The sequence below is a fragment of the Thalia democratica genome, chromosome 1, assembly GCF_965202585.1.
Source record: "Thalia democratica chromosome 1, ktThaDemo2.hap1.1, whole genome shotgun sequence".
NCBI lineage: Eukaryota > Metazoa > Chordata > Thaliacea > Salpida > Salpidae > Thalia > Thalia democratica.
In genome coordinates this window covers 90,293,619-90,365,707 of record NC_139165.1, presented here as the reverse complement: position 1 = coordinate 90,365,707, position 72,089 = coordinate 90,293,619, and positions in this window count along the sequence as shown.

Here is a 72,089-nt window from a genome sequence, read left to right as displayed (position 1 = left end):
ATGATGATAACAAACATTAAACATGTTATTGTCAGATGGAGCTTTTTGTTGTAAACATAACTTTTTGAAAAAGTAGAACATAGGTAACTTAAATAAACAAGATTATTTAAGTTTGCACAAAAGATAAAAATCATTAAACATTGAGGTACATCCACACTTATATGATTTTGAACAGCCATAAAACATAATTTTAAAACTAACTTTTTTAATTCGTTCTCTAATTTTTTCTAAGCTTTTTCATAACACAACTGTTTAAACAATCTTCCTTAAGTTTAGCTGTTTTAAAAATTTTACTGTTTTGGCAACAATTTAGCGGTACTAAATACTTAAGGATTTAAGTTTTAGACAGCATTCCATTTGTTACCGGTGGACTTTAACTAAACTCAAATTCTGGAAACTTTTACTTTGAATGTTGTTGTTATAAGTATCGTAGATTTTAAAATAAAAATAGAAACAAATTCGTGGACATTGTTGCTCTTTTTTAAGATTTAAATCGTTTGTTAATTGTGTGTAACTGGAACCAAAAATGTTAAATAATCCAGATGATAGTTTTTAACAAAAAGGTTAAAAAATGAAAAGATGTTTCCGTTATTACATATATTTTTTCTTTTAATAAATGGATTAGTTTTAAAATAGCTTAATATAAATATTTTTGGTGTTAAGCTCCATATTTGAAAAGTATTTTACAATCGAAGTCGTTAAACCAAAATTTTTTAGCATTGATTTTTCATCTTGAATAACCTACTAATGATTCATTTAGAAACAGATTTTCAGACAACGAACAATAAAACTTTTTAGCTAAAAATTAAAAATAAAAGAAATAGAGTTACCGACCAATGGTAAGGTTTAGGGGCGACATAAGGAATAAAAAAAATGAAAAAAAAGTAAACTCGTGCAAAAGTGAACTCTTGTGAAAAAATGACGTCTTGAAAAATTCGAACCTTCGTTTATTTTTGACATTTACCCGTTCATAAAAAATAAATCAAGCATTTATCAAGTAAACAACTAAAACATTACAAAATTCTAGAATGAATCATCACCATGTTAAAAATATTAATGTATTAACTAAATAAGAAAGTTTTTCAAAACCTACTTAAGCTATACTACAAATTTTAACAAGTATGAATCATTTATAATAGGATTTCCCAAATTAGGCCTAGTGGCTTGCTAACTTTTATATTCAAAGTAAAGTATTTAACAACATAAATTCCTAAAACAATTTCGAAATTTAACTGTTTATATAAAGAGCTAGTTTGACTTTATTTAAATAAATGTAAAAAAAAATTTAAGAGTAGTTTGTTATATTCGGTTTTAAACTATATTGCTTTAATAGTTTATTATTAAAAACCTGAAAATTGTTTCTATTCAACATTTAGTAAATTACTAAGTACTCATCAACAAATAACATTTGTGTTGTTAGTTATAGTAACGAATAAAAGCTTTAACTTAACATAAAGAGATAGTTAACAAATTGGCTGCAAACATTTTAAAAGTTTAACACAAGTTTAGTTTTATAAAACTTTTAATTAATTCAAAACATTGAATAATTTTAAATGTCAAATAGCCCTCAAATATAAACACACTTTTAATCGTCATCTGCTATTTTACTTGATTAATAAAAAAAACAAGTTTTACTAAACACAAACATAATTCAACAAATTTTCATCAATGTGATATAACTGTTATATTGTAAAATAAATTTGAAAATATTTAAACTTATAATTGCACCAGAAATAACAAAAAAAAAGTAATTAAAACTCTAGATAAACATAATTAAATATAAAATAAGAGTCCTAATTAACCAAACAGGGATAATGAGTAATCAAAGTCTTTTTTCTTACATAATTTTAGTTTTTTAAATGAAAGTATATTGCTTCAATTTTAACCAGGTCGAAATATTTTTACAGCTTCTTAATATTCGAAAATATCTTTTTTTTACGTATGGGATTTTTAATTAAATGTTCTGATATCGAAGAAGTATTAATTACATTAAAATTTGCTATACTAATAGCCTTTGGCTGGTGTTAATATGTTATCTTTCACATTTTGGGATGTGTTCTTTAATTCAATTTTCTAGCTTAGTTATGAACAAATTGTTTCGACTTCTACAAATGTCTTTATAACAATTATAGAATTAAAAAATATAATAATTTATTTATACCCTCACTTATAAAATATTTTTTTTTTAATTTTCTCTCACTAATGTGTTAGTAGAACCGCCTATTATTTCAATAAAGTTTGATGAAAACATTGGTGGCTGAAACTATGTTGACGCTGAATTTGTTGACAGTATTTCAAATAAATTTACTTAGTTAAATCTCAAGCTACTGTATATAAAACAATTTTCATGCGGTTGTAAAACAGTGATTATTTGCAAAAACTGTTTTTGTTGCACTCGCTACATAAATAGGCAACCAAAGTTTCTCATGTTCAATGTAGAAGAAGAAAGTTTCTAAACGTACTATTAAAAGTGTTCGTTTTTGTTCGTTTTAGTGTTCCTGTTATTCACAAAGTTGCAAAGCAATAAAATTTTTCATGGATGAACTTTGTATGTGTTTTTGTTAGAGCAACAATCAAAACAGTTAATTCAAAATTTGTTTTGAATTTATAAAAAAAAACTTAGTTTTAACTTCTAATGTTCTGAGTTTTCATATATATACTTAGAACTTTTTTATAATCAAGCTGTCTTTTAATGTTGTAATATGTTAAGATAAAATAAAAAATATTTTTAACTGTAAATATTTTAACAATTAAAGTATCAAGTTCTTAAACTGTTTAGTTTTCTAAAATTAAATATTTTTTTTAAACTTATTATGTTAGTTTAACCAAAGACGGAGTAGTGTAGGAAAAATTTTTAAAAGTTATTAAGAAAATAAAAATAATGTACCAAAACTGTAGTTTTATTGAAACAGAGGATTTATAATTGACTATATAAAAGCAATATTAACTTCTAATCTATAATTGTTATAATTGTTTTGTTAATAAAAAACTTACTATCATTTAGTGTGTTAAAGTGCTATTAATATTGAAGCTTAAATGTTGTTTTTCGGTATTTTTAGTTAAATCATCTTTTCAATGTTATACAATTTAATCCTTAATGTTTTTTGATAATTATTAAAAACAAGTCGTTTCATAAGTTCAATGCATAAGTTTAACTTTTGTATTCTTGCAGTTTTTGACTGAATATTGGTAAAATTGACAGTTAATGGATGTTTATAAACGTCTGGTTTAAAACAGGCACTGCAAAACTGACTAAAAACAAAGTAAATTATTCTTTTTGTTACATTTCTACTTCTGATTATTCGAGGAGCTTAGAAAACAGCAGCATAAGATATAAAGTTTTGTTATGATCATTACATTATAAAATGATACGAAGTATTTTAATTAAGCTTATGATTAATTTTTTACGTGCAAAAAGTTGAAAATACACTATTAATAAACACAAACAAATTTTAACTATTTATTTCAGAAAAAGTAACGGTAGTTTACATTGTACAATATGATTATGAGTTGTGTCGTTTAACTATTTGTTGAAATAATTGATTTAAGTTAAGGTTCGATAAAAAATAAGTATAACGAGTTGTTTTTATTGTTTGGTTGACATACATGTGTTTTAGTGCAAACACTATTCTTCATAACATATTGATCTTGATTTCCATAATTACAGTATAGATCAGATCTGGCTGTTTAAAATGTTAGTGTTATTTTAAATAAGACCTTCAATCGCCATGTATTGGCAAATTAATGACTAATAAATAAAATAAGAAGTTTTGAAACCATTAGATTTAGTGTAATTTTATCTATAACGTCATTGCTTTGATGAAAAAGATTTGAGATAAGGTCAAAACGAACTGAAAACATTGTCTAGTGGTAAGTATGATGATGTCGTAAAACATTATATTATTGTTAGAATTTGTTTATTTATTGCAAAAGTAACATTTTGTAATAGAAGAACATAGGCAACTCAAATAAAAACTTTAGTTATAGTTTGTACAAAAAATCGAAAACAAATAACATTGAGGTTCATAAACACTTATATGATTTTTAACAGCCATGAGACAAAATTTTATAACTTGTTTTTAATTCATTTTATTTATTTTTAAATATTTTTCACTTACAGTAAATCACAACGGTTAGAAGTAAAGTTCCTAGTATCTATATTGTTTAAAAATTTAACATTTTTGACAATACATTAGCAGTTCTAGATGCAAGAAAATTGTTTTAGAATTCAAATAACAGTTTATATACACTTGTATGATTTTGAACAGTCATGAGACAAAATTTTACAACGAATGGTTTTTAATTTTTTTTTAACTCATCTTCACAACACAACCGTTAGAAACAAAATTCTTTAAACCTAGCTGTTTTAAAACTTTTGATTTTTTGACCATATATTAGCAGTAAAAGATGCTTATCGATTTACATTATGGAAAAAATTGCATAATTTACCGCTGAAGTTAAAGTACACTCAAATTATGAAACTATTTACTTATTTGCCGTTGTAAAAAGCTATCATAGTTTTAACAAAAAACAAAACAACTTCATTGACATCTTCGCTTTATTTATAAGATTTAAACTCTTTGCTTATAGTATGTAAGTAAAAAAGAAAGTTGTTTTAGAATTCAGATAATAGTTTTTAGTAAATAATAAAAAAAAAGTTTTTATTTAGTACATATGTTTTTAATTTTAACAAATTAATTAGTATTTGATAACTTTATATTGAGATTTAAACTATACATTTCTAGAGAGCTTCACACTTAAGGAGCCTTTATAAAATTAAGACAAAAGTTAAATTGAGTTTATTACTTAACAATTGTTTCACGCTAGATGAGCATCTAAAACTATATAAAGTTTTTGTTCATTGCAAATTAATAATTTGTTTACTTTTTACTTGTGATCATCGCTCTAGCGTGAAACAGTTGTTAAGTAATAAACTTAATTTAACTTTTGTTATAATTTTTAATAACTTTATACATACTTTGTTTTCTGTGTGTAGCTAGAAAATCGAAAAGTCTTTTTACTTTTAAGTTCTTTTGACCGACATTTTTCAGCATCGATTTCTTTTATTGTTTAACCAAATACTGATTCATTTAAAAACAATTTTTCAGAAACTTTAATTTCAAACTTTCATTCAAATATTTTTCTCATATATAAGCATCAATGAATTAAAATTCAAGGTGTTTGTATTCTTTTAGAAAAAAATCTGAAATCTGTTCACAAGGGTGACTGGTCTAACATATAAAAGACACTTTTGCATTTAATACTATATTGCAAGAAAAAAAAACCTAACAGTGATAAGGGTTAAGGCAGACAGTGGTAATAAATGTAAAGTAAATGTTATAGTTGAGCAAATAAATGTTTTAATTTTAAAAAAATTAAATAAATTTTCAACCCCGTGAGAAAAAGACCCTCGTGCAAAAGTAAAAAAAATTGACCCATCATGCGTGTTTGACACCTGTTCACAAAATATAGATCTAGTAAAACAACTAGAACGTTGCAAAAGTTCTCAAATTAATTATCACCATGTACACATATTTAATATGGTAACTAAATAGGGAAGTTTTATAAGAGATTTTTTAGTTATAGAACAAATTTCGAACAAGTATGATTCAATTGTAACAAGTTTTACCTAACTAGGCGGAGTTGCTTCCTAATCATCAAATTCAATGTAAAGTGTAAGACAAAATAAATTTCTGAAACAAGTATTTTGTAGTTTCACTGTTTATATAAATAGCTAGTTTCGTTTAATTTTATCTTAAGACTTACTTTAAAAAAAAGATGCTTATCACTTAAAAAGTTGTTTATTTTATTCGGTTTAGCATCAAACTATGTTGCTTTTAGAATTTATTATTTGAAAAATGAAGTTTGTTTTCAATAAAAAATCGGTAGAAAACTAATGACTCCTAAACAAATAACCTTTGTGTTTTTTGTTATAATAATATAAAATGGTTTTCTTAACATAATCAGAAAATTAGCCAGCAAATAGACTTATAATTTCAAAAAAGGTTTAAAAATTTAATTTTATAAATTGTTTAATTTAATTCAAAACAAACTACAAAAATAATGTCTAATTTCAAATGGTGGTTCAATATAAAAAAATGTTTCGAATTTTACAAATGTTTTTAAAATAATTAAACACTTTAAATTATAATAAATTTATTTATAGCTTCACTGTTAAATAAAAATTATTTAGTTTTGTTATACTTTTGTGTGTTAGTAGAAATGTTTAGCATTGAAATAAAGTTTTCTACAAAATTTAATTTCCAGGTATTTTTAATTAATTTTAACTTAATACTTTGTTCAATAATTAAAAATTGTGACTAGGTTTAAAAAGTTATGTCTCAGCAGTTTGATGGTAGACGTTCAGTTTTGTATGAAAATCGTTATTGGAATCAGAATGAGTTTGATGTTATCATAGGTGATGAATATAAAAGAAGCATGGATAATTAAAACAGTATTATTAAAGTAGTCAGTGATGAAGTTGAGTTAAATGTTATTTCGATTCCTATGTTAGCCAACTTTTATTATGCAAAAATAGCTTTAATTGGTTCTGACATATTTCTTGTTGGTACTGGTAGGTATGATAAAAAAGTAAGAAAAACTTCCTGTGTTAATATTAGTTCAAAAAGAACCGGGAAAAAATTGACGTATATGCCTGACTCCATGGTATACTTCTCTATTTGTTCATTTATGAAAAGCATGTATATAATTGGCGAATACTCTAACGACTGTGGTTATTCTAAAAGATGTTATAAGTATGAGATAAACCATTACAAATGAACCAAATTAGCAGATTTAAATACCGGTAGAAGTAAATCAACTTGTGCAGTTTTCGAAGGTAAATTTGTTGCTAATGGAGGCTATAGGTATAGCTGTATGAATAGAATAAAATCTGCGTAATCTTACGATAACCATGGAAATAAATGGAGCAATTTACTTAATATGATTTGTTGTAGAGATGATCATTCTTCATTTAGCATTGGTAACAATCTTTTTGTTATTTGTGGTTCTAGCAATGTTGACGCTGAAGTTTTTGACAGTTTTTTAGAAAATTTACTTTGTTTAATCTCAAGTTACTATGTAAAAAAGAACTTTCATGCGATTGTAAAACAGTGAATATTCGTAGATTAATGTATGTTTTTTGTACTTGCTACATAAATAGGCTTCCGGAGTTACATGTGTACAATATAGACGAAAAAAGATGGGTTTCTAAAGAAATTGTTAGAAGTGTTAAATTTTCAGAACCAACCTATCTTTCTTTAAGTTCCAAAATACTGAAAATTTTAACAAAAAATGTGTTATTTTTTGTATGTGTGTTTGTTAAAGCAACAGTCGAAAGTTCGAAACAGTTATTTTGAAAATTGTTTTTAAACTTCTGAGAAAATGACTTAGTTTATCATCTTATGTTCCTAGTTTTCATTTATTTAACTGAATTTTGTTACAACAAAGCTAATTTTAAACTTGTAAATACCAGGGGCGTCGCGTGGGGTGTTGCACTGCCGCAATTGCATCACCTTAAAATTTTGTAAGAAAAAATTAAGTATCTATAACGTTTTCGTTATTTTTTAGAGCAAAATCTCTTATCAAACTCCAAATTAGAAAACGACCATTTTGCTCACTTAACTACCGCAAACTCTTAGCTGACAGCCGCTAATGAATTCAAATCAGCAAAATTTCTTCAAGAATTACCGCAAAATCAATATCTTCCGTAAGTAAGCTAAGTTGAAAATTCCCTGAAACAGTAGAGGTTTAAGTATCATTCAACAAATTATTGTAAACAAAAAATGAAAACAAATCTAAGCAGATCACTGGCAAATCAAGTAGAGGAAATTTTCGAGCAAAAGTATTTCAAGCAGAGGTAACTCAAAAAGAAGCAACTCGAGCAGAAGCAACTCGAGAAGAGGCAACTCGAGAAGAAACAACTCGAGAAGAGGCAACTTGAGCAGAAGCAACTCAAGTAGGGACAAATCGATCACCTTCAACTCGGATCTTTTTTTCTGCACCACCTAAGAAAAATACCACGCGAAGCCACTGGTACATACTATGTTGCAATAAAATAAAACTTATTTATTTCAACAACTCAGCATTTAGTTCTTTGACTGTTTAATTTTATACAGTATGAACATTTTTTTAATTTCTCGTTTTAACCAAAGACGTCATAATAAATTGTTGAAAAACGTATACAGTATTAATAGTTAAATAAAAATAAGTAAAATGTTTTTACTGCTTAAAAGTAAACAAAATAAGTCCAAAATAATTCTTTAATTAGTCAGAAAGGGTTTTTAATTGACCATTTCTAATCCAAATTTGTTTTTTTATTATAAGAGTCTTCATTATTAGTGAGTGTAATAAAACACTATTAATATAGAAGCTTAAATAATGTAGTTAGCTGTATTTAGCTTAATTAGTTTTTTAATGTTTTACATTTTAATCATTATTTTTTTTTGTATTTCTTTACATTAAGTCGATCTTTAAATTCTCAAAAACTTATTTTATAGCTTACAAATTTGTAGCTGAAACATTCTCTTAATAAGTAGTGAATTTTTACTACTTAAATTTTATTAAAAACAGTTAATATTATTACAAAAAAGAGATTATTTGTTAAGACAAGTTTTAATAGTTAAGTTAATCGATGTTTTTTACGTCTGGTTGATTAAGATTCCTATAAAGCAGAAGTAGTTAAATATGGTTTTAAAATATGCAATAATCATTTCATTAAAAAATTATTTTATATCAATTTATTTAGCTACTTAAAAACAGACAAGTTATAAATAAAAAAAATGCACATGTTAAACAAAACAAATAAACTTTATTAAGGTATTACAGAAAAAGTATCCTTATTTTACAATGTTCAATATTATTTGAGTAAAAAGTATAATATTTATTCGTTAATAAAATAATTACAATTACTAATAAGTTTCAATAGAAAATAAATGAAACAAATTATTTTATTATTTAGTCCACAAACATTTTTTTCAATGCACACAACTCTTCATAACGGAAAACGGGAATGATCATGATAAGCCAATGAGAGAGTAATAATGCAATTCAATAATGAGGCTTGGCAGATTTCTTTTTTTTTTATCGGTCAGTTGAAATATGGAACAAACACACAAATGAATTAGTTTTTTGCAAAAATTTAAAAAAATTTCGATTGAAATCAAGAAAGTTTTATCAGAACTATATTTGTGTTAGTAAAATTAATAATTAATTTTTATCACCCGTTGATTTAATTTTAATAATTTTAATTTAGCTAAGTTTATAATTCAATTTTGTTAGCAGCACGTTTACTCTATAAATAATGAGTCCTTTTTTAATGTTTTTAATGATTATTCATCTGGCCAATCTATTGTTAATGTCCTCGGATCGTTAGATTTTTATTTTTGTTGTTAGTCAATGCATTCAAATATTTAACGTTGATCATTGTACATCAAAGCGTAAATAAGTATAAGTTTGTGGTTAAAACTATGCTTTTGATGTTAACGTATGATTTTGGTTTAAATTATCTCTATATCTTTGGTTTAATAAATAAATTTTTTGTGTTAATTTCATTTTTTCTTTATGTGTTTTTCAGTTTAAGTGGTCTAAGTTTTGAAATATAATTCCAACATATGGACAATAAACTTGTAACGGTATAGTTATTTACATAAAAAGACATAGTTGTTGATTAATATATTAAAGTTTAAAATAAACTAGAACAATTTACTTACACTTAAAGTATTTTTCTATTTTATTTTTTAAATAAATTAAATTTTTGTCACTGGTATGAATCTTTTATATATAATTCTATTTTATCTTTTCTTAGTTTGTTTCTAACATAACTTTTACTGCTCAAGATTTTAAATATTTCATTTTTTGCCTTTAATATAAGTATGTTATAAAATTTTAGTTTTTAGTTTCTTTTTATGTTAAAGATTTGGTACTAGCTAAATTTTTTTTTACCAAAACGCGAAATTGATGTTCCGTGGGAAAAAGTCATCGTGCCAAAATGTCGCTGTGTAAAAATTTAATCCTTAAAAATTAGACGTTGTGCAAAAGTATCGTTGTGCAACAATGCTACCGTAAAAAAATATCGCCGTGCAAAAATGACCCTGCGTGCAAAAGTGACGCCGTGCAAAAGTGTACCCTCGTGCTTATGTGACGCTCGTTCAAAAGAGTCGCCGTGCAAAAGTGTCCCTTCGTGAAAAAGTGACCTTGCGTGGAAAAGTAACCCTTCGTGCTAAAGTGTCCCTTTGTGCTAAAGTGACGCTCGTGCAAAAGAGTCGCCGTGCAAAAGTGTCCCCTCGTGCTAAAGTGACGCTCGTGCAAAAGAGTCGCCGTGCAAAAGTGACCCTTCGTGCTGAAGTGATCCTTCGTGCTAAAGTGTCCCTTTGTGCTAAAGTGACGCTCGTGCAAAAGAGTCGCCGTGCAAAAGTGTCTCCTCGTGCAAAAGTGACAACCATCCCTTCATAACATATTGATCACGATTGATCAGCATAAAAGTTTAGTGGAACTTTATCTATTTCGTCTCTGCTATGATGGAAAAGCTAAAGGATAAAGTCAAAACGAGCTAAAATTATTGCCTTTTAGGAAGTATGATGATATTATAAAACCTAATACATATTATACTCAAGATTTGTTTTTTTATTCTAAATATACTTTGAAAAAAACAACGTAAAAGCTTTTAGAACATTTATATTTTATTTTGCAAACAAAATTAAGAGCAAAGAACGATGTTGTACACGCACACTTTTATAATTTTAAAAGACCATAAGACATGTTTGCCAAAACGAATTGTTTTTAATCCATTCTGTCATTTTTTCCTAACTCTTTTCAAAACACAACCGTTAAAAACAGAATTACATTAATCTATCTGTTTAAAAGTTTAAGTTTTTTGACAATAAATTGAAGTAGTACTATCGGCTTAACGACTTAAGTGATAGAAAACGTTGCATTTGCTACCACTGGACTTAAACTATACTCAAATTTTGAAATTTATTTCATTAACAGCTGTACTTACAACTAATCCATTTAGGAACACATTTATAGACAAAAAACAATTAAACTTTACCTAATAATGTTATTATAATACTGTTTTTATAAGCAAAATACTGTGAAAACTAAAAGTATATGTATTGCTATAGTAAAAATATCTAAAATAGCCGCTTATATGTACACAAGGGAAACTAGTCTAATATGCACAAAAGCACTTTATCATAAAGAATCAATTAGGCACGATGAAACTTTTGCACGAGAGTAAAAAATAAAAAAATATTAACTTAGGGTTAAAGTTAAAGGTAACAGTGGTAGAAAAACAAAGAAAAAATAAAAATATAAAGCATATACATTTAAATAAAAAGGAAACAAAGTTAACAACCAAGGGTACGGTTAGGAGGGGTAACAGTACTAGTTAAAAAATAAAGTAAAATTTAAAATAAATTTCAAAATAATATCAAGAGAAATAATAATTAAATTAAAAAAAAGTACCGACTAACCGAAAGAGTTAGAGGTATTATTTCTACAAATAGAATAAAAATAAGATAAAATAATAATAATAATATAAAACAAAAGTATAAAATATATATTTACTTCCGTGTAAAACAACCTTTTGTAAAAAAAATGTCGCGCAAAATTTCCCCTCGTGTATTTTTGTCACCTAGCCGTTCATAAGATTTTGACAAAAAGCGAGTAAAACAATTGAAACTTTAAGAAAATTTTTGGTTGAATTATCACCAATGCTCAAAATATTCATGTTTTAACTAAATAGGGAAGTTCTATAAAAGCTACATCAGCTATAGAACAAAGTTCAAACAAGTATGATTCATTTATAACAGAATTTTCTCAAATAGACCAAAAGGATTCCTAGTAATCATATTCAAAGTAAAAACTTGTCAAGATAAGTTTCTGAAACAAGTAATTTGAAATTTTACTGTTTATAAAATGAGCAAGTCTTGTTTTATTTAAACTAAAAGCTTTGTTTTTACAAAAAAAAAAAGAAGCTTACCTCTTAAACAATAATATTTTATGTATGGATAATTTTTAAACTATGTTGCTATTTGAAATTTGTTAATTGAAAGCACAAGTTTTCTATTAAAAATTAGTAAAATACTAAGTACTCATAAACAAGTAAACCTTGTGTTGATGGTTATAATAATAAAAAAGGTTTTAACTTAACAGTAATATATAGCTAGCTTACAAATTGACTTAAGATATCATATAAAATTAATAAAAGTTTTATTTTGTAAGCGTTGAATTTAATTCGAAACATTAAATAAATTTAACTATAAATGGTGCTTGAATATAAACAATTGTTTCAATTTTTACAAATGTCATATAACAATTATTTATTACATATATTTTTGTTTTATTTTTGTGTGTTATCATAATAACCTATCGTTTTAAAAAGTATTAAAAAAATTTCTATTTGAGGTGTTTTCAAATTAACAAAATATTTTGTTCTAAAACTCAAAACTGTGAGCAGGTATAAAAAAATATGTCTCAGCAGTTTGATGGTAGACGTTCAGTTTTGTATGAAAATCGTTATTGTGATCAGAATGAGTTTGATATTATCATTAGTGAAAAACATGAAGAAGCCAAAGGTTTTAAAAACAGTGTTATGAAAATAGAAAGTGCCGATGTCAAGTGTAATCTAGTTTTAATTCCTATGTTAGCTAATTGTTATTATGCGAAAACAGCTGTAATCGGTTCTGACATATTTCTTCTTGGAAGTTCTGATAAAAAAGTAAGAAAAACTTCTCGTGTTAATATTAGTTCAAGAAGCACTTGGAAAAATTTGACGTATATGCCTGAGTCCAGAATGTATTTTTCTGTCTGTTCATTTATGAAAAGTATTTATTTAATTGGTGGGTACTTAAAAAACTACATTTATTCTAAAGAATGTTACAAGTATAATTTGAACAATAATAAATGGACCAAAATAGCAGATTTAAACAATGATAGGTGTGATTCAGCTTGTGCAGTTTTCGAAGGTAAAATTGTTGCTACTGGAGGCTATGGGTACAGCGATTTAACAAAATCTGCTGAGTCTTACGATCACCATGGAAACAAATGGAGCAATCTGTCTGATATGATTGGTTGGAGATCTGATCACTCTTCGTTTAGCATGGGTAACAAGTTTTTTGTTATTGGTGGATATAGCAATGTTGACGCTGAAGTTTTTGACAGTATTTCAAGAAAATTCACGTTGTTCAATCTCAAAATTCTATGTAGAAGAGACTTTTTATGCTTTTGTGATACAGTGAATTTTTGTAGAAAAATATTTATTTTTTGTTCTTGCTCTAAAAATAGGCTATCGAAGGTACATGCGTACAATGCAGACGAATATATATGGGTTTCCAAGGAAGCTCTTATAAGTAATCGTTTTACACAACTTATTATTCACAAAGTTCCTAAACAGTAAAAATTTTATTTGTTTGTGACTTAGTAAGAGCAACGACTTAGCTCGATTTAGTTTTATATTCTAATGTGCTTTGTTTTCATTTATCTACTTTAAACTTTGTTATATAAGTTGTTATTCTAAATTTATACTATGTTGTTATGCAATAAAATAACTTCTAACTGGGCATATTTTAACAGTTTGAACATCAAGGTTTTTAATTGTTTATGTATCAAAAAATTAACGAAACACTTAAAAATATATTAGTTCAACCTAAAATGTTATAGTTCAGTGCTAATCTGCATAAACGCATATAATTTTGCGCTTTTGTTTCAATTCTTAAGCTATAAAAGTTCCTGCTTTATCAGCGTTCAATATCATTTATACTAAATTAGCCCTCTGAATAAAAGATTTTAAAATTAAATGTTTCTTTAGTACTTCTATTGTTAAAAACATTGAACAAATTTAATACATTTAATGTTTTTAAATTTAACTCAAATTAAATTCTACTAAAACGCAAAGCATCGTAAATAATTTATATAAAAGTAACAAATGTTCTACTTAAACGAATTTAAATTAAAAATCATGAACTTGACTTGTAAAGAATTCATTACAACTTGAGAAAAATAACACAGGTAGCGACAAGTTAGGCTCGATCAGGGATTTTTTGAGCAGAGACAACAGGATCTGGTACAACTCGAGCAGGACTTACTCGAGCAGGGGCAACTAGATCAGAGACAAATCGAGTAGGAGCAACTCGAGCAGGACTTACTCGAGCAGGGGTAACTTGATCAGAGACAAATCGAGTTGGAGCAACTCGAGCAGGGACAATTCGAGCCGTAAAAACTCAACGTAGATAACTCAGTAAAAGCAACTTTAGCAGGGGAAACTCAAGCAGGAACATAATAGTTTGAAAAACTATAATTACAAGTATTTATAAAACGTACTTATTTTTTACTACCACTGTTTATACTAACATTTAACGCAACAGTAGTTTTTTTTTTATTAATATTTATTATTATTAGTTAATGTTTTACTTATGTACAGAATAGTCATCGTGCACAATAACCTTTTGTGCATAATTGATCCTTCACGCAAAATTGTCTTTATGTACATTTGATCCTTCATGCAAAATTGTCTTTGTGTACTTATGACCCTTCATGCAAAATTTTCTTTTTGCACATTTGACCAGTCCCCCTTAGGTACATACAAGCGCCTTTAACGCTTCATCCAAAAGTATCTTCTGCATATTTGACCAGTCCCTCTTGGTTGCACATAAGCGGCTTGTTGCATAAGTAAGCGGTTTTAACATTAAAATAATCTAAAACTAAATAATCTGAACTAACTGCTAATGTGTCTTTAAAAGGGAGACTGGTCAAATATGCACAAAGACACTTTTGCACAAAAAAAAACTATTTTGCACGAGACTAAATGGTAAGGGTTAAAGGTAACAGTGGAAGTAGAAAAGTAAAGGTAAAAAAATTAAATTGAAAAAAAAACATATAAATTTTTAACCCGTGCAAAAGTGATCTCATTGTGCGAAATTGACGATTTGAAAAAAGTTGCCCTTCGTGCATTTTTGACACCTACCCATTTACAAAAACTAGACGTAATAAAACAACCAAAACAAGTATCAATAAAAAATTAATTTAACAAGTCATTTTATTAGTTAGCTAGAAAACTTTTGTTTTAATCCACACATTTCTTTATAAAATATTGATCATAATTTCAAGATTTTCGTATGGCATAAATCTGGCTGTTTTAAATGTTAATTTTTTTTTAAGTTTCACCTCAATCAAGTATTGGCAAGTTAATGACTAAAATTATGAAATTTTATAATAACTAGATTTATTTGAAATTTATCTAAACACTTCTGCCTTGATAAAGTGCTAAAAGATAAGGTGAACCGAACTAAAATTATACCATTGTGGTTATGATGATGATAACAAACATTAAACATGTTATTGTCATATGGAGTTTTTTTTTTGTAAACATAATTTTTTTTAAACGTAGAACATACTTAAATGAAACTTAAATGAAAAAATATTTTTAAGTTTGCACAAAATATCAGAAGCATATAACATGAAGGTACATACAAACTTATATAATTTTGAACAGCCATTAAACATAATTTTAGGAACAACTATTTTTAATCCGTTCTGTAGCTTTTTCTTAGCTCTTTTTCCTATCACAACTGTTAAAACCAAGCTTTCTTAAATTTAGCTGTTTTAAAATTTTACTATTTTTGCAACAATTTAGCAGTACTAAATTCTAAGGATCTAAGTTATAGAAAGCGTTTGTTACCTTTGGACTTAAACTGTACTCAAATTCTGGAAACCTTTACTTTAAAGGTTGTTGTTATAACTACCGTAGATTTTAAAATAAAAAATCGAAACAACTTCATGGACATTCTCGCTCTTTTATAAGATTTAAATCCTTTATTAATAGTGTGTAAGTAGAAAATAAAAATGTTCAATAATCCATATAATATTTTTAAGAAAAGGTTAAAATATATAAAAATGTTTTTGTATACAATAAAAAATTTTCTTCTGTCATTACCAATTCACATCATCTAGACCTTGAGCGAGTAAAACAACTATAACGTTACAAAAGAACTTGATTTAACTATTACCATGTTAAAGTTATTGTTATTTAATTAACTAAACTTTATAAAAGCTACATCAGCTATAAAACGAAATTCAAATATGTGTGATTCATATATATTACGATTTCCTTAACTGGGCTTTTTAGTTATCATATTCAAAATAAAAACTTGTCAAAATAAACTTCAAACAAGCATTTTGTAACTTAATTTTGAAGTAAAGACCTAGTTTCTTTTTCTTTTATCAAAAAATACTTCTTTTTAATAATAGAGACGCTTGTTTTTTTAGGTTAAGTTTACAACTATATTTCTTTAAAAAATTATTCTTAAAAGCTTAAAATTGTTTTCAGTCATAAATCAGTTGAATATTAAGTATTCATGAACAAATAAATATTGTGTTCTCGGTTCTAATAATAGTAAAGATATCTAGGTAGTTAATAAATTGACTTTTAAAAGCATAAATTATAAATTAAAGTTTAATATTTTAAAGTGTTTAGTTTAGTTTGAAACCTTAAAAAAAAAATTAATTTCAACTTTCGTTTAAATACTAAAAAATTGTTTCGATTTTTACAATTGTCTATTTAACCACTGAAACTTCTTGAATATAATTGATTTATCAATATCTTCACTTACAAAAAAAAAAATATATATTTGTTATACTTTTGTGTAAGTAAATATAACAATTTATCATTCAAAAAAAGTATTCAATAAAATGTTATGCTGAGGTGTTTTCAATTAATTATAACTGAATAGTTTGTAACCAGGTTTAGCACTTCAGTTAAAATTATTGTGATTTTTGATGCTGAAAACTGTGACCAGGTTAAAAAGTTATGTCTCAACAGTTTGATGGTAGACCTTTAGTTCTGTATGAAAATCGTTATTGTGATCAGAATGAGTTTGATATTATTGTTAGTAATGAAAGTAAAGTAACCAAAGACTTTACAAACAGTGTTGTTAAAATAGAAAGTGCTGATGTTGAGTTAAATGTTATTTTGATTCAAATGTTAGCCAACCGTTGTTATGCCAAAACAGCTGTAATTGGTTCTGACATATTTCTTCTTGGTAGATCCGATATAAAATTAAGAAAAACTTCCAGTGTTAATATTAGTTCAAGAAGCACTTCGAAAAATTTGACGTGTTTGCCTGACTCCAGAATGTCTTTTTCTGTTTGTTCATTTATGAAAAGTATTTATTTAATAGGCGGGTACTTAGACGACTATATTTATTTTAAAGTTTGCTATAAGTATGATATAAACCATAATAAATGGACCAAAGTAGAAGATTCAAACGTTGATAGAAGTGACTCAGCTTGTGCAGTTTTCGAAGGTAAAATTGTTGTTACTAGAGGCCATAGGTACACCGGAAAAATAAAATCTGCGGAATATTACGATCACCATAGAAACAAATGGAGTAATCTGCCTGATATGATTGGTTGTAGAGATGATCACTCTTCATTTAGTATGGGTAACAAGCTTTTTGTTATCGGCGGTTGTAGCAATGTTGACGCAGAAGTTTTTGACAGTATTTCAAGAAAATTTACTTTGTTCAATCTCAAGCTACCATGTAAAGAAATAATTTCATGCAATTGTGAAACAGTGAGTCTGTTTTTTGTTCCTGCTCTATAAATAGTCTACCGAAGTTACATGTGTACAATGTAGACGAAAAAAGATGGGTTTCTAGTAAAACTTTTTTAACTGCACGTTTTACAGAACCTATTATTCACAAAGTTCCGAAAAAATAAAATTTTGTTTGTTTTTGAGTAAGATTAACGATCGAAACAGATATTTTGCATTTTTTAATTTATAAGAAAATGACATACTTATATTTTTCAATATGCTTAGTTTTCATATTTCTTTTTAATTTTGTTATAACCAAGTTTTGTTTTTAACTTGTATAATTCTGTTATACAATAATTGACTGTTTACTGTACATATTTTGATACTTTAAACAAAAAAGTTTTGAATTATTTATAATTTAAAATCTAAAGAAATATTTATAGTTCTCTTAGTTTAACTTAAAACGTCATGATTCAGTGATAATTTTAAGATGCTTAAACAAAATGACCATATTAGGTAAAATTAAAGAAGTCTTGTCTAATAATATGTTTCTAAACCAGGTTTAAAAACATATTATTAGAAAACGACTACTAAATACTTATAGTTTCTATGGTAATTGAGCACTATAGCGTTTAAACTTTGGTTTTTCTAAAGTTTAAACTTAAAACTTTGTAATTTCTCACTCGAGTAAACAAAGCGGTGCCTTTTACCATGTTAGTGTTTAAGGCATAACGATAATTATATCATTATTTAAATTTTTTTCAAAGTTGAGTATAGTTAAAGCTCAGCAGTTATAAATGATCGTTAAGAAACAAGTATAGTAGTACTGCTAATTTGTTGTCGGAAAAGTAAACCTTTTTAAACAAATAGAATAAATAAAGCTTTGTTTCTGAAGGTTGTGTTATGCAAAAGAGTTTGAAAAAAATGACAGAACAGAATAAATCGTTTTGGCAATTATGTCTTATGATTGTTAAAAATTATATAAGTATGTATAAACCTTATTTTTTATCGATTTCTATCTTGGGTACAAATTAAATAAATTTTTTTATCTAATTTAGTTATGTAATGTTTATTGAAACAGTTGTATTATTAATGCAAAATTAACCTTGACTATAAGTTTTCAATATTATCACATTTCCCAGACCGAAATGTTTTCAATTCATTTTAAAGGAAAACATTCATTATCTTTTAGCTTGTATATTAAAGCAAAGATTTGAGCGTTAATTTAGCTCGATTAACATTTTTTGTAACTTTTAAAAATGCCAAAACTTTAGATCCAACTATTTTACTTATTTTTAAAGCTAACTATTTTTTTCCAAACGAACGCTTTTTTGACTTCAATTTGAAAAAAATCCCTTTAATTAGGATTTGACTTTTTGAGTGGGGCCCTTTAAAAACAAAATGTTTTTTGTATATTTTTTTACTCCAACCGATGTTTTAGCCAGAATTTTTATTTTTTTTATTGTTTAACTTTGCTGTGTTTTCAAGGGTGGGTGTTTTTTTTTCCAAGTTTCTAACTTTAAATAATAAGTACAAATATGCCAAAATAAAAACTTAATTTTTTTTTAATTTTTTTACGGTCACTGTAGCAAAAAAAAATATTTTTATTTTATTTAATTATGACTATTTGAATAGTTAACACTTTTTTTTATCTTAACTGTTGTTTATAATTAAAAAATCCCATGATGTTTTACTAAAATTATCATTAGATGAACTTCAAATCCCTCAAAAAAAACAGGAAATCTAATCTTTTTTGATAATAAACCAATATAGGTTACAAGTTGTATGAATTATGTATGCTGAATTAAATACAAGTATTTATTATTAAGCAACTACTTTAGTACTCAATTTGCTAACTTCTAAGCAGTAATTACATTTTAGTTAAAATTACTTTTGATTTTATTAACGAAATAGGGAAGTTCTATAAAAGCTACTTAAGCTATACTACAAGTTTTGAACGGTATATAACATCTACAACAGGTTTTCCCAAACTGGGCTAAATGGCGCTCTAAATATCATATTCAAAGTAAAACTTGACATGATAAATTTCTGAAACAAAATTTTTAAAAATTTACTGTTTATAAAAAGGGGGCGATTTTAAAGATTTTGGGCTGTCATATGATTTTTACTTTTTTTCTTGCTATTTTACTAATTTTAGCTTGCTATTAATTATTTGTCCCTGAGGTAAAACTTAAACAAAAAAGTTTATTTTATTTACGTAAAAAATAGAAAAAAAAAACAAGTGCTTATGACTCCTACTTTCAAGTAAATACTATATTTTCATTCATATATTTCCTTATTTAACAATTACATAGATCATAGACGATTTGATCCCCTCTCACTATTTTATAACCTGACATATATGTTATTTGGGATCATAAATGGTTTGTAAAAATCCATGTCATTTATCATTATCTATGACCACATGATATTTCCAGTTGTTTTTTGAAAAATCACTAAGTTAGACTAAGAAATAAAACTATACAGGGTTGCCAATTTACCTAGAAACCAGGAAAAATCTGGAATTTGACAATTTAAGCAAAAAAAAGCCTGAAAAAGATCTGAAATTTTTATTAATTTTAACATATTACGTAGTAAAATTTAGATTTGACACAAAAAAGCTATCCTATAGATAAAAATATGGATTCCTTCGAGTGAAGTAAACGACTTACAGGAAACCTTCCCAGACTTACAAACTGACCTTAAACTTAAAGTAAATTCTTCCAAAGAACAATATAAAACTTTTGGACTCAACAAAAACTAAGGCAAAAATATCCAATCTTTTGAGAGGAATTTAGATTGTTGTTTATAGCTATTCCTTCTAGCTATGTTGTTGAGAAAGCTTTCAGTTCAGTTATCAACATCTTGAGCAAAAGATCTAATCTAGATATTTATAAAGGAGGTGACTAAAGGCTCTATTTTACTGATTAAGAATTAGATTATAAAAACTTCCAAGCAGTCATGAACCTCATCCTTCACATTATATTAGACTTCAGTAGCAGACATTATTTTATGAAAGTTTTTTAATTTTATTTGATATTTTGAAATATTTCTTATTTAACCTGCTTTGTATGGTGTTCTAGTAGTCTTTTTAAAATAACAACTTCATTAAGCCATTTATTCTACAACAGGTTTGCATTATGCTTAATAAATAATAATTACGGTAGACATCCTCTTGAGTTCGCACTTTTTACCCAAAAAAAGTCCAAATTTATATTTTTCTAAATTTAACTAAAGTAAAGTCTATTTCTAACTAAATATTAATAAAACAAAATATATATAATATTTATTAGCTTATATAGATTTATTTTTTTACTGAAAGTTTGTTTTATTTTTTAGTGGATTTCATGTTTATACATAACATTATTGCATATAACATATTGAAATTTGTCATTTTGTAAAAAAATATGGTAATAATGTTTTGAGTTTGCACTTTTTGATTTCTTTTAAGTGCTAACTCAAGCGGAAGTCTACTAAATTTATTAAATGATTTATGTTTTAAAGTTTTTAATAGTTTTATTTTGACTTAGTTAATTTTGTAGTTTATATTCGTCCTTTTACATTACACTAAAAGTTTTTATAGCATGATGATTGAAATATTTGTTTGAAAGACCTTTATTTGACAGGTTTTTGTTATTACTTGTTTAATTTGTATATAACTTTTATCACTATATAACTATTATCTTAATGTAAGATTTTAATAATCATTAAAGTTTTTATTTCTAAAAAGAATTTTTTGGTTTTAAAAGAGTATAAATTTGAGGTCTCTATTTGAAATGACTTCTACTTTTTCATTTAAATGTTTCTTAAATTCAATTTTATTTTCTAACTTGATTTATTATTGTTAAAAAATTTGTTATTATATAAGGAGTTTTAAACTATTAATATCACTGTTTTTTGTTTTATCTTAATTCATATTTTTAAGTTTATTTTGATATTTCAACACTAGCTTTTAGTTTTTCACTATTTTCCTCTGTTAAATTATTATAGGCTAATAGCTAGAAAATAAAAACTTTTTAAACAGAATTAAATGAGCCATCAAAAAGACTGCTACAGATACAAAACAAAATTTTAACCTAGTTAAAGGTTTATTTTTTAATTGATTACTTTCTGTTCACAGAATTAACTGTAAAACATTGGATTTTTTTTGGATTTAAATAAAGATAAAAAATTGTTAAAATTCAAGTTTAGTTCCCTAAAGACTATTTCAATTTAAATACTGTTTCATGATATTCTACTACGAAACAAATAGTTTAAATAGTTTAAAATTAAATTTTGAACTTTACAACTAACTTGCTTACAAATTACAATATATCTTAGCATTGAAATTAATAAATTTACTGCATTGACTGAAGCTGTTGATGAAACCACTTTTCATGTGAGATAATCAACCAGTCGGTCAAACTTCTTCAAACTAGATCAAAAATTATTTTTAAATTTTTATTTTATTATGTGTAAAATAAACTGTTCACTTTTTTAATAGTTTTTTAATCTTTGGTAGAAATATTTTAGAATATGCCTATTTATAATATAATTTAAGTATTTTGTGCGGCTTAAATAAGTTACTTAGTATTAACTTCTAAATATCCGAGATTTGTTATATGAGATATTGTTATTATGTCACGTTTCTGTTAAGATTTCAGATGCGTAACGTGCAGCTCAGATCAAATCGCAGATCCAGTAGAATTTCGACCCGCTAAGTCAATTGAAAACAACTTGTGGAAAATAAATAACATTTATTTTTTTGATACTTAATATTTTGAAATACACTTTCATTTCGTTTTCAATTCACAATAGTATTCCATAGATCACAATAATATTAAATCATTTTATTCCAACTTTGCTCGAGTTTTTTTATTTTCTTATTTGTTATTTTTTTAAATCATGCAGCCCGTAATTACATTTTTTTAACCAGTTGATACTAGAAAAAATTTTTTAGTAATTATGAATTGCTGACTACAAAAGTTGTCCACCACTGACCTAAAAGTTTCATTAGTTTCAAAACTGTTCATATTTAAACAAGATTGATAAGAGATTACACAAGGCTTTTTAATAATTATGTATTTTAATACACTTTACTGGGCTTCTAAGAAAATAACTGTAAATTAATTTCTCAAGCCCTGTAAACTACTTTGAACACAAAAGTGCGTGCATAAGAAGTACCAGACTAAATTACATTTCGAACACAACTTTTTTTAGCTCAAAAGTTTGTACTAAAAAGAAAAAATACTTTGTAAAATCATGGGGGCGATTTTCTTTCAAATTACTGCAAAAGGGGCGATTTAGTAAATAAGTTTGGGAAACCCTGATCTATAGCATAAAATCGTATTTTAGCTAAACCTACAGAAATACATCATTTGAGTTTCTTTAACATTAGTACTATAACCACCAAATAATAGTAGAGTCTCTTCGACTATCAAAATGGATGTAGATTATAAGTTGTATGAAATAAATACATTATTGTATATTTTTCTGTTTTAAAAAACCTGTACCATTATTTATTTTTACAGAAAAACTATGGAGTTTTGTGTTTAAGTTAAAAGATAATAAAAACATCATCCTTTTAGTAATATAACCGTTTGTAGGACCTTATGCATTAATGTACTATAAATTTAAAGTTAATATTAAGTTTAAAAATTCTTTAATTTTTAGAATAAAAAGAGTTGAAGAACTAGAAATCTTCATTAAAGATTGTTAAAATATATTCGTTTATAAGTAATTTTTATTTTATTACAAAATAATACAAGATTAAAATAAAACTTGGTTATAACAAAATTACAAGTAAATATAGACAACTGAGAATTTCAGGGAATAAAACTAAGTTATTTATTTATTCATTCAAAACGAAATTAGAATTGTCTATTTAGATTGTTGCTCTAATAAAAAAGATAAAAATAATTTCAATAAAAATTTCATTGTTTTGAAATTTTGTGAATGATAGGTTTTCTAAAAACAAACACTTTTGACAGTTTCTCCGGAAACCCATTTTTTTTCGTCAACATTGAACACATGAATCTTCGGTTGCTTGTTGCATGAACAAAAAGTAATCATTTTTCTACAAATAGTCACTGTTTGACATTAACAAGAAAAATATCTATTTCTACAAAGTAACTTGAGATTGAACAAAGTAAATTTTCTTGAAGTGCTGTCAAAAACTTCTGCGTCAACATTGCTACAACCACCGATAACAAAAAGCTTGTTACCCATGCTAAATGAATAGTGATTATCTCTCCAACCAATCATGTCAGGAAGATTACTCCATTTGTTTCCATGGTGATCGTAATACTCCGCAGATTTTATTTTTCCGGTGTACCTATGGCCTCCAGTAACAACAATTTTACCTTCGAAAACTGCACAAGCTGAATCACTTCTATCAACGTTTAAATCTGCTATTTTAGTCCATTTGTTATGGTTTATCTCATACTTATAGTATCCTTTAAAATACATATAGTCGTTTAAGTAATTAATTCTTAAGGAAGTATAGTTGTAAACTTGACCTAAAAAAAACTACTATTTAAGAGGTAAGCGTATTTATCATTAAACAGAATTAATTTTTGTCAAAACAAAAAGAAACTAGATCTTTATATGAACAGTAAATTACAAAATGCTTGTTTGAAGTTAATCTTGGCAAGTTTTTACTTTAAATATGATAATTAGAAAGCACAGTTAAGGAAACCCTAATATAGATGAATCACACATAATTGAATTGTGCACTATAGCTGATGTAGCTTTTATAAAGTTTACCTAATTAAATACTACATGAATAACTTTAACATGGTAATAGTTAAATTAAGTTCTTTTGTAACGTTATAGTTGTTTTACTCGCTCAAGGTCTAGATGTTGTGAATGGGTGATGACAGAAATACACGAATGGATATTTTGGACAACGTCTTTTTTTACAAAGGGCCGGCTTTGCACGGTTTTTATTTTCATTTTCATTCGTATATTATAAAAAAAAATTAATGCATAAGTGTCTTTGTACATATTTAACCAGTCCCCTTTGTAAATGCATTAAAAACGAATTGAAACTTTTTGTTAAAATTACAAATAATTTGAAATTTCGTTTTTTGATGCTTACATAAGATGTCAGTATCAGAAAAAGTTAAATTGGTCGTTGTCTGACAAAATGGTTTTTAAATTAATTAGTCATGGTTATATATGAAATTATATAAACATAAGAGATCATCAATCTTTTTTGACAATTAATATGTCAAAAAAAAATATCAATGCTTAATTCTTTAGGTCGTATAAAATGACTTATCGGTTTTGGAGCTACACACCAAAAATATATACATGAAGTTTTTTTTAAGTAATCCATTTGTTAAAAAAAAATGTATATACTTTAACGAACCTAATTTAATCTTTTTTTTAATAGCTATTATTTTTATTTTTGAGTATTTTTTTTTTATACTTACACACAATTACCGACAATTAACAAAGGATACAAGTCTTATTAAATGAGCGAAAGTTTCTATGAAGTTGTTTTGATTTTTTTTAGAACTATGATAGTTATAACAGCATTTAAAGTTATACCTCCCAGAGTTTGAGTATAATTTCAGTCCAGTGGTAACGAATGCAATGATTTCTATAAGGTAAATCGTTGAGCGTTTTGCACTGATAAATTACTGTCAAAAAAATAAAATTTTTAAAAGGCTAGATTTTATGAAACTTTATAACTACCGATTGTGTTATTAAAAGTAGTTGAAGAAAATACAGAGTGGATTAAAAGCAATTCATTTTGACAATTATGTCTTATGGCTTTTTTAAATCATAAAAGTGTGTGTACTACATTGTTCTTTGCATTTGATCTTGTTAGCAAACTAAAATATACTTTTTAATTTAAGTTCCCCATTTTCTACCTTTTTAAAAAATTATGTTTACAATAAAATATACATTCTAACAACAATATGTAAAATACTTTATAATATTATCATAATTCCTACAATACAATGTTTTCAGTATGTTTTGAGCTTATCTTTTAGCTTGTTATCCAAGCAGAGACGTTTTATCCGCTAAGTTTAGTTGTTTTAAATTTTTAGTATTTTAGTCATAATTTTTTCAATACTTACTATGACTTTTAAATGCCAAAATAAAATTGTTAATATCATGATCAACAAGCTATGAAGAATTGTTTGAATTGAAATAAAAGTTATCATATTTAATTGATATTGATACTTATGCTTGTTGTTATAGTACTAAACAGCTTAATAAACTATTAACAACAACTATTTTGAACAATGTATAAATCATATACACGTAACAAGGAAAACTAGTTTAATTACAACATAATACAAGTTTAAAACTACAGCTTAGTTATAACCAGGTTTCAAGTAAAAACAGAAAAACTAAGTTCATTAAATGATAAAACTAAGCCATTTTCATAAAGGTTCAAGGCAAACTGCAAAATAACAGTTTCAATTGTTGCTCTGTAAATATCAAAAACAAATTTATCATAAAAAGTTTTATTGTTTTGGAACTTTTAGAAAAATAGGTTCTCTAAAACGATGATTTATAGAAACCCATCTTTTTTCGTCTAAATTGTACACATGTAATTTCGGTTTACTATTTATGGAGCAGATACACACAACAAATATTTTTCTATAAATACTCACTGCTTCACAATTGCATGCAAATTTACATGGTAGCTTGAGATTGAACAAAGTAAATTTTCTTGAAATACTGTCAAAAACTTCAGCATCAACATTGCTATAACCACCAATAACAAAAAGCTTGTTACCTATGCTAAATGAAGAATGATCAGCTCTCGAACTAATCATATCAGGCAGATTGATCCATTTGTTTTCATGGTGATCGTAATATTCCGCAGATTTTATTCTTCTGCTGTACCTGTGCCCGCCAGTAGCAACAATTTTACCTTCGAAAACTGCAGTAGCTGAAAATATTCTATCAATGTTCAAGTCTGCTACTTTGGTCCACTTATTATGGTTTATCTCATACTTATAACATGTTTTAGAATAACCAGAGTCGTCTAAGTACCCACATACTAAGTATATACTTTTCATAAATGAACAAACAGAGAAATTTTTTCTTGAATCAGGCATAAACGTCAATTTTTTCCAGGTGCTTCTTGAACTAACATCAACATAGGAAGTTTTTCTTACATTTATGTCAGTCCCACTAAGAAGAAATATGTCAGAACCAATTAAAGCTGTGTTTGCATAAGAACGATCGGCTAACATTGGAATTAAAACAAGATTACACTTGACATCGGCACTTTCTATTTTAATAATACTGTTTGTAGAATCTTTACCTTCATCATTAATGATAATATCAAACTCATTCTGATCACAATAACGATTTTCATATAAAACTGAAGGTCTACCAAACTGCTGAGACATACTTTATAAACCTGTTTACGATTTAATTTATTGAACAAAATATTTAGTAAGTTTGAAAACACAACAAATATAATTTTTTTGAATGTTTTTTAAAACGATAAGCGATTCTTACAACACTCAAAATTATAACAAAAATATTTAGTTTATATTTTAAGAGTGAAGCTATTTATAAAAAAAATGTATTTAAAAAAATCAATTGTTATAAAGACATTTGTAAAAATTGAAACAATTTGTTTATATTTAAGCGCCTTTTGAAGTTAAAATTTCTTAATGTTAGAATTAAATTAAACGCTTATAAGATATTTAAAGTCAATTTGTTAACTCACAAATAATAATGTTAATTATTACAATCCACAACACAAGGCTTATTTGTTTATGAGCACTTAGTATTAGTATTTTACTAATTGTTGATAAAAATGAATCTTGAGCTTTCGAAAAAGAAATTTTTAAAGTATTTTTATTTGAAAGTTATCTAAAAATAGTAAACTGTTGTTGAAGAGGTAAGCTTCTTTTTTATTGAAAATAAATATTTTTAGTTAAATAAAACTAGACTTGCTCTTTACATAAACAGTGATATAAAATACTTTTTTGAAATTCATCTTGTCAAGATTTTAGTTTGAATATTATAATTAGAAGCCACTTGGCCCAGTTCAAATAAACCTTATAAGATGTTTATAGACGTATCATACTTCTTTGAAATTTGTATTTTAGCTGAAGTTGCTTTTATAAAACTTCCCTATTAAGTTACTACATTAACAATTTGAGCATTGGTAATAAACTCAACCAAGAATTCCTTAAAGTTGATTTACTCCATCCTGGTCTTGGTCTTGTGAATGGCTAGGTGACAAATTTACAGGAAGGGACATTTTGCAATACGTAATTTTTCATGAAGAGTTGTTTTGTATCGGGTTAAAAATATATATTTTTTAACTTTAGATTTTTATTATAATTTCTTCATATTTGTTATTATCACTGATACCTCAAACCCTTACTTTTGATTGGTAACTGTCTTACTTTTCCATATATTTTCTTTAGTATTTTTTTGTTTTGTTTTACTTTATTTTCAAACTATTTATGTGACCCTCCTGTCCTTAACCTTTAAATATTAACTTTGTTTTCTTTTTAATAAGATATATTAAAATATTCTATCAATGTTTAAATCTGCAATTTTGGTCGATTTATTATGGTTTATCTCATACTTATAACTTGTTTTAGAATAACTACAGTGGTTTAAGTACCCGCCTATTAAGTATAGAATATTCATAAATGAACAAACAGAGAAATTTATTCTAGAGTCAGCCAAATACGTCAAATTTTTCCAGTTGATTCTTAAACTAATATCAACACAGGAAGTTTTTCTTACTTTTTTTACCAGGTGCACCAAGAAAAAATATGTCAGAACCGATTACAGCTGTGTTTGCATAATGACGATCGGCTGACATTGGAATCAAAAACAGATTATACTTGACAACAGTAATTTCTTTTTTAATAATACTGTTTGAATCTTTGCCTTCATCATTAATGATAATATCAAACTCATTCTGATCACAATAAGGATTTTATTACAAAACTGAACGTCTACCATCAAACTGCTGAGACATACTTTTTTAACCCTGTTTACGATTTTAAGTTATTGAGCAAAATATTTAGTTTATTTGAAAACAACACAAGTAGAATTTTTTTGAATACTTTTAAAAATGATAGGCAATTCTAATAACACACAAAAGTAAAACAAAATATATATATTTTTTTAATTAAAGGTATTAATAAAGCAACTAAATTTAATAATTTTAATTGTTTTTTAGACATTTGTAAAAATTGAAACAATTGTTTATATTCAAGCGCCATTTGAAGTTGAAAATATTTAACGTTTTGAATTAAATTAAACGCTTACAAAATAAAACTTATATTAATCTTATACGATATCTAAATTCAATTTGTAAGCTAACTAAATATTACTGTTAAGTTAAAACTTATTTTATCATTATAACCATCAACACAAGACTTACTTGTTTATGAGTACTTAGTATTTTACTAATTGTTATTAGAAAACAAACATGAGCTTTCAACTAACAATTTTCTAAAGCAAAATAGTTTAAAAGTTGTCAAAATGTAATATGTTATTGTTTAATAGGTAAGCTTATTTTTTTTGTAAAATAAAAGTTTTTAGTTTAAATTAAACAAGAATTGCTCATTATATAAACAGTAAATTCCAAAATACTTGTATCAGAAATTTATCTTGTCAAGATTTTACTTTGAATATGATATTTAGAGGGCCATTTGTCCCAGTTTAAGAAACCCTGTAAAAGATGTATCATAATTATTTGAAATATGTACTATAGCTAAAGTAGCTTTTATAAAACTCCCTTATTTAGTTAGACATGAATAATTTGAGCATGGGTGATAGTTCAACCAAGAATTTTCTTAAAGTTTTAATAGTTTTACTCGCTTTTTGTCAAAACTTTATAAACGGCTAGGTGACAATAAAAATTTTGCACGACTTTTTTTTTTTACAAAAGGTTGTTTTTGCACCGGTGTAATTTTATATTTATACTTTTAATTTATGTTTTTATTTTTATATTGTCTCTTTTTAATTTGTTTTACAACTAATACCTGTAACTCTTACTTTGGTCGGTAGTTTTTTTTTTTATTATTGTTATTTGTAAATTTATTTTTAATTTTACTTTTTTTTTAACTAGTACTTTTACCCTTCCTAACCTTTACCCTTGGTTATCAACTTCGTTTTCTTTCTATTTATATATGTATGCTTTATAATTTAATTATTACTTAGTTTTTGCTACCACTGTTACTTCTAAACTTTACCCTAAGTTAGAAAAAAATATTTTATTTATATGTAATTTTTTACTCTCGTGCAAAAGTTTCATCGTGAAAAATTGACCGTTCATGCATCATTGACCCTTCATGATGAATTTCTTTGTGCATATTTTACCCTTCATGCAAAAGTGTCTTTGTACACATTTGACAAGTCCCCCTTGTGTACATACAACCGGCTAGTTCAGCTATTGTTTAATTATATTTTGCTTATATAACGTAGTATTATGATAACAGTATTAGGTATAGTTTAATTGATCTTTGTCTAAAAATGTGTTCCTAAATGCATCAGTTGTAAGTACAGCATTTAATGAAACAATTTCAAAAATTTGAGTAAATTTTAAGTCCATGGGGAGACAGATACAATGATTTCTGTAATTTAATTGTTAAGCGTCTAGTACTACTGCTAAATTATTGTCGAAAAACTTAAACTTTCTAAACAGATAGATATTTTTGAACTCTGTTTTTAACGATTTTGTTATGAAAATAGTAAAAAAAACATAGAACGGATTAAAAGCAATTCATTTTTGCAAGTATGTCTTATGGCTTTTCAAAATTATACAAGTGTGTATTACCTTAATTTTTTTTTTTGCTTTTAATCATGAAAAACTAAATTATGTTATTCTTTTAAGTTGCCTATGCTCTGCTTTTTCAAAAATTATGTTTACACTAAAAAATCAAATTTCGATTTAATATGGACTATGTTTTATAATAACATCATACTTCCCACAATGAAATGTTTTCAGTTCGTTTTAACCTTATCTGTTAGCTTTTTTATTTAATCAGACACATATGCATAAAATTTCACAAAGTCTCGTTGTTTTACCATAAAAAAACATAGCATTTAAAACAGCTAGATTTATGCCGTAGTTTATTTCTAAAATCATAATCAGTATGCCAGAAGAACTGTATTTATAAAAAAATGTTCGTCAACCAATTAAAAAACTAACTTCTTAGGTTTATTATCTATTGCTACTTATTTTTTTTTAATAACAAATTTTTTAGTATTTTTTCATAAGTCATATTGTGAATGTACGTTAAACAAACTTTTTCTGAATTAACATAGTTAGAATTTGTTTGTTTTGTTTATTATATGCATTTTCGTTTTTTTTATACTACAAACTCGCACGTAATTATCGAACTGATAAACTTAATTTAATCTTGTTATCATTTTATTTAAAAATGATAGTTACATACTTACAAAACATATTTAGCATAATAAATTTAAACATAACTCTTTTTTTATTAAGCTAACCCATGTTTCTGTGTGTTAAATTCTGTCCTGGACAAACCGTTAAAAGGTATTCGTGGTGTGCCCTTCGATAACCGAAAGGCTTTTTAGTGCACCAGGTTAATTTATTATTATAATTTGAGCGCGTTATTTTGTTGTTTAATAAACGACATATTAATAATTTAACAAATATAATACATGTTAACAGACAAAAAATGCGTTAGTTTAATAAAGAAAGATTACTGTTAAACTTGTTACTTTTTATTTATTTCAGTAAATTTGCATCACTAGGATCTAAATAAGCAAACGATCATATATAGATTTTGAATAATTAAAACTCATGTGGTGTACGAGTCGAAAATTTGAAAGGTTTTTACGAACACCAGGTCCTTAGAACAAACTTTTTTTTTGTTCAATAAATAATATATGCAATTAACTACTTCTGCTCTATATAATGCTTAATAAACCGTAAGTAAAATAACAGAAATAAACTATTTTGTTTTCACTCAGTTTTATTGTGTTTATTTTTAATCAGACGTTTAAACACATCGACGTACTAAACTTTTAAATTTAACAGAAAAAATGATTTTTACTTTGTATTTTTTTAAACTTCTTTTAATAAAATTCAAGTATTGAATATCAACTAATAATCAAGTAGAGCAAATTCAACTATAGAGTTATAAACTTTGAAAAAACTATTTTAGAACTCAAAAACCTGATTAACATTTGAAAACCTTAAAAGAGTAATTAAGCTAAAAATACCTAACTTCTTCATTTAAGCTTTTTTGTCATATTAGTTTTTATCAAACTCAATAATAATGAAGTTTTTTTTTAATAACAAAACAAATTTAGATTTAAAGTTGTATGATTTATGTATGGTAAATTATAAACCATCACTTACTATTTAAACATCTATTTTAATACTTATTTTGTTAACTTTTACCAACGAAAACTATTTAGTTCTTTATTTTACTTGTATTATTGCATGTTTTTTTCAATAGTTTAGTACTGCGTTTTTGGTTATTTTACAATCCTCTGAGAAGAAACCGCAATTAACTATATACTTTTCATAAATGAACAAACAGAGAAATCTACTCTTGAGTCAGGGATTGACTTCAATTTTTTCCAAGTGCTTTTTGAACTAATATTAACATAAAAAGTTGTTCTTACTTGTTTATCCGATTTACCAATAACAAATACGTCAGAAAAAATCACAACTGTTTTGGCATTATAACGACTGGCTAAGATTGGAAGTAAAACAAAATATAACTTAACATCAGCATTTTCTATTTTAATTAAACTGTTTGAAGAATCATTGTTTTTTTCACTTCATGTTAAAGTGTTTTCAATAATTTTTAAATAAATATTTTGTTCTAAAACTCAAAATTGTGACTAGGTTTAGAAAAGTACGCCTCAGCGGTTCGATGGTAGACATTCAGTTTTGTATGAAAACAGTTATTGTGATCAAAACCAGTTTGATATTATCATTAATGATGAAAGCAAATAAAGCAAGGATTCTACAAACAGTGTTATTAAAATAGAAAGTGCCGATGTTAAGTTAAATGTGGTTTCGATTCCAATGATACCACTACGATTTCGTGCCAAAACAGCTATAGTTGATTTTGACATATTTATTCTTGGAAAATCTGATAAAAAAGTAATAAAAACTTCTTATGTTGATGTTTGATAAAAAAGCACATGGAAAAAATTGACGTATACGCCTGAATCCAGAATATTCAGTCGCACTTCGTACTCAGCCCGCTTGGTTAAGATCACAACAGCGAATTCTTGCGACTATGCCTGCCTGATGAGTTCTGATTGGGACGAAACCGGTCGTAGGATGTCTCGGATGCTGTTGTCGTTGACCTTGCGATAAAGTTTTTTAATTATTAAACAAACCTTCTAATGTTCTGACTTGCCATATATTTTTATAATAAATTGTTATACTAAGTTTTATTTTAATCTCGTATTATGTTGTGATAAAAAAAAAATATAAATGTATAGATTTAACAATTAAAGCATCAAGATCTTCAACTGTTTAGTTATCTAAAATTTAATGGAATTTTAAAAACTTACAAGATTAACTAAAAACATCATAAAGTAGAAAAAGTGTTTAAATTATTACAAAAAAAAATTAATGTATTTTATAAAGTTTAAAGAAAAGGATCAAAGTGGGAATTTTATTAAAACAAAGGTTTTATAACTGACAATATAAAAATAATACAACGATAATTAAATTGTTATAAACAGACGTTATTATTACTAAGTTTGTCAAATGCTAATAATATAGCACCTTCGATATTTTAGTTTTGTTTTTTTAGGTTAATAACCTTTTCAACGTTATACATGTAAATCTTTAAAATTGTTTGATATTGATTTAAAACAATTCGACTCAGAAGTTCAAAAACTTATCTTAAGTTTAAATTATTTATCTTACAACTGATCTACTTATTTGTTCGTCGTTTTTAGTATTTAAATTTTATTAAAAAAAGAACATAATATTACATAGAAGAGTTTATTTATTTAGTAAAACTTTAATTTAATTAAGTTTTGTTCACAGATGTTTATAAGCGTCTGATTAAAAACAGGTACTGCAAAACTGACTAAAAACATAATTAATTATTTTTAATATTATTTCTAGCTCTTATTAATCAAGCAGCCTAATATAATATAATAACAGAAGAAGTTATATATGTTATAAATATTTGACACTACTAAACACGTATTTTTGTTATCATAGAAAAAATAAACAAAAATATTTTACTACCGCCATTAGAAATTTTTTAATGGCTTCTCTACAATAAAAACCTATATTTATTTATTTAGTTTAGTAATTACAGAATTTCTTAAACTGTGCAACAGTTTAAGATACAAAAGTTATTTTCAAAAGTTAGTATTTTTTAAAATATTATTAGGATGTTCATAATACAAAAAAATTATAAAAACGACTCACTAACGTTTTTCAAGCTCGGTTTTTTCGTAGAAACTTAGGTTGTAAGTAAATAATAAAATTATTAAGTTTAATTTATTAAATTTCTAAGAAAGTACATAGTTTAATATGACTATAGTATATAAGTCAATGTAAGTTTTATCCAAATAAATATTTATAATAAAAATATGCATTCTCCGTGTAGCTTTACGTCAATTAAAATAATAAAGTAAATAAAAGTTAACTTTCTCTAGCGTGAATATAACTAAAAGATTATTTTGATGTCACCAAAACTAAAACAGCGGCGCGCGTAGATTTTGTAAACTTGAATTCGCCCACGTGCACCAACTGCCTGCCTACCCCTGTGCTAAAGGCTTAACAATGTTAGCTTTATATATTATTTTTTTTGTTACAATAAAAACGAAATAAAATAAGAACAATAACATAACTAAAAGTATAAAACATAAATGTACACTCGTGCAAAAAAATTTTTTGTAAAAAATAAACGTTGTGCAAAATTTCCCCTCTTGTATTTTTGTCACCTAGTTGTTAATAAAATTTAGACAAAATGCGAGTAAAACAATTAAAATTTTAAGAAAATTCTTAGTTGAACTATCACCCATGCTTAAATTATTCATGTTTTATCTAAATAGGGAAGTTCTTTAAAAGCTACTTAAAATATATTGCAAATTTCAAATAAGTATGATACATCTATAACAAGGTTTCCCAAACTGGACAAAATGGCCCTCTAAATATCATAATCAAAGTAAAAACTTGATAAGTTAAGTTTCCGATACAAGTATTTTGAATTTTTACTGTTTATATAATGAGCAAGTCTCGTTTTATTTAAACTAGAAGCATAATTAAAAAAAAAAAAAGAAGCTTACCTCTTAAACAATAATATTTTATGTTTATATAATTTTAAAACAATGTCGCTTTAAAAATTTGTTAATTGAAAGCTCAATTTGTTTTCTATCAACAATTAGTAAAACACTAAGTACTCATAAACAAATAAGCCTTGTCTTGATGGTTATATTAATTATTCAAGAAAATTCACTTTGTTAAATCTCAAGCTACCATGTAAATTTTCATGCAATTGTGAAACAGTGAGTATTTGTAGAAAAATAATTATTTTGTGTACCTGCTTCATATATAGGAAACTGAAATTACATATGTACATTGTAGACGAAAAAAGATGGTTTTCTATACCAACTGTTATAAATGTTCGTTTTAAAGAACCTATTGCTCTAAAAGTTCCAAAACAATGAAATTTTTATAAAAAAAAATTGTTTTTGATATTGTCAGAGCAACAATCGAAACTTTTGTTTTGCAGTTTGTCTTGAATTTTTATGATAATGCCTTAGTTTTAACTTCTAATGAACTTAGTTTTTCTGATATTTCTTGAAACTTAGTTATAACCAAACTGTATTATGAACTTGTATTATATTTTAACAAATATTAAATTTTATTAATTACGTGTATATGTTATATACATTGTTTAAAATAGTTTTTGTCAAAAGTGTATTAAACTATTTAGTAATATAACTACATGTATAACAAATATCAATAACTATGAAATATGACAACTTTTATTTCAATTTAAACATTTCTTCATAGCATTGATCATGATATTTACTATTTTAATATGGTGTATATCTTAATGTTTTTAAAGTCATAGTTTCTTAAAATTAGATGTTCAAGCGTTAAGTAATGACAAAATAATGATAAAAATAAAGAAGTTTTAAAACAACTAGATTCAGCGGAGCTCTATCTATAACGTCTCTGCGTGGATAAAAAGCTAAAAGATAAGTTCAAAACATACAGAAAACATAGTATTGAGGGAATTATGATGACATTATAAAGTATTTTACATATTGTTGTTAGAATGTAGATTTTATTGTAATATAATTTTTGTAAAAGGTAGAAAATGGAGAAAATAAATTTAAAAAATATTTTATAGTTTGCAAACAAGATCAAAAGCAAAGAACAATGTAGTACACACACTTTTATGATTAAAAAAAGCCATAAAACATAATTTTCAAAATGAATTGCTTTTAAACCATTCTGTTACTTTTTTAACTTCTTTTCATAACGCAATCGGTAGTTATAAAGTTTTATTAAATCTAGCCTTTTTAAAGCTTTTACGTTATTGATAATAATTCATCAATGCAAAACGCTCAACGATTTACCTATATAAAACATTGCATTTGTTACCACTGGACTGAATTTATACTCAAAATTAGGGAAGTATAGCTTTAAATAATGTTATATCTATCATAGTTCTAAAAAAAAATCAAATCAACTTCATTGAAGTTTTTGCTTTTTTTATTAGACTTGATTCCTTTGTTAATAGTGTGTAAGTAAAAAAGAAAAGTGCTCAAAAATCAAAAAAATAGTTAAAAAAAAAAAGATTAAAAATTTAAAATATTTCCTTTCAGTATATGTATTTACTTTTTTTTTCTAACAAATTGGTTATTTTAAAAGAATTAATATATATATATATTTTTGGTGTGTTGCTCCAAAACCGAAAATTCATTTTATGCGACCTTAAGATTTAAGCATTCATTTTTTGTCTTTTTTGAAATACTACTAATTTATTTAAAAAGACTTTTTCAGACAACGACCATTTAAACTTTTTCTGATATTGACATTTTATGTAAGCATGAAAAAATGAAAATTTTAAATATTTGTATACTTTTAGCACAAAATTTAAGTTTGTCATAATGCACTCACAAAGTGGACTGGTTAAATATGTACGAAGACATTTTTACATTGAAAACTTTTTTCCAATAGACTAAAGAAAAAGAAAAAAACTGTGCAAAACCAACCCTTTGTAAAAATATGACATCGTCCAAAATATCCCTTCGTGTATTTCTGTCATCACCCATTCAAAACATCTAGACTTTGAGCGAGTAAAATAACTATAACGTTACAAAAGAACTTGATTAAATTCTTACCATGTTCAAATTATTCATGGGGTATTTAATTAGGGAAATTTTATAAAAGCTACACCAGCTATTGTGCACAATTAAAGTGTGTGTGATTCATCTATATTAGGGTTTCCCAAACAAGGTCAAATAGCTTTCTAATTATTAAGTTCAAAGTAAAAACTGACAAGACAAATTTCAAACAAGCATTTTGTAATTTACTTTTCAAATAAAGATCTAGTTTCTTTTTGTTTTGTCAAAAAATAGTTCTTTTTAATAATAGATACAATTACCTCTTAAATAGTATTTCGTTTTTTTATATTAAGTTTACAACTATATTTCTTTAATAATTTATTATTCAAAAGCTCAAATTTTTTTTTAATCATAAACCAGTTAAATACTAAGTACTCAAAAACAAATGACTTTTGTTTTGTTGGTTCTAATAAAAGATAAAGATTCTTAATTAACATAAATAACTAGGTATTTAATAAATTGACTTTTGACAGCATAAAAGATAAATTAAAGTTTAATTTTCATAGTTTTTAGTTAAATTTAAAACATTAAAACAAATTAACTTTAACTGGCGTTGAAATACTATCAAAATGTTTCGATTTTTACAATTGTCTATTTAACCACTGAAACTTCTTGAATACAATTGCTTTATTAATAGCTTCACTTACAAAATAAAAAATACTTATAAATTTGTTATACTTTTGTGTAAGTAATTAGAGCCGCCTATCATTAAAAAAAATTATTCAATAAAATGTTATACCGAGGTGTTTTTAATTAATTTTAACTCAATAATTTGTAACTAGGTTAGAACTTCAGTTAAAATTTTTATTGAACTAAAAACTGTGACCAGGTAAAAAAAGGTATGTCTCAACGGTTTGATGGTAGACCTTCAGTTTTGTATGAAAATCGTTATTGTGATCAGAATGAGTTTGATATTATCATTAGTGATGAAGGTAAAGAAACCAAAGATTTTACAAACAGTGTTATTAAAACAGACAGTGCTGATGTTAAATTAAATGTGGTTTTGATTCCAATGTTAGCAAACCGTTGTTATGCCAAAACAGCTGTAATTGGTTCTGACATATTTCTTCTTAGTGGGTCTGACAAAAAAGTAAGAAAAACTTCTTGTGTTAATATTAGTTCAAGAAGCTCTTGGAAATATTTAACGTATATGCCTGAATCCAGAATGTATTTTTGTGTTTGTTCATTTATTAAAAGTATTTATTTAATTGGTGGGTACTTAGACGACTTTGGTTATTCTAAAGAATGTTACAAGTATGATTTGAACAATAATAAATGGACCAAAATAGCAGGTTTAAACATTGATAGGTGTTACTCAGCTTCTGCAGTTTTCGAAGGTAAAATTGTTGCTACTGGAGGCTATAGGTACGGCGATGGAACAAAATCTGCGGAGTCTTACGATCATCATGAAAACAAATGGAGCAGTCTGTCTGATATGATTGGTTGGAGATCTGATCACTCTTCATTTAGCATGGGTAACAAGTTTTTAGTTATTGGTGGATATAGCAATATTGATGCTGAAGTTTTTGACAGTATTTCAAGAAAGTTTACGGTTATCAATCTCAAAATTCTATGTAGAAGAGAATTTTTATGCTATTGTGAAACAGTGAATATTTGTAGAAAAATGTTTGTTTTTTGTTCTTGCTCCGTAAATAGGCTATCGAAGGTACATGCGTACAATGCAGACGAATATATATGGGTTTCCAAGCAAGCTCTTACAAGTGATCGTTTTACACAACTTATTATTCACAAAGTTCCTAAACAGTAAAAATTTTATTTGTTTGTGACTTAGTAAGAGCAACGACTTAGCAAATGATTTAGTTTTAGATTCTAATGTGCTTCGTTTTCATTTATCTACTTTAAACTTTGTTATAAAATATGTTATTCTAAATTTATACTATGTTGTTATGCAATAAAATCACTTTTAACTGGGCATATTTTAACAGTTAGAACATCAAGGTTTTTAATTGTTTATGTACATAAAATCTAACGAAACACTTAAAAATATATTAGTTTAACCTAAAATGTAATAGTTCAGTGCTAATCTGCATAAACGCATATAATTTTGCGATTATGTTTCAATTCTTAAGCTTTAAAAGACCCTGCTTTATCAGGGTCTTTTAAATTCTTTATAATATTATTTATACTAAATTATGCCCTCTGAATAGAAAATTTTAAAATAAAATGTTTCTTTAGTACTTCTATTGTTTAAAACATTGAACAAATTAAATACATTAATTTTTTTACATTTAACTCAAATTAGACTCTATTAAAACGAAAAGCATCGTAATTAATTTATATAAAAGTTACAAATTTTTCAACTTGAACGAATTTAAATTAAAAATCATGAACTTGACTTGTAAAGAATTCATTACAACGTGAGAAAAATAAGATATGTAGCGACAAGTTGAGCTCGATCAAGGATTTTTTGAGCAGAGACAACAGGATCTGGTACAACTCGATCAGGACTTACTCGACTTACTTATATAAAAATTAATTAGATCAGAGACAAATCGAGTAGGCGCAACTCGAGCAGGGACAATTCGAGCCGTAAAAACTCAACATAGATAACTCAAGCAAGAGCAACTTAAGCAGGCGAAACTCAAGCAGGAACATAGTAGTTTGAAAAAAATAATTATAAGTATTAATAAAACACACTTATTTTTTACTACCACTGTATATACTAACATTTAACGTAACTGTAGTTTTTTTTCATAAACATTTTTTATTATTAGTTAATATTTTACTCTCGTATAGAATAGTCATCGTGCACAATAACCTTTTGTGCACTTTTGACCCTTCATGCAAAATTTTCTTTTTGCACATTTGACCAGTCCCCCTTGTGTACATATAAGCGCCTTTGTGCATAGTTTACCCTTTATCCAAAAGTATCTTCTGCATATTTGACCAGTCCCCCTTGGTTGCATATAAGCAGCTTGTTGCATAAGTTAGCGGTTTTAACATTAAAATAATATGAAACTAAATGATCTGAACTAGCCGCTAATGTGTTCAAAAGGGAGACTGGTCAAATATGCACAAAGACACTTTTGCACAAAAAACTCTTTGGTTTGGAAGGTGACAGTGGAAGTAGAAAAGTAAAGGTAAAAAAAATAAATTGAAAAAAGACATATAAATTTTTAACCCGTGTCAAAGTGATCTCATCGTGCGAAATTGACGATTTGAAAAAAGTTACTCTTCGTGCACTTTTGATACCTACCCATTCATAAGAACTAGACCTAGTGAAACAACTAAAACAATTATCAATAAAAAATTAATTTAACAAGTCATTTTATTAGTTAGCTAGAAAACTTTTGTTTTAATGCACACATTTCTTTATAACATATTTATCATAATTTCCAGATTTTCGTATGGCATAAATCTAGCTGTTTTAAATGTTAAATTATTTTTTTTTCAATTTCGTCTTCAATTAATTGTTGGCAAGTTAATGACTAAAATTATGTAACTTTATAATAACTAGATTTATTTGAACTTTATCTAAACACTTCTGTCTTGATAAAGTGCTAAAAGATAAGGTGAAACGAACTAAAATCATTTCATTGTGGTTATGATGATGATAACAAATATTAAACATATTATTGTCAGATGGAGTTTTTTTTTTTGTAAACGTGTTTTTTTTAAACGTAGAACATACTTAAATGAAACTTAAATGAAAAAACTTGTTTAAGTTTGCACAAAATATCAAAAGCATATAACCTTAAGGTACATACACACTTATATGATTTTGAACAGCCATTAAACATAAGTTCAAAAACAACTATTTTTAATCCGTTCTGTAACTTTTTCTTAGCTCTTTTTCATATCACAACTGTTAAAACCAAGCTTCCTTAAATTCATCTGTTTTAAAAATTTTACTATTTTGGCAACAATTTAGCAGTACTAAATACTAAGGATCTAAGTTATAGAAAGCGTTTGTTACCTTTGGACTTAAACTGTACTCAAATTCTGGAAACTTTTACTTTAAAGGTTGTTGTTATAACTACCGTAGATTTTAAAATAAAAAATCGGAACAACTTCATGGACATTCTCGCTCTTTTTTAAGATTTAAATCCTTTGTTAATAGTGTGTAAATAGAATATAAAAATGTTTAATAATCCAGATTATATTTTTTAAGAAAAGGTTAAAATATATGAAATTGTTTTCGTATACTATATATATTTTTCTTCTTTCATTACCACATCTAGACCTTGAGCGAGTAAAACAACTATAACGTTACAAAAAAACTTGATTTAACTATTACCATGTTAAAGTTATTAGTATTTAATTAAGTAAACTTTATAAAAGTTACATCAGCTATAAAACAAAATTCTAATATGTGTGATTCATATATATTACGATTTCCTTAACTGGGCTTTCTAATTATCATATTCAAAGTAAAAACTCGCCAAAATAAACTTCAAACAAGCATTTTGTAACTTAATTTTGATGTAAAGACCTAGTTTCTTTTTATTTAATCAAAAAAATACTTCTTTTTAATAATAGAGACGCTTACTTTTTTAGGTTAAGTTTAAGACTTTATTTCTTAAAGAATTTATTATTAAAAGCTTAAAATTGTTTTCAATCATAAATCAGTTGAATACTAAGTATTCATGAACAAATAAATGTTGTGTTGTTGGTTCTAATAAAAGATAAAGATTCTAAGTTAACATAAATAACTAGGTAGTTAATAAATTGACCTTTAAAAGCATAAATAATAAATTAAAGTTTAAGATTTTAAGGTGTTTAATTTAATTTAAAACATTAAAATCCTTTTAAATTGAACTGGCACAAAAATACTAACAAATAGGTTTTTCATTTGTACAATTGCCTATTTAACCACTGAAACTTCTTGATTACAATTGCTTTATTAATAGCTTCACTTACAAAATTAATAAAACTTATAAATTTGTTATACTTTTGTGTAAGTAATTAGAACCGCCTATCATTTAAAAAAAAAGTATTCGATAAAATGTTATGCTGAGGTGTTTTCAATTAATTTCAACTGAATAGTTTGTAACCAGGTTTAGAACTTCAGTTAAAATTTTTAGAGTGATTTTTATTGAACTGAAAATGAAAGGTATGTCTCAGCGGTTTAACGGTAGACGTTCGGTTTTGTATGAAAATCGTTATTGTGATCAGAATGAGTTTGATATTATCGTTTGTGATGAAGGTAAAGAAACCAAAGATTTTACAAACAGTGATATTGAAACAGACAATGCTGATGTTAAATTAAATGTGGTTTTGGTTCCAATGTTAGCCAACCGTTGTTATGCCAAAACAGCTGTAATTGGTTCTGACATATTTCTTCTTGGTAGACCCGATATAAAATTAAGAAAAACTTCCCGTGTTAATATTAGTTCAAGAAGCACTTGGAAAAATTTGACGTATATGCCTGACTCCAGAATGATTATTTTTCTGTTTGTTCATTTATGAACAGTATTTATTTAATAGGCGGGTACATAGGCGACTATATGTATTTTGAAGGATGCTATAAGTATGATATAAACCATAAATAATTGTTTAAGGTGTTTAATTTAGTTTAAAACGAAAAAAAAAATTAATTTCAACTTTCGTTTAAATACTAACAAATTTTTTCGATTTTTACAATTGTCTTTTTTACCACTGAAACTTCTTGAATACAATTGATATATTAATTTCTTTACTTATTAAAAATATATAAATTTGTTTTACTTTTGTGTAAGTAATTAGAACAGCATATCATTTAAAAAAGTATTCAATAAAATGTTATGCTGAGGTGTTTTCAATTAATTCTAAATAGTTTGTAACCAGGTTTAGCACTTAAAATATAATTTTTAAAGTGATTTTTACTGAACTGAAAATTGTGACCAGGTTTAAAAAGGTATGTCACAACAGTTTAATGGTAGACCTTCAGTTTTGTATGAAAATCGTTATTGTGATCAAAATGAGTTCGATGTTATCATTAATGATGTAATTAAAGAAACCAAAAATTTTACAAACACTTATCAAAATAGACAGTGCCGATGTTAAGTTAAATGTGGTTTTTATTCCAATATTAACTAACCTTTGTTATATTTAAACAGTTGTAGCTGGTTTTGACATATTTCTTCTTAGTAAATATAATAAAAAAGTTAGAGAAACTTCCTATGTTGATATTAGTTGAAAAATTACCTGGAAAAAATTGACGTATATACTTGACTGAAAAATATATTTCTTGGTTTGTTGATTTATAAAAAGGGTTTATTTAATTTACGGGTGCTTAACCGGATGTAGTAATTCTAAAAGATGTTATAAGTATGATAGAAACCATAATAAATGGACCAAAATAGCAGATTTTAACATTAATAGAAGAAAATAAATTAGTATGTGGGTACTTAGACGACTATTGTTATTCTAAAACATGTCATAAGTATGAGATAAACCGTAATAAGTGGACCAAAATAGCAGACTTGAACATTGATAGAATGTATTCAGCTACTGCAGTTTTCGAAGGTAAAGTTGTTGCAACTGAAGACCATAGGTACAGTGAAAGATTAAAATCTGCAGAATTTTGTGATCACCATGAAAACAAATGGAGCAACCTACCAGATATGATTGGTTGAAGATCTGATCACTCTTCATTTAGCATGGGAAACAAACTTTTGTTATTAGCTGATATAGCAATGATGATGCTGAATTTTTTGACAGTACTTCAAGAAATTTTCTTTGTTTAATTTAAAGCTACCATGTAAAATTCAATATATATGCGTTTGTGAAGCAGCGAATACTTGAAGAAAGATTTATGTTTTTTGTTCCTGCTACAAAAAAAAGGCATCCGAAGTTACATTTGTACATTGTATACGAAAAAAGATGGGTTTCTAAAGTTGCTGAAATTGTTAATGGTGCTAAATTTTCAAAACCTATCATTCACAAAGATCCAAAACACTGAAAGTTTCACGGAAAATGTGATTTTTGTATGCTTATTTGCTAGAGCAACAGTCGAAACTTCGAAACAGTTGATTTGTAGATTGTTTTTGAAATTACTTAGTTTTAATTACTTAAAAATTATATTATAAATTACTAATTAAAATTATATCAATTAGTTTTAATTACTTAGTTTTATCATCTAATGTTCTTAGTTTTCATATATTTACTTGAAACTTTTTTAGAACCTAGCTAAATTACAAACTTGTATTATGTTGCAATAAAATAAAAAAACATAAATTTTGATAGTTATAAAACTAAACTCTTCAACTGTTTAATATTCATACTTTTTTTTTAACTAATTTGTTAAACCAACAACGTCTTAGTTTATTGTTGTAATCAGTTAATAATTTGGATTAGTATTAAGTAATATTAAATGTATAGATTGCATAACAGTTAACAAATAAAATAGGTACCAAAAGAGTATTTTAATAAAAAAAGACTAAGAATAAAGCATACACAATGTTTAAAACTCATAATCAAATTTTGTTCTGTTACTAAAAGAGACTTTATCGTTATTCAGTGTATTAAAATACTAATAACATGAAGGTCAAACTTTTTAGTTCAGTAATTATCGCTTAATTACTTTTTTTAAGTTGTAAATTTAGTTTTCATGGTCTTTATTTTTTAATAAATCTAGTGACTAGATTCTAAAAGAAACATAAGTTTTATGATAGTTGAAAACTAAGGCAATTTAAAAATTACGACAAAAATAGTTATCATACAATAAATCATTTACGAGTTAGAATGAAAGAAAAATAAGCTTTATTTTTTTGAACAAAATTAGAAGTTAAAAAATTATTGTAAATACTATACCATAGTCTTTTTGTACATAACTTTTTAAAAAGAAATGTAACCTATACGACACAAAGCATGAAAGCTTCAAAAGTTAAATAACAATACCTTTGGTTGCAAAATAAATAAAAAAAGCAAACGACTTGAAGAAATTCTATAGAACAAAAAAAAAACAGATTACAAATATTTTTTAGGGAAAATTATTTTTTGCTATACCATATCATATTTTAAATATAATAGGTTTACTTCGGTGAAAACTGACAAAAATAAACAAAATTTAATTTTTTTATAAAATTAAAAATTTGACTAATCATTATTTAACTAACAGTATCGAAAAATACTATTCCTAATTAGATATCGGACATACTACAGACAAAGATTTTTTAGAAGTAAAAATACGTTTTGTTTTAAACAGGGTTTAAAGTTTAACTAAAAATACAAAAACACTCACAACTTAGAACTCTTAAAAAGTTTAAAAGGTAAAAATAAATTAAAACAATCTTAGTAAATCTATCTTCTTCTACGTTTTTTGAGATAAATGCCACAAGCTTTCAGAATATTCTCCTTGAAATTTTTAAAAAATTGTGTCGGAAGAGAATTTAAACAAATAAAAATAAATAATTAGTGACAAAAAAACAAAAAAAAAACTGTTTGTTTTTTTTTTTTTTTTTTTATAATTTTTTTTTTTTTTTTAAACATTCTTTCTACAAAGTTTTTAACTACTTTAAACAACATATCCTGAAAGATTGAGGTATTTATCTCATAAAACGTAGGAGAAGATAGATATTTATTGAAGTAGTCTATTTTGCTATTTTAGTTTGCCCCTCCCAAAAGGACCCTATTGTTGCCTCCCACTTTGACCTAATATATCTCAAAAATAGTTTTTTATTATTAAAATCAGTATAAACCATCTTGTAGCTTAAAAACTCAATATAATAAGATCAAAATGTGAAAAAAGTGTTTAACCCCCCTATGCCCTTGATACTTTTATAAACATTTGTTAGCATTTCTTGATTTTAAAAATAACCAAGTTAATTTTTATACTGCACTACGATTTGCATGTAGTTTTTATAGATATTCATGATTAAAACTTTAGTAACAGGGTAAATCATTAATAACTCCCAAACAAATAATATTTAAGTTGTTGGTTATAATAATTAATGAAGGTTTTAACTAAACATAAATAATTACTTAGTTAATGAATTAACTTTAAATACCATAAAAGTTTAATACAAGTATAACTTATAAAAAGTTTAAGTTTGTTCGAAACTAGTGATGTACCGGACCCACAATTTCGAGTCCGGCCGGACCCGGATCCGGACTTTTTTTTCAAGTTAGAATCCGGCCGGAACCGGACCCGGACATTTTTTTCATATAAGAATCCGGCCGGAACCGGACCCGGACTTTTTTTTCAAATTGGAATCCGGCCGGATCCGGATCCGGACTTTTTTTTAAAATTAGAATCCGGCCGGATCCGGATATCAGACAAAAATAGCAATATCCGGCCGGACCCGGACCCGCATAGTGAGTCAGGTACATCACTAGAATAAACTAGCCTGAGTCAGAATGAGGTTTAAAAAAACTGAAAAAAAGAACTTTAATCTAATAATAAGTAGAACAGCTAGCCACAAGGTTTACAAATTTAGGTGTTATTTACAATCAAAAATCTGAAATTAAGTTCTTGAACAAAATACACTAGAAAATTACCAAATATTGAAAACTGGATCAGCTCAAACTCATTCAAAATTTAAAAGAAAACAAGCCTGAGTTTTTGTAAAAAACTAAAAGCCTGAGGCAGTCCATGGTTTTCTAAAATTCCCACAAATTTTAAAAGTAGCAGTGTTGCCACCGTTTAAGTCAATAAAACTAGCTAGAGTAAGTATAAACAAGCCTGAGTCAGAATGAGGTTTATAAAACTGAAAAAAATTACTTTAATCTAATAATCAGTAGAACAGCTAGCAAAGGTTGACAATTTGGTAGTAAAGTTGTGGACTGACTGTGGTACACTTAACTTATTAGTACTACCCATCATAATTAAGTCCTAACTTATTTAATCAATATCTATGAAATACTAAATTCTAACTGAGACTACTTTCTATAATCAGACACGACAGTTTTGAGTGATGAATCTTTTATATAAAACACAACAAGAAATACTAGCATATACAAAATTATTAATTACTTTGGTAACACTTTAAAAACTGGAAGCTATTTAAATCTATATCAAAAGACTTAAAACAATAAACTAAAAATTAAATAAAACTTTTAGTAAAGAAGAAACTGTAAAATTTTTGATAAACTATTAAACTATAAACCTGGCTTAAATATTTAAACAATTAAACACGAGTTGAAATATTCACTTTTAAAACAAAACACTACTCACAATCAGCATTCACAAAAAAGTTCAAGATATTTTGTTGCTTCAAGCTGCACACCAAACTAACTAACTGCTTACATATAAACTGCCTGTCATGTTCTGATGTTTTGTTGCATCAGTATTTAGTTTGAAACATTTCGTCATGTGATTCTCATTAGCTCGTACATTCAACCGTATTAACTCTAAATATTCTCTGAGACCAACTTTAAACAATAAATAATGCAAGTATCCATTCAAAAGTTTTAATCTTTACAACATATGTAAAGGGTTGCATTTCTGAAATGTTTATCTCATAGTTTAAATGTAAACAAATGTAAATTATTCACGTGTACAAAATGAGCCAATCACGGTAGATGTTTAATTTTAACTGACGAAAATGACTCTTATTAATTTACACAGGGTTAGTTTTTGAAAAAATACTTTTCAGTATGCTCTTTTTTACTAACTAGATCCGGGTCCGGCCGGATTTCTGTTAGGATCCGGCCGGATCCGGACCCGGACTTTTTTTTCAAATTAGGATCCGGCCGGAACCGGATCCGGACTTTTTTTTCAAATAAGAATCCGGCCGGAACCGGATCCGGACTTTTTTTTCAAATTAGAGTCCGGCCGGATCCGGATATCAGACAAAAATGGCAATATCCGGCCGGACCCGGACCCGGATAGTGAGTCCGGTACATCACTATTCGAAACATTAAACAACTTTTAGTTTTAAATGAACCTTCAATATAAACCAAATGTTTAACTTAACAATTTTCTAAACAACATAACACAATTAGATGAAATGTAATTACAGTAACCTCTCGCTTATTTACGCACATTGTGTCCACAGAAAAAGTGCGTAAAGATATTAGAGATCGTAAAGATACGAGAGGTACCAAATATACTTACTATAATGGCTGTTTTCAGATATTGCTTCTAGTTATAAACAGACTGAAGACTTTTCCACTTTTAAAAATTTTATTTATAAATATGAAAATAAAAGATAAAACTATACATATACTAAAAAAGGACTTAAAATTATATAAAATAATAATACTTGTAGAAAAATTTTACTAATTTTAAAAACTATAATAATTATAAACGACTGAGATTTTAGTTAATTGTAAGCTCTATATTTATTAAGTATCACTGCTACCTTTTGCTAGGAAGTTTCAGTAGATTTATTTTTTAGGTGTTTGTTCATATATAGGGCAAAAATGCTGTACTATTTATTTGTGTTTTAAACTCTCATTAATTCATTATACTTTCATTATTTAACGAAGTCATATTTTTTTAAGAATTTTAATTTAATCTCTTCTTGTTAACAACATTTTGATATACTGAGGTATAAATAAATGTTTATAAGTTAATCAAGGAACATAATTTTACAAAGTCTAAAAATATAGAGAAGTGAGTTAGCATTTAAAAACATATTTTAAGTTAAAAATATACAATAAACCTAATTTGTGCAATATTAAAGCAAATTAAAATTTTATTGTTATAATTTTTTAGAATTCTAAAATGCGTAACTAAACGAGAGTGCGTAACGTCATGAGTGCGTAAAGATGCGAGAGAACAACATTACACAATTAGATGAAATGTAATTACATAATTTATAACTTTACTTATAAAAGTAGTAATTAATATTCTTATACTTATGTTTGTTAATATTTGCCTACCACTTAAATGTAGTTTTCGACAAAATTTTATATAGGGGTGTATTTAGATAATTTTAACTTAATACTTAATATTTTGTTCTAAAACTCAAAATTATGACCAGGTTTAAAAAGTATGTCTCAGCGGTTTGATGATAGACGTTTAGTTTTGTATGAAAATCGTTATTGTGATCAGAATGAGTTTGATATTATCATTAACGATGAAGGTAAAGAAAGCGATGATTCTACAAACAGTATTATTAAAAGAGAAAGTGCTGATGTCAAGTGTGATCTGGTTTTAATTCCAATGTTAGCCGATCGTTCTTATGCAAACACAGCTGTAATTGGTTCTGACATGTTTCTTCTTGATGGGTCTGACTTACAAGTAAGAAAAACTTCCCGTGTTAATATTAGTTTAAAAAGTATCTGGAAAAAACTGACGTTTATGCCTGATTCAAGAATACATTTCTCTGTTTGTTCATTTATGAAAAGTATATATTTAATAGGTGGGTACTTAGACAAATGTAGTTGTTCTAAAACATGTTATAAGTATGAAATATACCATTATAAATGGACTAATATAGCAGATTTGAACATTGATAGAATGCATTCAGCTACTGCAGTTTTCGAAGGTAAAATTGTTGCTACTGGCGGGCACAGGTACAGCAAAAGAATAAAATCTGTAGAGTCCTATGATCACCATAAAAACAAATGGAGCAATCTGTCTGATATGATTAGTTCGAGAGCTGTTCATTCTTCATTTAGCATGGGTAACAAGCTTTTTGTTATTGGTGGTTATAGCAGTATTGACGCTGAAGTTTTTGAGAGTATTTCTAGAAAATTTACTTTGTTAAATTTCAAGCTACCATGTAGATTTTCACGTAATTGTAAAACAGTGAGTATTTGTAGAAAAATATTTGTTTTGTGTACCTGCTCAATATGTAGGAAACTGAAATAACATGTGTACATTGTAGACGAAAAAAGATGGGTTTCTATTGCAACTGTTATAAATGTTTGTTTTAGAGAACCCATTGGTTTAAAAGTTCCAAAACAATGAAACTTTTTATGAAATTTTTTTTTTTGACATTGTCAGAGCAACAATCGAAACTGTTATTTTGTAGTTTGTCTTAAAATTTTATGAAAGTGGCTTAGTTTTATCATCTAATGAACTCAGAGTTATTTTTTGAAGTCTGGTTATAACCAAGCTGTATTTTAAACTTGTATCATGTTGCAATAAAACTAACTTTCTTTTAGTTATGTTTTTTAACAATTAAATATATTTTTTTCAAAAGTTTTTTTTATATGTAAATTACTGACTTTTTGTAAACTTCTTAGCCATGAACATCGTAGTGTTTTGTTGAAAAATTAATTATTGTTAAAAATCTTAAAAAAACTAAAATTAAAATTTTTTTTGTTGCATAAATATAAACTAAATAAATATAAAATAGTCGCTTATATAGAAAATAAAACTACTAAAAGTCTTTAATTGCTAATTTACTCGGGTTACTAAAAGAAAATTTATCATTAAAAAGTTGGTTATAATAAAGATTTAAATGATATAAAAGCATAAATGTTGTAGTTCGGTATACTTATGTTTTTTATGTATTTAGTGTTATATATTTTAAAACTTTATATTTTTTAATATATTTGATACCAACGTATTTAAAAATTTTAATTAGTTTTTCAAAGTTTACAAATTTAAAGTTTAAATAGCTTATTTTTTGTTCATTTTTGAATTTCTTGTATTTAAGTTTTACTTTAAACAGTGAATAATATTACAAAGAAGAGATTTAATTATTCAATCAAATTTTAAAAGTTAAGTTAGCGGATGTTTTCAAATGATATCTGATTGGATGACTAATTAAAAACAGGCACTGCAAAACAATCTGAAAAGAAAGTTTTTTTGATAATTATTTTTGACCATTGTTTATTAAGCAGCCCATAAAAGAGAAAATAGCTGAATATGTTTGAAATTATAAAATTATCATTTATATATTAAGTTATACAAAGCATTTTGATTAATTTTATTATTAAATTTTATTCGTGTTAGTTTAGATTTTATAACATGCACATAACAAACATCTCAAAAGAATTTTAATTACGATGTTTAAGAAAAAAATACCCTTATACATTGTTCTAAATGGTTTTTTTCGAAAAAGTTATATTATTTAATAATATAACTACAAGTGTGATAAGTATTGATAATTATTAAATATGACAAGGATTTTATTGTTTAGCTGAAAAACATTTCTCTTAATTCTAACGAGTCTTCATAAAATATTGATCATAATTTTTACAATTTTAATATGACATACATGTGAATGTTTTAAATGTTATAATATCTTAAAATTATGCATTTAAGCTTTTAGTATTGATAAAATAATGACTAAAATTAAAAAGGTCTAAAACAATTTGATTTAGCGGAGCTTTATCTTTAACGTCTCTGCTTGCATAAAAAAGCTAAAAGATAAGGTCAAAGCTAACTGAAAACATACCGTTGTGGTAAGCATGATGATATTATAAAATCTTATAAAAATTATTGTTAAAATGTGCATTTTGTTGTAAACATAACTTTTTGAAAAAGCAGAACATATAAACTTAAATGAAAAAGTATACTTTAGTTTGCAAAGAAGGTTAAAAGCTAAGAACAATGTGGTAAGACACACTTGTATTATTTTAAAAAACAATAAGACATATTTGACAAAACGAGTCGTTTTTATTCCGTTCTGCATTTTTTTCTAACTGTTTTTCATAACACAACTGTTAGAAATAAAGTCTTATTAAATCTAGCTATTTTATTACTTTTACTTTTTGACAATAATTTATCAGTACGAAACGCTTAACGATTTACGTTTTAGAAAACATTGCATTTGTTACCACTGAACAATTACTATACTCAAACTCTGGAAAATATAACTTTGAATGCTGTTAAAACTATCATAGTTCTAAAAATAATTAAAACAACTTCATGGAAATTTTCGTTCATTTTATAAGACTTGTATCCTTTGTAAATTGTGTGTAAGTATAATAGAAAAATGCTCAAAATTCAAGGTAATAGCTATAAATGAAAAGATTAAAAGTATAAAAATATTTCCTTTTAGTATAAATTTTTTTTTTCCAAGAAATAAACTAATTTCTAAAAAACTTCATGTATATATTTTTGGTGTGTAGCTCAAAAACCGGAAAGTCATTTTATACGACCTAAAGATTTAAGCATTTTTTTATCTTTTTTGACCTACTACTAACTTAATTAAAAACACGTTTTCAGACAATGACCAATTAAACTTTTTCTGATATTGACATCTTATGTAACCATTAAAAAAACAAAAAATTAAATTGTTTGTATTATTTTAGCAAAAAAAAAAAAATTTGTTTTTAATGCATTTACAAAGCGGACTGGTTATATATGTACAAAGACAATTTTGTATTAAAATATTTCTTGCGATAGACTAAAGAAAAAGAAAAAAAAATCGGTGCAAAAACACCCCTTTGTAAAAAAGTGACATCGTTCAAAACATCCCTTCGTATAATTCTGTCATTACCAATTCACAACATCTAGACCTTGAGCGAGTAAAACAACTATAACGTTACAAAAGAACTTGATTTAACTATTACCATGTTAAAGTTATTTATGTAGTATTTAATAAGGTAAATTTTATAAAAGCTACATCAGCTACAAAACAAAGTTTTAATATGTGTGATTCATCTATATTACGGTTTTCTTAACTGGGCTTTCTTATTATCATATTCAAAGTAAAAACTTGCCAAGGTAAACTTTAAACAAACATTTTGTAATTTACTGTTCATATAAAGATCTAGTTTCTTTTTGTTTTGTCAAAAAATACTTCTTTTTAATAATAGATACGCTTACCTCTTAAATAGTAGTTTGTTTTTTAGGTTAAGTTTACAACTATATATATTTAAGAATTTATTATTCAAAAGCTCGAAATTGTTTTCAATCATAAACCAGTTAAATTTTAGTACTCAAAACAAGTAAATTTTGTTTTGTTGGTTCTAATAATAGATAAAGATTCTAAATTAACATAAATAACTAGGTAGTTAATAAATTAACTTTTAACAGCATAAATGATAAATTAAAGTTAATTTTTTAAGGTGTTTAATTTAATCTAAAACATTAAAATCGTTTTAAGTTAAACTGGCGCTTAAATACTAAGAAACAGGTTGTTCATTTTTACAATTGTCTATTTAACCGCTGAAACTTCTTGAATACAAATGCTTTATTAATAGCTTCACTTACAAAATAAATAAAACTAATAAATTTGTTATACTTTTGTGTAAGTATTTAGAACCACCTATCACTTAAAAATAAGTATTCAATTAAATTTTATGCTGAGGTGTTTTTAATTAATTTCAACTGAATAGTTTGTAACCAGGTTTAGAACTTCAGTTAAAATTGTGACCAGGTTTAGAAAGGTATGTCCCAACGGTTTGATGGTAGACCTTCAGTTTTGTATGAAAATCGTTATTGTGATCAGAATGAGTTTGATATTATCATTAGTGATGAAAGTAAAGAAACCAAAGATTTTACAAACAGTGTTATTAAAATATACAGTGCTGATGTTAAGTTAAATGTGGTTTTGATTCCAATGTTAGCCAACCGTTGTTATGCCGAAACAGCTGTAATTGGTTCTCACATATTTCTTCTTGGTCGATCCGATATAAAATTAAGAAAAATTTCCAGTGTTAATATTAGTTCAAAAAGCACCTGGAAAAGTTTGACGTATATGCCTGACTCCAGAATGTCTTTTTCTGTTTGTTCATTTATGAAAAGTATTTATTTAATAGGCGGGTACTTAGACGACTTTGGATATTCTAAAACATGTTATAAGTATGAGATAAACCATAATAAGTGGACTAAAATAGCAGATTTAAACATTGATAGAAATGATTCAGCTTGTGCAGTTTTTGAAGGTAAAATTGTTACTACTGGAGGCCACAGTGAAAGAACAAAATCTGCGGAGTCTTATGATCACCATGGAAACAAATGGAGTAATCTGCCTGACATGATTAGTTGGAGAGATGATCACTCTTCATTTAGCATGGGTAACAAGCTTTTTGTTATCGGTGGTTATAGTAATGTTGACGCTGAAGTTTTTGACAGCATTTCAAGAAAATTTACTTTGTTCAAACTAAAGCTACCATGTAAACTTTCATGCAATTGTGAAACAGTGAGTATTTGTAGAAAAATGTTTGTTTTTTGTTCATGCTTCAGGCAACCAAAGATTCATGTGTACAATGTAGACGAAAAAAGATGGGTTTCTAAAGAAACTTTTTTAACTGCACGTTTTACAGAACCTATTATTCACAAAGTTCCAAAACAATAAAATTTTGTTTGTGTTTGAGTAAGATTAGCGATCGAAACAGATATTTTGCATTTTTTGATATGTAAGAAAATGACATATTTATATTATTTAATATGCTTAGTTTTTATTCTCTTTTAATTTTGTTATAACCAAGTTTTTTTTAACTTGTATAATTCTGTTATACAATAAAATGACTGTTTACTGTACACTTTTTGATACTTTAAAGATAAAAATTTTGAATTATTTATAATTTAAAATCTAAAGAAATGTTTATGATTCAGTTTAACTTAAAACGTCATGATTCACTGCTATTCTGTAAAAATGTATATTATTTTGCAAAAAAAAAAAAACGCGCTTTTATTTCAATTTGTTAACAATTTTTATAATTGTAGTGTTAGTAACAAATAAGATACCATTAAATTGTTTACATTTAACTCAACTCAGATTCTAACTACCAAAACAAAATGCTTTGCAAAAAAATGTTTTATAAAGCTATAGAATTTAAAATTTGAACGAATGTAAGACAAAAATTATAATCTTGCTTTGTAAAAAACTCACTACAAGGTGAAGAAAATAAAATAGGTAGAGACGAGTTTAGCAACTCTAGTAAGAGTAGTTCGAGTAGGAACAAATCGAACATGGTTATTTCAACAGGAGCAATTCGATTAGGAGAAACTACAGCAGGAACTAAATAATTAAAAAATTAAAGTATATATATATAGGTATTAAGACAACGTTATTTTTTACATTAAGTTTTTTTAATGGCTACTTCAATCGTTTAGATTCATTAGAAAACAAAAATTTTGTTACGTTGACAGATCGATGTAGCTGTAATGTTAAAAGGTCTTTAACTCGTTTATAACAAAAGTATTTAGTTTAACTATTTTTTATCCACAGCTAACAAAAAACCACGCCATGTCACTGGTGTGTAGCAACATTTACGGACTTGAATACAGTTATTTCGAATACTTAAAAATTATACTATTTTTTAATTTTAACATAACTGCATAATCTAATATAAAACACAATAGCATTAGAGGTAGTATGAATTACTTCGTACGTCATTATGCGTCATACCTGTGATTTTTTGTATTTTACAGATTCGTAAATTTTTCTAGCCAGCTACGTCCCTGGTTCAGTGTGATGTTGTAAAAGTATATCAATTAGTAATTATATTAACAAAAGAAATATACTAAAATGTACTTACTGCTTAAAAGGTAACAAATAAAATAAACACCGAGAAGGTTGTTAAACTAAGAAAAAAGTTATGAATAAGACTTATTATTGTGGAGTTTGTTGAATTACTATTCAAACAAAATATTAAATATTTAAGTTCGGTAATTTTAGCTTGATTACTTTTAAATTATAAAAATAAATAATTTTAAATGTTTTTTTTTTACATAATTTTAAAACGAGTCGGTTTGTAAATTCGAAAAAAAAAATATTATAGAAAATATCTTTACAAAAAACGACTAATTTTTAGTCAAATATTAAAATTTAACTTATTGGATGTCTTAAACATTTAATTTAAAAGATGTACTGCAAAGCTTACTAAAAAAGAGTAGTTTATTTTAATTAATATTTTCACTTATACTTTATTAAGCAGTCTATAAAGTATAAATAGTCAAATACTTTTAAATATTCAAAATATAAATTTAATCTTTTGCTTATTGAAACAAGTTCACTGTTATATATTTAACGAGTACAGTACATACTCTTTCTTTGTTAAACTTACATATATTTCTGTGTCTTAACATATATTATAGGTTTCAACTTGTTAACACATAGAAACATGTGTAAGTTTAATTAAAAAAGGGTATTGTTTTAAAATGTTATTTTAAATATGTTTTAAAAGTATGTAAGAACAATTTTATTAGAAAATGATACTATATTTTTCACTTAAGTTTATCAGTTTGACAAGTTTTTATCATAAAAGTAAAACAGAAAGTACATAACAAACAAACAAAATTTGACTGCGTTTTTTCAAACCCTAAAAACCATTAAGTAATTACCATTACCGAGTACCCTTAGTTTACATTGTTTAATATGATTTGTTTCAAAAATATATTTTACTGTTTAGTAATATAATTACAAGTATGATAAACATCAAAAAATTTTAGATATAAAAAGTTTTTATTATTTAGTTGACAAACTTATATTTTAATTAAACCATTATTAATAACGTACTGATTATGAATCTTACAATTTCAGTGTATCGCATAAATCAAGCTTTTTTTAATGTTAAAGTTTATTTTAGGTTAGACCTTCAATCGTCAAGTATTGGCAAACTAATGACGAAAGTGAGCAAGTAGATTCAGAAGAACTTTATAACGTCTTCTTTTTGGTGAAAAAGGTGAAATATAAGGTCAAAACGAACTCGAAACATTATATTGTGGCAAGTATGATGATATTATAAAACTTAATACATATTTTACTAAAAATGTGTTTTTTATTGTAAACATAGCTTTTTAAAAAGCAGAACATAGGAAACTTAAATGAAAAAGCATGTTTAAACTCAAAAACACCAAGATCAAAAGTACACAGATAAAAAGCCAAGAAAATTAAAGAATATAAAATTTATATGTTTTTGAACTGCCATAAAACGAAATTGCAAAATCAAAAGTTTATATTTCGTCTTTAATTTCACCTAACTCATTTTCACAACACAAGTGTTAGAAATAAAGTTTTACTAAATGTAGCTGTTATAAAACTTTATTGTTTTTGATATTAATTCACCAGTACTAGATGCTCAACGATTCAAGTTATAGAAAGCATTGCTTTTGTTACCTCTGGACTTAACTATAATTAAATTCTAGAAACTATAACTTTAAATGGTGATCTAACTGTCAAAGTTCTAAAACAGAAAATTAAATTAACTTCTCGGACAATCACGCTCTTTTTAGAAGATTTAAATCTTTTGCTAATAGTGTGTAAGTTACAAAGAAAATCAATCTTCCAAAATTCAAATGATAGTCGTCACTAAAAAAAAAATAGAATATAAAAGTGTTTTCTTTTAGCATATGTATTTTCAATTTTAACAAATGGATTAGTATAAAATAACCTTACATCTACTTTTTTGTCTGTAGCTCTATAACCAGGAAGCATTTTTATACTTCAGGTCTTTGCACCAAAAGTCTTTTAGCGTTAATTTTTTATCTTGTTTAACCTACTACTGATTCGTTTAGAAATACTTTTTTATTCAACGACTAATTAAAACTTGTCGTGATATTATAATCTTATTTAAGTATCAAAAAATTTAAGTTCAAAGAAAATCTATTCATTTACCAAAAAAAACTTAACTAATCGCCAAGATGTTCACAAGGGGGAAGCAAAAAGACACTTTTGTCAGAAATTATTTTGCAACAGGACTAAAAAAAAGTTACCGACTAATGGTAAGGGTTAGGGGTGACAGTAAAGGTAGAAAAGAAGGTAAAAAAAATTAAACAATTTAATTTTCAACCTTTGCAAAATAAACGTATTGAAAAAAGTGACCTTTCGTGCATGCTTGACATCTTCTCTTTCACAATATCTAGATCTAATAAAACAACTAAAACACAACAAAAATTCTCAAATGAATTACTACCATGTACAAATTATTAATGTAAAATAATAAGTACTTAGAAAAGTTTTATAAAAGCAACATTAGCTATAGTACAAAATTTAAACAAGTATGATTCATTTATAACAGAATTTTCTCAACTGACCAAGTGGCTTCCTAATTATCAATTTTAAAGTAAAAACTCGACGATAAAACTTTCTAAAACAAATACTTTGTAATTTCACTGTTTATAAAAAAAGTTAGTTCCTTTTTATTTTATCTTAATATAAATAAAAAAAAATACATGCTTATCACTTAAACAGTAGTTTGTTTTATTCGGTTGAGCTTTAAACTATGTTGCTTTGACAATTTATTATTTGAAAAAAGAAGTTTGTTTTCAATTAACAACTAATAGTAAACTAATGACTCATAAACAAATATTGTTTGTGTTATTCGTTATGAAAAAATAAAAAGATTTTCTGAACATAAGCACATAAATTGTAAACAAATAGACTTAAAATACCAAAAAAAAATTTTTAATTTTAATTTTATAAAGTGTTTAATTTAGTTCAAAACATATTACAAAAATATCAAATGGTGCTTTAAAATAAACAAATTGTCTCGAGTTTTACAAATTTCTATAAAATAATTAATACTTAAAATTATAATTACGTTATTTATAGCTTCACTGGTAAAATAAAAATTATTTGATTTTGTTATACTTTTGTGTGTTAGTAGAAATATTTATAATTTAAATAATGTTTTCTACAAAACAAGGTATTTTTTTATTAAAATCAACTGAATATTTTGTTCAATAAATTAAAATCGTAAACAGGTTTAGAAAAAGTATGTCTCAACAGTTTAATGGTAGACGTTCAGTTTTGTATGAAAATCGTTATTGTGATCAGAATGAGTTTGATATTATCATTAATGATGAAAGTAAAGAAAGCAAGGATTCTAAAAACAATGTTATTAAAATAGAAAGTGCCGGTGTTATGTGTAATGCTGTTTTGGTTCCAATTTTATCCAACCGTTCCTTCGCCAAAACATCTGTAATTGGTTCTGACATATTTGTAATTGGTACAAGTGATAAAAAAGTAAGAAAAACTTCTTGTTTGATATTAGGTCAAGAAGCACCTGGAAAAATTTGATATCTATGCCTGACTTCAGAGCAGAATTCTCTGTTTGTTCTTTTATGAAAAGTATATATTTAATAGGTGGTTTCGTTTTTTTCGTAATGATTTGGGGAGATATTAAAAATATGTAATAAACAATAATAAATGGACCAAAATAGCAGATTTAAACATTGAAAGGCGTAATTCAGGTTGTACAGTTTTCGAAGGTAAAATTGTTACTACTGGAGGCTATAGGTACGGCAATAGAACAAAATCTGCAGAATCATATGATCACTATGGAAACAAATGGAGCAATCTGCCTAATATGATTGGTTGGAGAGATAATCACTCTTCATTTAGCATGGGTAACAAGCTTTTTGTTATCGTTGGTTGTAGCAATGTTGACGCAGAAGCATTTGACAGCCTTTCAAGAAAATTCTCTTTGTTTAATCTCAAGCTACCATGTAATGAAACCTTTTCATGCGATTGCGAAACTGTGAATATTTGTAGAAAACTGTTTGTTTTTTGTTCCTGCTCCATCAATAGGCAACCGAAGTTACATGTGTGCATTGTAGATGAAAAAAGATGGGTTTCTGAAGAAACCCTTATAAGAACTCAATTTAAAAACCTATTATTCACAAAGCTCCAAAAACAATAAAAGTTTTGTATGTGTCTGAAAAAGAATAACGAATGAAACGGATATTTTGCATTTTTTCAAATTTATAAAGAAATGTTTTATTTTATATTCGAATATGCTTAGTTTTCTTTTATCTACTCTAAGCTTTGTTATAACCAAGTTTTGTTTTAAACTTGTACTATGTTGTTATACAATAAGATCACTTTTAACTGTACATATTTTGATAGTTTAAATATTATGTTTTTTAATTATTTATTTATCTAAAATCTAAAAAAATATTTATAAATATATTAGTCCAACCTGAAACGTCATAGTTCAGTGATAATCTGCATAAACATACATTAATTATCAAAAAAAAACGCGTTTTTGTTTGAATTCTTAAGCTTTAAAAGACCCTACTTTCTCAGCTTTTGGTATCTTTTAAACTTAACTTTGCCTTTCTAATAGGTAGACTTTATATATAAACATTCTTCAACACTAGTATTGTTTAAAAGTTGAATGAATGAAATTAATTTGTTTACATTTAACTCAACTCAGATTCTATCTAAATAAACGTAATCCATTGTATAAAAATCAGATTTTTAAATTTAAACGAATGAAACCTATACAACACGAAGCATGAAAGCTTCAAAAGTTAAATAACAATACCCTTGGTTGCAAAATAAATAAAAAAGTGCAAACGACTTAAAGAAATTCTGTAGTACAAAAAAAAAAAGATTACAAATATTTTTTATGGATACCGTATTGTTATACCGTATCATTTTTTCAATATAATAGGTTTACTTCGATTAAAACTGGCAAAAATTAACAAAATTGAAATTTTTCATAAAATTAAAAATTTGCCTAATCATTATTTAACTAACAGTATCGAAAAATACTATTCTTAATTAGATATCGGACATACTACAGACAAAGAATTTTTTAGAAGTAAAAATACGTTTTGCTATAAACGAGGTTTAAAATTTATTTACAAAAACACTCACAACCTAGAACTTTTAAAAAGTTTTAAAGGTGAAAATAATTTAAAACAAACAATCAATCCTTTTATTTCTTCAAAATAAGTGTTTTCAGACTTAGTCCGTAGTTTTTGAAAACTTTTTTGCCTCACTGGATTTGCTTACAAGCGATGTTTCTTCACTTGCAGGCTTTCTTGACAAGGAAAAAGTGAGAATGCTCCACCAGTTTTCGTACGAAACGACGACCGAAAACAGCAAAATGTTCATCGCAGCGTCAAACACCGAGTTCCTCAAGCTCACGCGCGTGTTTTCTTTAAGACCAACATACTCTCCTAAGAATCCAAACACGACGGTTGCGAGCGAGCACACAACAAAACTGACCACCGCCTGAGTGAGTGTCCTGACAACTTTCTTGCTCGTTTCGCAGCTTTGTGCTTTTTTTTTTGTAATCTCGCAGCGGCCGCGCAAGAAGCACAAAGAGGTAAAGCTGAATCAAGGCGCTGCCGCAACATTCTAAGTAATACACGATTTTTAAACTTTTCCTCCACGCTTCCATTTCAGGTTCGTTGTTTGCTACCTTGAACTGCATGGTTTCGGGATCCATTCTGTACCTGTTTGGAATAATGGATGTGCAGGCGATGGAAAGACCGCCTAGTATGGTTAAAACGAGCGTAGCGGTGCTCGTGACTTTCACAAGTTGCGTGTTCAAATACTCCAAAGGCGGCTGCCGGTATAGGTAGCGTTGTTTGAGCCAAGGGTACGCGTATGTCAGCGTTATTGACATGTAGAAGAATACATTTGCAGAGTCGGACAACCCCTCACATAGGCGGTCGTTTGGTGCGGTCGACAGCCGCTCTACGAAACATTATTTTAATTGTAACAACTCTTCATAACGAATTGATCATGATTTTCACAATTTTAATGTCGCATGTATCTAGCTATTTTAAATGTTAAAGTTTCTTTATGTTTGGCCTCCAAGCGTCAAGTATTGACAAAATAATGAAAACAAAAAAGTTTCAAAACAATTAGATTTAGTGGAGCTTTATCACTAAAGTCTCTGCTTTGATAAAAAAGCTTAACGATAAGGTCAAAACGAACTGAAAACATTACGTTGTGGGTAGTATGATAATACTATAAAACTAAATAGATGATATAGTCAAATTGTGTTGTATTTATTTTAAACATAGCTTTTTGTAAAAGCAAAACGGGGTACTTATACTAGAAAAAAGTATTCTTGTTTGCAAACAAGATCAAAATTAAAGAACAATGTTGAACAAACACACTTTTATGGTTTCGTAAAGTCATAAAATATAATTGCCAAAATGATATGCTTTTAATCCATTCTGCATTTTTTATGAACTATTTTTCGAATCATAACCTTTAGAAAAAAAATTTCAATAAATCTATCTGTTAAAAAAGTTTTGTTTTTTCAAAAACAATTTAGCAGAGCTAGATTCTTAACGATTTCAGTTATAGAAATTGTTGCATTTGTTACCGCTGGACGTAACTGATCTCAAATTTTGGAATTAGTTTTATTAATTGCCTTATTTACTTGTGATCCATTTAGAGAAACAATTTTAGACCTATTTATTCTTTTCTAAAAATGTAATCGTTTTTAAGCATCATACAATTATAAGTAAAGTAAATAAATATACTGATTTAGCAGAAAATATGGTCTAGCCGCTTTCAGTACACAAGGGTACTGGTCAAATGTGTACAAAGACACTTTTTCAGGAAGCGTTAACTATGCACTATAGATCACTTTTGCACAATATCACTTACGTACGAGAGTGAAAATATAACTAAAACATAGCATATGATAGAAAAAAATAGCGACTTAGGGTAAAAGTTAGGGTTAACATTCGTAGTAAAAAAAAAAGTAATAATAAATCAACAAAAAAATATATATATACATATGATATAAAAAAGAAAACAACGTTTATAAGATTATGGAGGGTTAACAGTAGTAGTTAAAATATAAAATTTAAAAAAAATAGAATAATTAAAAATAAATAAACAAAAAGAAAAAAAATCGGACAACGAGTAAGGTTTAAAGGTGTTAGTAGTAATTATAAATAAATAAAAAATATTAAAACATAAAGTAAAAAAAAAAAAAATTTAAACCCGTGTAAAAACAATCATTTTTGAAAAATAAGACGTCATGCAAAAAGTCACTTCGTGTATTTTTGTCACCTTGTTGTACACAACATCTAGACCAAATCCGAGTAAATCAATTAAAATTTTTCAAAAATTCTTGATTAAACTATCACCATGTTCAGTTTATTAATGTAGTAATTGAATAGGGAATTTTGATATAAGCTACTTTAGATATAATACGAATTTCAATAATTACGATTCATCTACGATAGGGTTACTTAAACTGGGCTAAATTGTTTACTAATTATCATACTAAAAGTAATATGTTAATCGTAATCAAAGAAAATGTTTGACAAAATAAAATTCTGAAACAAATATTTTGTAATTTCTTTGTTTGTATGGAAATCTAGTTTCGTTTCATGCGTTCAACGTAGACGGAAAAAAGATGAGTTTTTAAAAAAAAATGTTAAAAGTGTTCGTGTTTTTGAACATATTATTCAAAAAACTTCAAAACAATGTAGTTTTCATCGAAAAACTTTTTATGTGTTTATGTTAAAGCCACATCGAATAAATTATTTAGCTTTTTAGTTTTGAATTTCCTGGAAAATAGATTATCGACACTCTAATGTTCTTAATTTTCCGTACTATTTGAAACTTTGTTATAACCAATTTTCATTACAAGGTTGTACTAGGTTGTAATATATAAATTTTTCTTTTAAGTCACTTATTTTAGCAATTGAACTATAAATTTCCAACTGTTCAATTTCAAAAAAAAAAATTAGTTTTTTTTCAGTTTCTTACTTTAACCAATAACATCTAGTGTTTTGTTGTAAAAAATAACAAATTTTAAAACTAGAGAAATTCAATAGTAAAATATACTTGTTGCATAAAAGTTAAGAAAATAAATATCAAAATAGTCGTATTGTTAAGAAAGGGTTTAAAGTTCACAGTACATAAGTCTTTATATTCTAATCTATATCATATATATGTTATTGAATTAGACTTAATTATTACTAAGTTGGTTAAAAACTAGTAATATAGAAGCTTGAATGCTGTAGCTCGGTATCTTTAGCTTCATAAATTTTTTCAATTTTTTACATTTTTATCATTTATGATTTTTATTAATGTAAAAAAACAGTTAAAATCTATAAAGGTTTTTAAATACGAAGTATAAATTCTATATTTATTTGTTTACTCATGCAATTTTATTATTTATATTCTAATATAAACAGTAAACAGTATTATAAAGGAATCACTTATTTAGTCAAAAGTTAAAAGTTAATTTAACAGATTTTTTTAATGTCTGATTAATAACGGGCACGGGAAAACTGACTGAAAACTTATCATTTTTAAAAGAAGTTTATAAAGCACAAAATAGTTAAATATTTTTTTGAAATATGTAATGATCATTTCATTATAAAATGACATCATGTTTAGTATTTAAGCTTATTTTTTAATTTATAGGGTTTAAGATTTAAAAAAAAGGCAAACTATAAACATGCCAAACAAACTTTAATGCCGTTTTTCAGAAAAAACCCTTAATTTACCTTGTTTATTATAACTTGTGTCAAAAGCCTATTAAAATATTTGTTAAAAAAATTCAAGTACAATTAGTATCTATAACAAAATGTAACAAATAATTTTATTATTTGGTTGACCAAATTTTGTTTCAATGCGAACAACTTTTCATAAAATAATTTCCAGAACTTAAACATGACATACATCTTAAAGTCTTAATTGTTATATTTTTTTAAAATTAGACCTTTTTTGTTTAGTACTGGCAAATTGCTGACTAAAATTAAAAAGTATTAAAACAGCTAGGTTTAGCGGAACTACATCTATAATGTCTATGCTTACATAAAATAACTAAAAGATAAAGTCAAAACATACTTAAATTGTGGCGTTGTTAGAAGTATGATGAAATTGTAAAACTTTATACCTATTGTTGTTAGAATGTGTATTTTATTGTAAACATATTTTTTACAAAGCAAAAAATAGGGAAACTTATGTAAGTATGAAAACAAGATCGAAAGGAAAGAACATTGTGGTACACACACAGACTCGTATTATTTTGAAAAACCATAAGACATATTTGCCAAAACAAATTATTTTTAATCAATTCTGTTATTCTTTTCTACCTTTTTTAAAACTACAACCTTTAGGAACAAAATCATCAAAAATTCTTTAGGAACAAAATTTCAATAAATCTATTTGTTTAAAAATTTTATTTTTTTTGAAATAATTCAGCAGTACATGATTACTAACGATTTCAGCTATAGAAATTGTTGCGCTTGTAAGCGCTGGATTTGACTGTTTTTTTTAGTTTTTGAACTTATTTGATTAAATGCTTTACTTGCTACTGATCCATTATGAAACACAATTAAAAAAAATAACCAATTAAATTTAATTTATTTAAAGTTGTAATCGTAAACAAGCATCATAAATTAAAAGTAAAAGTATTTCTACATTTGTTGAGTTAGCAGAAAAATATGAACTAGCAGCTTATATATTTACAAGGGGGCTGGTCCAATGTGCACAAACGAAACTTTTTCAAGAAGGTTCAAATGTGCACAAAAGACGCTTTTGCATGAAGGGTCAAATGTGCACAAAATACACTTTTGCATGAAGGGTCAAATGTTCACAAAGACACTTTTTCAAGAAGGGTGATATATGCAAGAAGATATTTTATCAGAAAGAATCACTCTTGCACGATAGCAGTTTTGTATGAGAGTAAAAATTTTAGTAAAAATTAACCAATTAATAAAAAACTACCGACTTAGAGTAAAAGTTAAAGTTAACGGTGGTAGTAAAAATTTAACTAATATTAAAAAAAACATAGTTAAAAACCAAGAGTAAGGGTTAGGAGAGTTAACAGTGATAGTTTAAAAATGAACTAATATTAAAATAACAAAAAAAAAAAAAAGAAAACAAAAACCGACTAAGAGTACGGGTTAAATGTATCAGTAGTAACTAAAAATAAATATAGACCAGTGTAAAAATAACCCTCGGTTAAAAAATGACGTCGTGCAAAATATCCCTTCGTGTATTTTTTTCACCTAGTTATTCACAAGATCTAGACCAGAAGTTAGTAAATCAAATAAAAATTTATTAAAATTCTTGATAGATATATAACCATCTGGATATATATGAAGTAACTGGTTAGGGAATATATAAAAGATACATCAGCAATAGTACAAAATTCAAAAAAGTATGATTTATCTACAACATAGTTTCCCAAACTGGGCTAAGTAGCTTCTTATTTATCGAATTCATTGTAAAATTTTGACAACATATCATTCTAAAACAAATATTATGTAAATTCACTGTTTATATAAAGATCTAGTTCCGTTTTAGAACCAGAACCATATTTTTGGTAAAAAATACACTTACTATTTAAAAGTAGCTTGTTTTTATTTGGTTTAGCTGTAAACTATATTCCGTAAAGAATTTGTTATTTTATCTCAAATTTATTTTCAACTAATAGTTATCAGAATACTAACCTTTGTGTTGTTAGTTATATTAATGAATGACAGTCTTAGCATAAAATAAATGGTTTGTTAGTTAACAAATTTATTCAAACACTATAAAAGATTAAGAGTAGTTTATTTTTTTTGACTGTTTAATATAATTTAAAAGTAAAAATTTTTTCATAGAAATTTATATACTTTTGTGTGCTATTAAAACCGCCTACAATTTAAATAAATTTTCCAACCAAGTTTTATGTTGAGGTGTTTTGAATTAACTTTAACTTAATATTTTGTTTAAAAAACTAAACATAGTGTCCAGGTTTAAAAAAGTATGTCTCAGCAGTTTGATGGTAGACCTTCAGTTTTATATGAAAATCGTTATTGTGATCAGAATGAGTTTGATATTATCATTAATGAAGAATGTAAAGAAAGCAAGGATTCTACAAACAGTGTTATTAAAATAGAAAACGCCGATGTCAAGTGTAATGTTGTTTTGATTCCAATGTTAGCCAACTATCGTTATGCGAAAACAGCTGTAATTTGTTCTGACATATTTTTTCTCGGTGCTTCTGGTAAAAAAGTAATAAAAACTTCCTGTGCTGATATTACTTCAAAATGCAACTGGAAAAAATTGACTTTTATGCCTGACTCCAGAATACGTTTCTCTGTTTGTTCATTTATAAAAAGTATGTATTTAATAGGCGGGTACTACTTAGATGATGATAGCTATTTGAAAGGATGTTACAAGTACGAGATAAGCCACAATAAATGGACCAAAATAGCAGATCTAAACGTTGATAGAAGTGATTTAGCTAGTGCAGTTTTCGAAGGTAATATTGTTGCTACTGGAGGTTATAGGCACAGAGGAAGAACAAAATCTGCGGAATATTACGATCACCATAAAAATAAATGGAGCTATATGCCGGATATGATTGGTTGGAGAGATGATCATTCTTCATTTAGCATGGGTAACAAGTTTTTGTTATTGGTGGATGTAGCAATGTTGACGCTGAAGTATTTGACAGCATTTCAAGAAAATTTACTTTGTTAAATCTCAAACTACCTAGTAAAAAACCATGTTTTTGCTATTGTGAAATAGTGAATATTTGTAAGAAAGTGTTTGTTTTTTGTTCTTGCAACATAAATAGGCTATTGAAGTTACAATTGTACATTTTAGACAAAAATATATGGGATTCTAAAGAAACTCTTATAGGTGCTCGTTTTACAGAACCTGTCATTCACAAAGTTCCAAAACAATAGAACATTTTTTTGTGTTTTAGTAAGACTAACGATAGAAACAACTATTTTGCATTGTTTTAAAATTCATATAAAAGTAAATAAGTTACATCTTTCAATATGCTTTGTTTTCTTTTTTTTTATATACTTTGTTATAACTAAGTTTTATGTTAAACTTCTATTATGTTGTTTTACAATAAATTCATTTAACTGTACATATTTTAGCAGTTAAAACATTAAGTTATTTAATTATAATTTTAAAACGAAAGAAATATAAATCTAATAGTTTTACCTGAAACGTTATAGCTCACTGCTAATCTGCGTAAACATATATAATTTTACCAAAAAAAAACGCGCTTTTGTATAATTCTTTAGCTTTAAAAGGCTGTAAGGACAGTATCCCCACCTGTCCTTTTAAAAATAATATATTCTTTCGAGTAAGTACTATCATAATGAAAATGAGATTTACCAGCCTTTTAAAAGTGTGTTACAAAAAGACTTAATTAAATCCACGCAAATGAAAATCTTCCCCGAAAGAAAATCGAGTTCTCTCGAGTCAGTTTCGGTATAAAACGCGAGAGTTGCCTTTTTCAATGCGCTTACCACAGTCTAGTTTGGGCTAAGCAGCTAGCACAGTTTTATCTTTTACAAGTTCGTTATATTACAAATTTTCGCATCTTCTAGTAAACAAGTTCAGTTGAAGATAATCTCTTACTTGATTTAGCAAAAACTTCTGATTTCGGCTTTTTTATCTCAAATTTTGTCCAGTTTTAGTATCGTGACTTTCATTAACTTCAATTTGTTGTCAAAGTTAGTTTCTTTGTATTTTTACTTAGTCGCTTAAATTTAAGCAATTACTTATTGTTTTAATTGTTTGGAACTGTATTATACTTTGTATTATTTATTTGTAGTTTTACAAATTAGTAGTGTAGAAATAAATTGTAGTGTGATTTAATTGTTTAAATTTTCCCTAACTTTGAAGTTTTTGTAACATATATTTGTATTTGTTAAATTATTTTTTTAACTAGATCGAAAACTAAAGTTAATAGTATTAGAGTTTTATAATACTATTAAAGCTATTTAATACTTACTCTTAAGGTGTTTTAACTTGAATATATTTTTCCACGCAGACGTTATAAATTGTATTATAACCAAATTCACAAGTTACGAATAAAGTTGCATTTATATAATTACTTAGTTTTTAGTAACGCATTAATAAAATTATAACATTTAACTTTCCATAATTTGCTCGCCTGACATGTCCGTTACCCCTCGTAACCATTATACACCTTTTACTCATATTGATCCTAGTTACCATAATGATATTAGGTCAGATGGTTATAAAGCCCTGCTTTCTTAACTTTTGGTATCTTATATACTTAACTTAACCCTCCTAATAGACAGTTTTGAGATATAAACATTCTTTAACACTTATAGTGTTTAAAAATTCAACAAATTATATATCATTAAATTGTTACATTCAAGGCCGCCGGAGGGTCCAACACTTTTTTTACAGTAATTAATTTTGAATTTTATAAGAACTACAAGTCAGTTTTCATAGAATTCAAAAGTATCGTTTAAATTTTGAGATATTCTATTTTTGTATAAAATTTCCAGTTTAAACGTATGGACCGCAAACTTTTCGGGATTAATTTTCTCGGAATTTTTATAAATCACTAAAAATCTATATCCTGCTTCATATTTTAAGCAATATTCTTAAAATTTTCAGAGATCATTCTTTATATTAAAAAAAAAACGTTTTGATAATTAAAAAAAAATTATAAAAGATGTAAAAAAATATTTTTTTTTTTAACAAATTTGTTTTGTTCTTTTATAAATGGTATTGTTTTGTATGATGATATCGTTAAACATTTTATTAATGTTAGACTGTATTTTTTATAATGAAAACATAATATTTTGAAAAAAAAGAACATAGGAAACTTAAACGAAAACGTAAGTTTTAGTTTGTACCAAAAATCGACAAATAACATTGAGGTTCATGCACACTTATATGATTTTGAACAGCCATGAGAAAAATTTTAAAAATAAATTGTTTTTAATTTTATCTTTTTAACTCTTATTCACAACACAACCATTAGAAATAAAGTTCCTTAAACCTAGCTGTTTTAAATTTTTTGATTTTTTGACCATACATTAGCAGTACAAGATGCTTATCGATTTACACTATGGAAAGAATTGCATAATTTACCACTGGACTTAAAGTATACTAAAAATCAATATATAGTGGTTGTTTAACTAAAAGATAATGATGTTTCTGTTATCTTCTAACTTTAACAACAAATTTCATAGTTTTTTCCGTAAAAATAAACAATGTTATAGGTTATAAATAACATAAATATGCAAAAATGCATTTCTTTTATAAAAAATTATTATTAATTATTAGTAATTAGTAATTAGTAAATTAGTAATTAGTAATTAGTAATTATTAAAAATTTATAAAAATTATTCTAGTCCTTTCTTAATACTAAATAAAAACCAAAGTAGTTCGTTTATTAGAAAAAAAGGGTTTAAAATTCACTATTTAAAGTCATACAACTTCTTATATACATTCGTTTTGTCAGTCAAAGGGACATCATTATTATTTGGTGGGTAAAAATGCTAATTGTATAGAAGTTGAAATGATGTAGTTCAGTAGGTTTAGCTTAAAAACTGTTTAATGCTATAGATTTTAGCCAATTATGTTTTTTAATGTCCATAAAAACAAGTCAGTTCATAAGTGTTAAAATTATTAAATACTTAAAATTATAATTGCTCTTCTTGTTTTTTCATGCACTTTTAGTATTTAAATTTTTTTTTAAACAGTAAATAATATTAGATAAACGAGATTATTTTTTAGGTCAAAATTTTCAAGTTAAGTTAATGGATGTTTTTAAACATGAAAAAAAAAACAGGCACTGCAAAGCTGACTTAACAAAAGAGTTTATTTTTATTACTATTTCTTCTTGTGGTTTACTTAGCATCCTATAAAGCAGAAATAGTTAAATATGCTTTTAAAATGTTAAATAATAGTTTCATTATAGAATTATATTTTAGACCAAATCTATCAATTATTTTTTACGTACAGTTTTTTATCACAAAAATAGAAAATGTATTTAATAAACAAAACAAATAAATTATGTTTTGTTATTATTGTTTAGTGGGTTAAAATACTAACGTTAAGCTGAAGTGATGTAGTTCAGTGGATTTAGCTTAAATACTGTTTAATGCTATAGATTTTATCCACTTACGTTTTTTTATGTCTATATAAAACATATTGGTTCATAAATGTTAAATTTCTTCAAATACTTGAAATTAAAATTGCTCTACTTATTTGTTCATGCACTTTTAGTACTTAAGTTTTTTTAAAACAGTAAATAATATTACATAAACGGGATAAATTTTTCAGTCGAAGTTTTTAGATTAAGTTAATGAATGTTTTTAAGCATGAAAAAAAAAAAACAGCTACCGCAAAGCTGACTTGACAAATAAGTTTATTTTTATTACTATTTCTACTTATGGTTTATCAAGCATCATTATATCAAGCATATTATAAAGCAGAAATAGTGTAATATGTTTTTAAAAAGTGTAATAATATTTTCATTATAGAATTGTATAATTTTTTTTGACCAAGTCTGTTATTGATTTATTACGTACAGGTTTTTATCATAAAAAAAGAAATGTATTTAATAAACAAAATGAAAAATATTTAATTAGGTTATTTTAGAAAAAAGTACTATTGATTTCCATATTTAGAAAACCATGCATTTGGTGCATAGTTCATAAATAGGCAAATTATGGCTAAAGGGGTTACATGACATAGAGCAATACATTGGATAGAGTAAAACATGCACGTAAACACTTTTTCATGAATGATTATTTTACACGAGAGTAAGTTTAAAAACAAAATTTAAAATATAAATTTGAATTTTATAAAACTCTATAAAAAAAGAGCTGACCAAGAGAAACAACGATATAAAACAAAAGAAAAATAAATAAATTGAATAACCTTATAACAAAAAAATAAAGTTACCGACTCAAGGTAAGGGATAAGAGTAACGGTGTTAGTTTACAAAAAAAATGAGTAAAAAAGTTGAATCAGAAATTGATAAAAAATATAAAAAGAGAAAAAACTTTACCAAGCTAATTAGGGATAACAGTGATTGCAAAAATAAAATAAAAAATAATATCATTTTTACCTGTGCAAATTTGTCCTTTCGTGCATAGTTAACAAATACCTAATTTTAAAAGAACTTACACTTAGGTTATTAATTAAATAATTACTGATTAGTAGTCATTTACTTTTTATAAATTTTTACTTTTTTACTTAAAAAAGTATTTTTAGTTTACTATTAAAAATGTAATAATTGCGGTTCGCAAGCAATTTTTAACATAAAGTTTTTTTAACTTTCAGTTTATATCTGCACAATTGACAACTCTCTGATTTAACAAATAAAGATCTTTTTCAAAGTTAACAATTAAAAATATAAGTGTCTAAAACAAGTATTTTTTAATTTCACTTTTTATATTAAGAGCTAGTTTCGTTTTTATAAACTAAAAATATTTCTTTTTAATAAAAAATACGCTTACTTCCTAAACAGTAGTTTATTTAACCAGTTTAGTTTCAAACAATATTTCTAATTTTAAATTTTTGTTAATAAAATACAAGTATAATAAGCACAAATAACAAATATATGTAACAAGTAATTTTACTAGTGGGTTGACAAGTTTTGTTTTAATGCACACAACTCATCATAACATATTTATCAGGATTTCTAGAATTTTAGTATGGCATAAATCTAGCTGTTTTAAATGTTATCGTTTTTTAATATTCGATCTTTCAGCGTAAATAATTGTCAAGTATTGGCGTGTAAACTAATATAGAAAATGAATAAGTTGTAAAACAGCTAGATTTAGTTGAACTTTATCTATAACGTAACTGCTTAAATCAAAAAGCTAAAAGATAAGGTCAAACGTTTTGACTCAACATGTATTGAAAACATTGCGTTGTTGGAGTATGATGGTATTATAAAACATTGTAGTCCAAATGTGTTTTTTATTTTTACTGTAAACATAAGATTTTGAAAAAGCAAAGCACATGTAACTCAAAATAAAACGTTTATTTGATTTTGT